At 41.6% G+C, this 51929-nt stretch overlaps 1 protein-coding gene and 1 pseudogene across 2 annotated transcripts; one reads left to right on the forward strand and one right to left on the reverse strand.

Moving 5' to 3' along the window:
- The first annotated feature begins 7643 nt into the window (after positions 1-7643).
- On the forward strand, positions 7644-50839 carry RNF24 (ring finger protein 24). Of its 2 annotated transcripts, none has more exons than XM_037051715.1 (6): positions 7644-7803; positions 38242-38391; positions 42053-42095; positions 45642-45683; positions 47942-48021; positions 48727-50839. In XM_037051715.1, the coding sequence occupies exons 2-6, from the start codon at positions 38249-38251 to the stop codon at positions 48863-48865; spliced, it is 447 nt and encodes a 148-aa protein (XP_036907610.1). In that variant the 5' UTR covers positions 7644-7803; positions 38242-38248; the 3' UTR covers positions 48866-50839. The 2 variants fall into 2 exon arrangements, with proteins under 2 accessions (XP_036907610.1, XP_036907609.1); XM_037051714.1 differs by having other exon boundaries at positions 7717-7871.
- LOC118990897 (60S ribosomal protein L17-like) lies at positions 44985-45558 on the reverse strand (annotated as a pseudogene).
- Positions 50840-51929: the final 1090 nt, after the last annotated feature.

Below are 51929 nucleotides of genomic sequence, written 5' to 3' on the forward strand. Positions count from 1 at the left end.
GTGAATACACGCATTAAGAAGCCCTCTTGCATCAAGGTGAGATCAGTTCTGTAATGCAGTGCACACTCCAGGGTTCTCTGTGGGATGACACTGAGGCTAGACTCCAGCTAAGACCGCACCCTTGCTCTTAGCTCCTTTAACTGCCACTTCTAGAGAAGCCAGACGTCAGGGAGGCGGTCTTTTCCGGAGAGACCACTTTCAATTAGTCACATGCACCAGAATTGCCACCTCAGCCTCTGTTTATAGGGAACCTAAGACATCATCTTTAGCTGTCTGCTCTTTTTTAAAAATATATTTTACTGATTATTCCCCTCTGCCCTGCACACCCCCTCCCACCCACATTCCCCACCTTCAGTTCATGTCCATGGGTCATACTTATAAGTTCTTTGGCTTCTACATTTCCTATATGATTCTTAACCTCCCCCTACTTTCTACAATATTTAGCCTACAATTTATACTACTTATTCTCTGTACCTTTCCCCACTCTCTCCCCCTCCTACTCCCTCACTGATAACCCTCCATGTGATCTCCATTTCTGTGATTCTGTTCCTGTTCTAGTTGTTTGCTTAGTTTGTTTTTGTTTTAGGTTCAGTTGTTGATAGTTGTGAGTTTGTTGTCATTTTACTGTTCATCGTTTTGATTCTCTTTTTCTTAGATAAGTCCCCTTAACATTTCATATAATGAGGGCTTGGTGATGATGAATTCCTCTTAACTTGGCCTTATCTGGGAAGCACTTTATCTGCCCTTCCATTCTATTGCTTTTCTGTCTTCTTCAATTTCGACTTATTGAATTTCTCAATTTTGGCCATATCGTGTTTATCAGACATGGTTGCTGAGGAAGCCGAGGGAGGCACACGAATGAGAAAAGAGTCCAATCTACTCAGTGACTGCTGCCGAATACCCTTCCATTCTAAATGGTAGCTTTGCTGGATAAAGTAATCTTGGATGTAGGTCCTTGCCTTTCATGACTTCAAACAGTTCTTTCCAGCCCCTTCTTGTCTGTAAGGTTTCTTTTGAGAAATCAGCTGACAGTCTGATGGGCACTCCTTTGTAGGTAACTGTCTCTTTTTCTCTTGCTGCTTTTGAGATTCTCTCCTTATCTTTCATCTTGGGTAATGTAATTATGATGTGCCTTGGTGTGCGCTTCCTTGCATCCAGCTTCTTTGGGACCCTGAGCTTCCTGAACTTCCTGGAAATCTATTTCCAGGAAGCTAGATTGGGGAAGTTCTCCTTCATCATGTTTTCAAATAAGTTTTCAATTTCTTGCTGTTGTTCTTCTCCTTCTGGCACCCCTATGATTTGGATGTTGGAACATTTAAAGATGTCGTGGAGGTTCCTAAGCCTCTCTTCATTTTTTTTTGAATTCTTGTTTCTTCATTTTGTTCTGGTTGAATGTTTATTCCTTCCTTCTGGTTTAAATCCTTGATTTGAGTCATGGTTTTCTTCCCATCACTGTTGGTTTCCTGTACATTTTTTTATTTCACTTAGTGTAACCCTCATTTTTTTCCCTCTGATTTGCAACCATATTCAACCAATTCTGTGATCATCTGGACTACCAGTGTTTCGAGCTGTGCATCTGATAAGTTGGCTATCTCTTTGTCGCTTAGTTGTGTTTTTTCTGGAGCTTCGATCTGTTCTTTCATTCCAGCCATTTTTTTTTTTTTGGTCTCGGTGAACCTGTTACATAGTAAGGGGCAGACGCTTAGGTGGTTACCAGGGTAGGGCAACCCATGTCACTGTGTTGTGATGACGTATGTTGGGGAGGGGTCCGAGAGAGAGAGCAGTATCATTTGTTCTGCTCTCTGCCAGTTTTCAGTCACTTCCCCCACTACCCACAAATTGGGCCCTTCTGGTGCTGATTCCCGGGTGGGTGGGTTTGTGTACATTCTAGGACCCTGTGGGTCTCTCCAACAATTCTCCTGTGAGGCTGGAAGTTTCTCCTGCTGCTGAAACCCTCACAGGTTTTTATAGTCAAAGGCTTTGAGGCTATTTTTCCCCCGCACTGGAACCCTGGGTTGTGTGCTCTATCTCGCTCCCCAGTTGTTCCTCCTGGTTTATCTGCACGCAAATGTGGGACTACATCTTGCACGATCCCACAAACCAGGGTTGTGGGACCACCCAGTCCAAAATCTACCATCTTGCCAGGTCCACCAGCCACCGCCTTGCCTGCCCCAGTCCTCCAGCCGCTGCCTTGCCGTGAGTCCTCTCCACCCTGGCTGCTCGCCTCTGCCCCTCCTACCAGTCTGATTGAATGTTTCTTCTTTAAAGCTTTTTGGTTGTCGGACCTCCATACAGTTAGATTTTCTGTCAGTTCTGGTTGGTTTTTGTTTTTAAATTTGTTGTTGTCCTTCTTTTGATTGGGCAAGGAGGCACAGTGTGGCTACCTACGCCTCCATCTTGGCCAGAAGTCATAGATGGCTGCTCTTGATTAAGGGGGAAGTTTATTGAAAGCCCTGAGTTTGGGAGTCAGACTTTTCAACTCAGAGATTTACTGTCGGGAGATATGGGTGTGGTCATTTATTGGAAAGGCCAGTGCCAATATTCTCAGTTCTTTCCTTTAGGGTCTGGTCAGAGTACCAGAGATGAGGGGTGGAGTGTGGCTGCCAGTGATTTGGAAAGTGAGCAGCAAAGAAAGCTGAGGATCCCGGCCTGCAGTGAGCAAATGTTCACTTAATGCCCCTTTTTTTTCACATAAAACCTTTGTCCTCAGCTGTGCCTGGTGTCCTCAGCCCAGAGACCCTCTGTTTTACCCCCTCCAGACTGTATCTCCAGCCTTCTGCCTGGTGGGACAGGGACCCAGCAGCATGAAGGGTGTGAGAGAAGGACTAGAACTTTAACTGCTTCCCCGTCACCTTTCACCCAGTTCTCCTGAGTTTGGCTTGCTCCGTTCCAGAAATATCTAAGACTGCCAATTCCTTTTTTTTTTTAATTTTTAGTATTTTACCATGAAAGTAAGTCTGTTCTTAGGTTTCTGTGCGTTTCAACCTTCTTGGGACTGCTAAATCAATTACCAGTGACCCATCTGTTTTCCAGCTCCCAAAATTCTTTTTGCTATTGTCTCTTCTGTTCTCTCTGCCTTCATAAGTTTGCGTCTTTTTAAAAATCTCTGTATAGTAGTTTTAATGGGTTTCAGGAGAGAGCAAAAAGAGATGTGTGGATTCAATTCACCATCTTAACCCAGGAAGAAAAACCTCTGCTCGTGTTAAGAAGATATTTCCTCCTAGCATTCCCCTCTGTGAGCCCCTTTGGAGTACAGACCAGTGGGAAATTCAGGTAAAGAAGCCAGAGGCCTGTGATGGAACCTGTGTCTCTGGATGGAGGATACTCTCCCCTACAGGGCTCAAGCTTCTTCCCCTAATCTTGGCCTTTGCTCACCTCTGAGGGCACAAAGGGCTGAGTCCAGATTATGACCAAGTAGGTTAGAAGGGCAAAAAGCCAAGACAAATCATGGAAGCCTGCCTAGAGGAGGTGCTGCAATATTGGGAGAAGCAAAAGATACTGGGTCTCATCTTTCTAATGAGTGCATCCTTTCTAGCTCTGCTGCTGTGACCCTGTGAGGCCAGAAGTCATTCCAGAAAGACTGCTCTTTTGCCCTTCCCCTCTTATTGTCCCTAGCTTTAGAATGAAGTGATGGTGGCAGAGAGCTCCTTGTGTAGATTGGATAGGTTGAAAAAGGGAAGAAATAAACCACTACAGTTCCTTTTTCCTGAAATGTTTGTGGGCAAAGATATCATCCTACTTCACTTCCTCCTTCAAGGTCAGACCTAATCACCCAGAAAAGAGAAAGGGTAGTGTCACAATTGGGTGGGAGAACTTAGGAGGGGCAGGAATTTTGGTGATGATAGTGGTAGAGGCTGTATAACCAATAGCAGGAGGAGCTGAATGAGGCAGCTCACCTTGCTGCACAGAGGTAACTTGAAAGTTCCCCAATGGTCATCGACAAGCAACCAGAAGTCAGTGAATAAATACCCCAGCCTCGTTCATCATCACCTGGGAGGAAAGTGTGAGAATGTTCTCACAAAGTTTCTCAGGGGGGTTCCCAAAAGGGTGGAGCCCCAGGTGCCCATTAGCACACCTTAGTATTGGCTTCTCTCCCTTCCATATCTTACTTTCCCATTTCTTGACTCCTGTTTCCTGGGATAACCTCCCAAATAAAATACCTGGACTTCAGCTCTTGTCTCAGGGTCTGCTTTGGGAGAATTCACTCTATAACAGGTGTCCTCCAATTCAAAAGTGAGTAAGAGCAGACTGCACCACCCCTGGGAAACTGCCCTTTCACTTCCTCTGTCTGCAGCTGGTCTCAGCTACAATGTGCTCGCGTGGGATCCTGAGCACATTTATATTTTCAGCAGCTCTGAGTTCTGTTTGGGTCATTGAGTCTGTGTGTGCCAAGAAAGGCAATGTGGATTGTTGGCGGCTTAGAAAACAGAATGCTTGGCCACTGCTTCAGACAGAAAACATAGCTCAGCTCAAAGCTACCATGCACACAGGAACCTATACTTCCTCCCCCACTCACATTGTTTCACAGTCATGCATTGAGAAGCAATTCCATCACTCCAAGGACAGGGACATATCTCATCAACATGGGCTGTGAGGAGAGGAGGGCCATTGGGATGATTCTAGGAGAAGGAGGCTCAGCAGGACATTTTTGGAAATCTTGGATGAAAGGGAACATAGGACCATTGCTCAGTCTCCTACAGAAATGTGAGACTCCTCTGCTGACCCAGTCCAAGGGGTCAAAGCATTGAATGGCCAACCCTTGAAGGCATTATCCAGAGCTCTAGATTAATTAAGCAGTCAAATGCTGGCCAATACAAGGGATGTTTTTCTAGGATAGTGCCCACCATCCAACAGATACATAGGTACACCAGGTGGGGAGGACAGGCAGAGGAGTTGGGCTATAGACAACGTTAGAATTCTAGCTGCTGTTTGAAACACTGATTTTTGCCTTTATCAGTCAGGCAGTCATTCAAAAAAAACTTGTATTGAGCAGTATCCAAGACTACTAAAACCAGTCTCTGGTCCTACTACAGTTACCATCAGAAAACTGCTATTACAAAATTAGTCATAGACATTCTATTTAAAATTAGATGTTATCTCTTTTCCAGGAGGTAGAGGAGTCTTACAGGACTTCTGACCATGTGGGTAAGGGCAGAGTTTTCTGAGAAATGGGCTGGGGATGATGAAAATGCTTTAAAGAAAGTATAGTACTGGGAGAATATGAGAGCAAACTGGGGGGAAGGGGAGACAGAGAGAAAGAGGAACAGCCTCTGACGTCTTAAACTATGAGGTCTTTCCTTCCATCCATCGCCCTAGGCCTTTCCCTTAGTATACCCACATCACACATCCCATACGCATTTTGCCTAGAGAAGGCTGGGGTGGTTGTGGGGGGCGGGGGGAGTAGAAGCTTCTGTATCACAGAAGCAGATAGGATCATGGACTAGCAAGTGAATCTCCAGCTAGAGACACCAGGAGACCAAAAACTCCGACTTCTACCCTGAGGGGATAAGGAACAATCCACTACTGAAGTGGGATCCTGTGGAAATTGTGAGGCCCATTTCCTCCCATCCAGCCTCAAGGGGAGACTTTCTCCTTGACCCAAAGAGTAGTTGGGCTAGCTGATGCCTCAATAAAATTTTCATAAGGTGGGTCTCCCTAAAAATAGCAATTGAATACATCTCTACTCCTTACTTGCATTCTCTTTCTGTCTCTCTTTTTCCCCTCTCTGCCCTAACTTTCACAAGGATGAAAGACATAAAGCTGGAGTCAACCCACCCTCTACCCTACAGCCTGTTTGGACTAGCAAATTTCTAACCAAGCTCTATAAACAGACAAAACATGTTTCCAAACACCAGTCGGGGGAAGGAAGCCACAAGGAGGGAGGAGAAAGAAATGGGAGCTCGGCGTTTCTCTCCTCTGTGGAGCCCACCAGGGAACATCACCTATCCCAACGATCATTGCATGACCACTGTACACTAGTCACCCCCCTGCTGGGTCTCGAGGAAACATCGCTGCTACTATTTAAAGGCTCACATTCTGGTCACAATGGAAAATATGTAAATGAGTAGGAACCCTAAGTGTGCCTGGTGCTGAGAGGAAAGTGAGTACAGGTAAGGATTCCAGAAGAAAGTCTGTCGATAGGAGGGAACAGGAAGGAAGACTTCATAAAAAAATAATAAAGTGGCTTTTAAGTGTTCCTAAATAAGTGCTGCTTTCATAATAAAGGGAACAGCAAGGACACAGACATTAAGGGTGAACACTATGGTGCTGCTCCCGGAATGGCTGGAAAATCAAAGTGACAATTAGGGCAAGAAAAGAGAAAAGGACAGAAATGTGGAAACATGTGCATATCATGTAAGTTGATTTGCATAAGCATGGACTGAAACTTCAGCAATTGCTCTGGAGAGAGGAGACCTGATTTAGACAGATTGAGAGGTATCAGCAAATTAGAGTTGAAAAGGTTCTCCTGCTCCGAATGAGAGCTTGGAGTGAAGGGAGAAAGGGGAAAAGGATCCCGGGGTTCTTGGCTTGAGTGGCAGTGGGGATAGGCACAGGCACTGACAGGGAGCTTTAGAGGAAGAAGGGTCTCCCATACCTTTCCTTTTGCCGTACTCTGCCTAGCACAAGCCTTCATCCATCTCTCACTTTGGGAACTGTGACCAATTCGGTAACTTCTTGAGATGTTCATTGATTTTTGTCTTTACTTCCCCCTTCCCTTGACGGTTTATGGTTTGCCAAAGCAGAAGGAGATTAGTAAGTAGCAGGCAACTTCCATGATGACTTTTGCTTCCCAACTTTAAGCCACTGAACTGTTTTTGGTTTGTGTGAGGGGACCTGGAAGGTAGGAGAAGAAAGGAGAACCTCAAAGCGGGGCATGGGGGCTAAGGGAAAGGGGGTAACCATGCCGGTAAGCTTTGAGCTGCAATGCCCACACACACAGCTGAGGAGCCTCAAAAGGGATGGCTGTGAGGCCTGCAGCAGATTCCGAGCATCACCAAAGATTTCTTCAGCCCAGGAATGGCAGAGCCAAGAATCTGGGAACTGGAGGTTGTCTCCACCGAAGACACTGCCCTAGTGACCTCCCTAGATCCTTGGAGTTGCATTAGACAGGCCCTAGGTCAGTCTTGCCTGACCTGTGGAATGGGAGCTGGGTGATGAGGGGACTAGGTCAATGCAAATAAGCAAAGGACACACTTCCCTCTACTGTCGGGGCAGATTCTAGGCCTCATCACCTCATCTGTGGTGCCAGCATTCAGCTGGGTGGACCTGTTGCAGAAGAGACAAATGGAGGAAGGGGGCAGGGTGCAACTATCTCCATCAAACTAATGGGCACTCCTGTGTGCCCGCGTGCTGGCACACTAGGTGCTAAGGAAAGAGACGTTGTTCCATGGTTTCACTCTTAAAAATGTTTACAGGACATGCAAAAGTGCTAAGGATTAAGCGACAGAGTCTATTCACCGCGGCTCTGCTCTCGAGACTTTCCCAGCAGGAGGGGCGGGACCAGAACCTGGGGAGCACAGCGCCTGCGCACTGAAGACCCTGAAGCGTCCTCAGCGAGGTGGGCGGGGGATGCTAGGGCATCCGGGTCCCTCACCCCGCCCCAATGCATGAATGAGAGGCGCGGCGCCTGCCCCTCCCCCCGCCGGGCCCGCCCCTCACCCCTAGCCGCGGAGCGCAGTCTGTAGCCGACACCTCAGCCGCACTTCGTCCCAGCAGACGATCGCTCCCCACAGCTAGCCACTCGGCGCTGACGGTCCGCAAGGCTGCCGCCGCCGCTGCCGCTGCCGCCGCCTGCGCTACCGAGTGAGTGAACGAGCGAGGGCCGGGACGCCGAGGCCCGTCGCCCCCCAAGCTCGGGCTTACGGGACCCGGTAGGTCCGGGTTCGGGATGCCGAGGAGACCGCGGGCCAGCGCCAGCCTCCCACACGCTCACTCCGGGCTCCCCCTGCGGGGGGCGGGGAGGAATGGGACAGCGGCCGCAGGCCAGGAGGGATGCGGAGGAGGGCTCGCCCTAGAGCCCGAGGGTGCAGGGGCTGGCGCCGAGAAGTCGCGGCAGGGAAGGTTTGCTCGCGGCAGGGGAGGTTTGCGACGCCTTGCTCGCCCCGCTTGCGGGTGCCGGGCGCCTGGCTCCGGGCGTGGGAGGTGGCTGGGATGTGTGGGAAGGCGACAGGACAGCTAAGACCGCTGCCTCGGTGTTGGTAGTGGGAACGCGCCTTGGGGGGCGCGGCGTGGCAGTGTTTTCCCGATCCCCATCTGTTCCTCCCCTTTCTTTGTGGCGTTTGTCTGGTGCCCGTTTGTCACTGTATGGTGGCTGTGGTCTAGGGTGCGATCTCTCGACTGGGCTTACTCATTAATTAGAGTCAGGTGGTGGCCTCCAGCCTGTGGGTGGGGGGCGCGTGTGCGTCCACAGGCCAGAGAATTGAGGACCTTCCTTTGTTTCCAGAGACCTAATGGGGTATGTGTGTGTGTGTGTCTCCTATGAAATGAATCAGATCATTAAAATAGGGTCTGAGGAAAAAAGACATTATCATCAGACCTTCACCCAATTCTGTCTCTGATGTCCTTTCAAACACCGTTTCAAACAAACATTTTTTGTTTCTTACTGTAAAAATCGGTGGGCTTCGTTAATTGAAAATATATGTCTATGTTCCCATGTATCTGTACACCTAGAACACTTTGTTTTGGGGGTTTAGATAATAGTAAAATACTGCTGTGTGTATACATGGGAATACTCCAGTACATATAGGACACTGTTTTCTGGGTTTAGTTCATTTACAATATACACCCATGCTCGTGGACACGTCTATAGAAATAATCCAGTTTGTATCCAGGACACTTCCCAGCTGCTCAGTACGGGGAGATTTTGTTTCTTCTTGCCCCTGTGTTAATAAGAAGGTGGTCCAGCAGGTTCTGTCCACCTCCTTCCCACCCCCCCTCAATGATTTGGCACAGGGTTTTTATTGCATATTATCTTGGCATGTGCCCTTGCTTTGATCTGAATTTTCCTGTGTTCTGTTGTCTGGTTGTGCAGCCCAGCTCGATGGCTCCTGTTACAGGACTACTGGAAAACAGAACACCTTTTATCGCAGTCCTCATCCCCAGAGAGAAGAGGGAACTCTGCAGGTTCCCAGACTTTCACTTGCTCAGTGGGACTGACTGCCTGACTTTGCTCCTAAAATGAAGATCAGGAGTTACAAGTTGGTGTAGACCAGTTAAAAAGAAACAGTTGTAGTACTATGAACTCTTCCTTGCTATTTCTTTTGGACCTTTTTTTCTTTCTAAATCAGATTTTATAAGCTTTAGAAGATAGTTTATTGCATTACTAGTTTTATAATTTTTTTATAATTCCATTTTACCCTTATAATTTCACAGAGTGATGGGAAATTGGCTGAAGTTGATTATAAGAAACACGCTTCGAAAATATTTTAATTATGATCTTTTGATTTAAAATACTGGTAAAAAAAATTAGGAGGGCTTATTGAATGAAATGAATAATTGAATTGGCTCAGTGTTAAGATTCTCTTTAAGATTCTTTTTAGTCATGTGTATTTTAATTCCTTTTAGTTTTCATTGCAAAATAATATCTAAACTAAGCAGTCTTCCACAGCATTGTTTATGTATATTACCTTTATTAAAAACATTTGCTTTTAATTTGAAGGGGAAATTTTCCATCAGTTGTCTTGGGATCCATCATTCTTGGTAAAAAAAAAAAATCTTACCTTATGGCCAAGTTTTTTTGTAGAAGTTAAAATTAGTAAAAGTTGACTTTTCAATTTGGGGAAGTTTGGGTTTTATGATGTAGAATTTAAATAAATTTTAGTATCCATGAATTTCACTAAAAATAAGTTGACTTTAAAAACAAGAGCGTCATTAACTTCCTTAACTAGTATCACTAATGTTGAAGCAACCCCAATAATTTTATAAACTGCCCACATCTGATTATTTTTTTAGGAATCTCCTTAAAATAAACCATAAGGGGAAGTCTTAGATAAACAAAGTAGTATAACCGGAATTATTGCTGAAATAGGCTTGCATAGTACCACAATACTGTGGAACTTTAATTTTGCAAGAGTGACTTAGCTATTGTTTGAATCAACAAAGGAACCTAAAAACATCCTGGCCTTGTTCAGCACCCTGTTAACCAAAATCTCTACCAACCCTTAGCATGGCATTTCCTGTACCATGATGATTAAAGAAAAAATTCTAAAGTAATTTCTAGATCATCAAAATAAATTAAATTATGTTAAATGCTGTTTTAGTAGTAAATATTTTAATTAGAAATACTAATATTGTTATGTTAGTGATGGTAATAGCAGGTATGGTAACAGTTACCCAAAACTGGGATACATTATCCCCCCAACAATAGCTGATAATAAAAAGTAGAATGTTTTTTCTGTTGAGCATTTTCTATCAATGATTGTTTTTCATTATAAACTATATGAAACTGCCATTTTTTAGATTGGGAAGTAGTAAACAAATCAACAATTTCTTTTTTTTTAAGATTTTATTTATCTTTAAAGGGGAAGGGAAGTAGAGAGGAAGAGAAATATCAATGTATGGTTGCCTCTCCTGCGCCCCCTGCTGGGAACTAGCCTGCAGCCCAGGCATGGGCCCTGTCTGGGAATTGAACTGAGACCCTTTGGTTCACAGGCCAGCGCTCAATCCACTGAGCTACCACCAGCCAGGGCTAAAATAAACAATTTCATATGGTTCAGCCACTTTCAACTTTCAGCAGTTCCTTCTGTTATTTACCTTTATTTCATTTTTAATATTTAAACTGTTATTTCTTGATTTTTTACCTTTGGATATTTGGTTATTGCCTATAGACTTCTATTTTGGAAGTCAGGACTTAGCTATCCCATACAGCCATCCTTCTGTTCTCTGCTCATACATAAACTTTACAGTTCCCAGTTAATCCGTTTTCAGTATCTATTTGACTGTGACAATGTACCTGTTATTCACAGATGAGCTATGTAAAGTATTAATATTACATTTCCTTTCTTGTACAACTTTTGTTTCTCCTGAATTAAATATTCATCTCTTTTCTTTGTTTTTCACTTGCTTAGTTTTCTTTGTACCAGTCACTAATTCATCCTCAAATTCTATGACAGAACTAATAATCTTTCAATATTTTCAAATAATTTGTTTCATTTCTTTTTTCTAGCTGTCATCTAGGATTTCCTTTGGTTATCATTTTGGGAATTCCCTTTGCCTTCTTCCTGTGTTAAATCCTTTTTTTTTTCCTGGATCCTGTGTCTCCCTCACTCATTCTTTAGTAGCTCCCTGAGAAAGGGCATATACAGACTATGAAATTCCTTCCTAAATTCACAAGTTGCGTGGCTTAACTGGATATTGAATTCTAGACTGAAAATTAGTGTCCCTCTTTTGAAAGTGTTGTTCCATTAGCTTCCAGAATTGCTCTTTAGAAGTCTATTGCTATCTTAATCTCCACATCCTTTTTCCTCCCACCCTAGAAAAAGGTTTGGATAAACCTTTTGTTTGTTTATTTCTGGTGTTCCTGACATTTCATGATGTTTCACGAAACATCTTTTTTTGTGTGCTCATAGGGCATATAATATTTTCTGTAAGTGACTGTACGGTATATATGTCCACACAGACACACACACCCCATCTCACTCAAAATGCTATTCTTTATGGTGTTGCTATGCCTCCCTGAAGAGGCAGGGTCTTTGTTTTCCCTCCTTGAACCTGTGAAGACATGATTGCTCCCCAGAATGTTGGGTCGTAAGGCAAAATCATGACTTAGGAGCACGGCTGAAGGATCAAGAGCATGCATCTTGGAGGGCATGTATTTTTTATTTTTTACTTTTAAATGGGATCTTCACTGGAAATGTCAGTTGGCATCAAAGAAAATTTCTTCAAGCAGTGAAATGCAGTAATCGCCTTAGGAATCAACCCAGAGGCTACCAGGTGCATTTTTCAAAATCCACTGAAGGGAGTGACAGAACTATCCATGACCAATAAAGAAACACTCTTTAAGCCTCATGATTAAATACTATTGTGACTAAATATGACAAATATAACATTTGCAAGATTTTCTATGATGAGAAGATGGAGACAAATGAAACTGTGTAGACCACAGCTGGAATGGACATTGTCAGTGATTTGGTGTTTTTCTTACAGATACATATCTTTTTAAAATATTTTTTACCCATGAATTTTTTCCTATTTACAGCTGCCTTATCCCTCATCTAGCTTTTTCATGAGTACACGTGAGTGACTGAATATTACTGGAGAACTTGAGAATCATGATTAAAAATCTGAAGTGAGCTCTCAGCACTGCCCAGGAAAAAAGATATGAGATTCCTAATAAGATCTTTTTGCCTATAACTATTTAGTAATTTCTCCCCACTCTTTTTGCTTAGGAGTGGCCCACCCCTTCCCATACTGATAAGCAGGCTTTATGCTTCATTGAGGGTTTAGAAGTTATCACACAGATGCCCCTCTTCCTCCCCTCACTAAATCTAGAAATTTACCTTCCTTAGTACTCGTGTTTTCTGTTATTTTCCTAAGGAAAGCCACCTTCTCTCCCACCATATTCCTCCCACATACCTACTTTAGGATTTGACTCTTGCATTTGTACCCTCTCTCGCATTAGCAATTCTCCAGGGTACCATCCCTGTCAACATACACATGTTCTTATATTGCCCATCTTTGAAAACAGAAGAAAAAATTGTGACTTTTTCCAGACTTCCCATCCATCCCCTTCTTGGGGATGGTTATATGTCTCAGAAAAGAAGTTTGTATTTCCCCCCTACCTCCTGTGTAATACATAACACTGAAAATCTCTCATTGACTGGTATTTTTGACTCTTCCCCCCACTGGAAGGTCAGCTTCCGGAAGTCAAGGACCTCATCTGTCCTGTTCACCACTGTGTCCCCTGGGACAGCAATTGGCACAATTGATGTACCTACAATGTAGTAAATTAATATCAACTGGCTACCTACTCAATTATATTGGCCAAAAAAAAGGCAAAACTGACATTTTTCTTAACCTGGTAGAATAAATAGTTCTTGCTCTTTAAAAATTTCTAACAAAAATCAATTTTTATTAATTTTTTAACTACTCACTTTTTGCTATACTTGAAAAGTTGTGACTATATTAATACTTGAATTTTTTCCTACATTACATTTCATTCTTTCATAGGTATAATTTAACATGGGCAGTCATGCACCTGGATTCTGAGTCAGACTGCTTGGTGTTGAATTGTAGCTCTTTCACTTTTGCCACATGACCTTGACAGATTTCCCAACTTCTCTGTTTCCTCATCTGCAAGGTGGAAATAAGAATAGTTCCCAGCTCATGTTTTTTATGTGGGTCAAATGAGATAACACGTAAAACACTAATCTCAGTGTTTGGCATGGGGGGGTAAATATAATGAAAAATAATTATAGTTATTTGTATAAACTCCAATTTCTAGTATTTGATCTGACTTAGTCACTATAATATTTTTGTCCAGAGTACTTATAGCTCCTAGAGTAGGTTAGCTATGAATGTGACTCAACTGTTTTTATTTTATGTGTGTTTTCTGATTCCTTGCCTCTCTATTTCCCAGATTATCCCATGTGATAGACTGGTAAAATGGTCTACCATTGACACAGAAGCACACTATAGCACTTCCTAGCAGTTTGGTCATTTGATTAATCATTTTGATGACTTGATAAAATATTATTTCAAGCCCAGTCCTGTTCTTTATTTGGCCTGCCCAGGAGTGAGCATTCTTCTTCATGTTATTCCACATTAAGTTTTCTTGTTTCTGGAAATGGAGCTTTTAAATCATCCAGTACATTATCAACAGATTATTTTTAGTAGCTATAAGACATCGTTGTTTTCCCTTACTAGCTGACTGGGAAGGTAAATGTGTACAGCAACACAAAGTCCATTCTGCGGGCCACATGAGGAATAAAGACAGGCTCTGTAGAAGTTCAGAGTAGGTAGGGGCATGTCCTGCCAGCCTTAAGGGATTCTTACAGATTTCCTGCATGTTAAATTCTGTTTTAGCCTATTCCCGTATCATTTCGTCTTGATTTTTATTTTGAAACTTTGCTTAATAATCATGGCAGTAGTTTATTTAGATTTTAAGGCTGATAATACACAAGCTAAAATTTAGAGCAGTTTTTCATTTTAGAAATTTTTCCTTGAAGTAATTAACTTAGTAGTTACTCTCCCTCTTTCTTTCCTTGTCTAGGTAGGCAGTGTGGACTCCTCCAATTATCTGGGCATTTCTGACATCAGAGTGTAGTGTTGGGTAAATTTAGGGTTCAAAAGATGCCAGATGGTTTGAAAGGAATTGTGAGCACTCCAACTAGTGCACTGCATTGAAAGCCAGCTGGCTGAGCCTTGTCTGCTCTGGAGGTAAGAATCAGACACTTTGTTCCGAGCCAGCTGGCCCCGGAGTAGCTGGCCAGTGGACTTATTTTGGTTGGCCATTCCTGGGAAAGCCAGCCTGGGCCGTCCATCTGCCATAAGGACAGTCTGATACCAGAGAGTTACTCTGTGCTTCCTTGGTGCTCTAGGGAATTGGAGCAAGCCTGAGTGGCAAGGAAAGGAAGCCATTTTTTAGATACCATTGCAAGTGAACCTCACATTAAATTGTGACCTTGCTCTGTAACAAGTGTAATGCAACTTAAGTTTTTTATGGATTCAATGCTGTTGGATGTATTGCATTAGAATTGCTTATAGCTAAAGTATCTGTAGTGAATTTTTTTAAATTTTGTTTTTATTTTAATACTCAACCAAGGGTATGACTTTTTGAGAGAGAGAGATATCAGTCCATTGCCTCCTATGCGCTCCCTAACCGGGGGTGGTACTTGCAACCTAGGTTATGTGCCCTGACTGGGGGGTAGAACCTGAAATTTTTTGGTGTATAGATGACTCTCCAACAAACTGAGTTACTCAGCCAGAGCAATATAGTAAATGTTTTCATATTGTAAATAACTTCCATTTGATCGGCTTCTAAAGTTCCTGCTTTCATTTACTGACTTTTTATTTTTTAATTATACTATTATAGTTGTCCTGACTTTCCCCCTTTGTCCTCCACCCAGCAACCCCTACTCCCTCAGGCAATCCCCCCACCATTGTTCATATCCAGGGGTCACATGTATGTATAAGTTCTTTGGCTACTCCATTTCCTATACTGTACATTATATCCTCATGGATATTATGTAACTACCTATTTGTACTTCTTGGTCCCCTCACCCCTTCACCCGTTTTCCCACCCCCCCCGCATCTTGCAACCATCAAACACTTTCTGTATCCGTGATTCTGTCTCTGTTCTTCTTCTTTGCTTAATTTGTTTTTTAGATTCAATTGTTTATAGATATATATTTTTGCCATTTTATTGCTCATAGTTTTGATCTTTTTCTTAAATAAGTCCCTTTAACATTTCATATAAAAATGTCTTAGTGACGATGAACTCGTTTAGTTTTTTGTTTTGTTTTTTTTGTCTGGGAAGCTCTTTACCTGCCCTTCACTTCTAAATGATATATTTGCTGAGTAGAGCAGTCTTGTCTGTAGGCCCCTGCTTTTTATGACTGAATATTTCTTGCCAATCTCCTCTAGCCTGCAAAGTTTCTTTTGAGAAATCAGCTGACAGTCTTATGGGAACTCCCCTATAGGTAACTAACTTCTTTTCTTTTGTAGCTTTTCAGATTCTTTCTATATCTTTAACCTTTGGCCTTTTTATTATGATGTGTCTCGGAGTGGGCTTTTTTTGCATCCATCGTGTTTGGGACTCTCTGTGCATGTCTATTTCCTTCACCAAATTAGGGAAGTTTTCTTTCTTTGTTTTTTCATATAGATTTCCAATTTTTTGCTCTTTCTCTTCTTGTGGCACCCCTATGATGCGAATGTTGTAATTCTTGAAGTTGTCCCAGAGGCTGCTTATACTGTGTTTATTTTTTGGATTCTTTATTCTTCTTGGTGTTCTGTGTGGTTGTTTTCTTTTGCTTCATTATGTTCCAAATCGTTGACTTGATTCTCAGCTTCATCCACCATACTGTTATTTCCCTGTAAACTGTTCTTTATTTCAATTTATGAATTCTTTGTTTCTAATGCTATCTTTTTTATGCTCCTGAGGTCCTCACTAAGTATTCTGAGCATCCTTATAACCAGTGTTTTGAACTTTGCATCTTCTAGATTGCTTATCTCCATTTTATAGCTCTTTTTCTGGAGTTTTGATCTGTGCTTTCATTTAGGCCATGTTTTTTTGTCTCCTCATTTTGGCAGCCTCCCTGTGTTTGTTTGTACAGATTAAGTAGCACTGCTTTGACTCCATGTCGTGGTTGTGTGGCTTAATGTAGTAGGTATCCTATAAGATCCAGTGGCACAGCCTCCCCTGTTACCCAAGCTGGGTGCTCAAGGTGCACACTTCATGTGGGCTGAGTACACCCTCGTCTTGTAGTTGAGCCTTGGTTGCTATTGGCAGATGAATGGGAGGGATTTATCCAGGCCGGTCAGCTGCAAGGATTGGCCTTGACCACTTAACCACCAACCTCCACCCTCTATGGAGGATCAGCTGTTCAGGGCAGGGTAGTAGTATTCTGACATGGTCTGTAGCTATCCACTGGGTGTGCTGGACCTGGGGTTTCCTGGGTTGTGCAGGCCAAGGTCAGCCTGTCCGGTGTTTTCTCCTAGATCACCCTGCTTGAGCAATAAAGCAATCTGAGATGGCTGCTACTTTTGCTGAGCTTGGAGATTCCCAGTTGAAGCCAAGCTGTGAATCAAGGCTGGCTGCCACTGCTGGACCTGGGGCTCACTGAGGCCTGCTGTTGCTTGTTTGAGAAGATTTAGGAAGTTGTACAGTATGAACCAAGACCAGCCATTCCTATGGAAAAGCAGCTTGGGCAGGGCAGTCTCTGGGGATCTCCAAGGTGAGTCAGTGTTAGCCAGGTTGATAGAGACTCAGATGTGTCACCAGCTTGCTGGCTCAGTGAGTCTATGGATCTGAGGGTTTAGAGAGGGGACAATGTCCTCTGCTCGTCTTGATGCCAGACACTTCCGTTTCTTCCACTATGCAACGGGTGCTTTTCAAGCTGCTACCCTGGTGCTGGAGCTCAGAGGAAATGAGTCTGAATAGGTAAGTCCATGTGGGGTTCTTTAAGAGGAACTGCTTGGGGCTGCAGAAGTTTCTTTCACCGACTCAATCCCCACTGGTTTTTACAGTCAGAAGTTGTGGGGACTTATCTTCCTGGCACTGAAACCCTGAGCTTGGCGGCCTGATATGGATCTGGGACTCCTCGCTCCCATGATATGCCTCCCAAATTTTTATCCACCACTTGTGGGTGTGGGACCAGCTCATTCTTTGCTTGCACCCCTCCTACCAGACTGGATGGATGTGGTTTCTTTAATTCTGTAGTCGTCAGACTTCTATTTAACTCGATTTCTGATGGTTCTGAGAGTGATGATCGTTGTATATTTTAGTCTTAATTTTGATGTCATTGTGCAAAAAGGCAAGCGATGTCTGCCTATGCCACCATCTTGACTAAAAGTTTTGACTTTTCTTAAAGTGAGGTTTTCCTATTTTCCTTGTCTTCTAAAGTTTTGGTCATTTATAATTATTTTCATCTGTCATAATGCTTTCTCCTATATAAACCACAGGCTTCTTCTGTAGGATGTTAATTATGTGTATCGTCTTAAAATCTATGTCTCATATCCTGGCCACGTGGTTCGGTTGGTGGCGCATTGTCCCATACACCAAAAGGTTGTGGGTTCATTTCCTGGCCAGGGCACATACCTCGCTTGTGGGCTGATCTCTGATTGGGGCAGGTAGAGGAGGCAACTAATCGCTGTTCCTCTCTCTTCCCTCTTCTCTCTCTCAAATCAATAAGCATATCCTTGGGTGAGGATAAAACAAAATCTGGGTCTCTTTTTGTCTGTTATTTCTGTTTTCCTAACTAAACAGATGCTTGTATCAGGTATAGTTCTTCCTTTAGTGAACTTAGTGTCATAATACTTTAACTGAGCCCTGACTGGTGTACTCAGTGGATTGAGTGCGGGCCTGCGAACCACACAGTCGCGGTTCAATTCCCAGTCAGGGCACATGCCTGGGTTGCAGGCCAGTTCCCAGCAGGGGACTCACAAAAGGCAACCATACACTGATGTTTCTCTCCTTCTCTCCTTTCTTTCCTCTCCAAAGATAAATAAATAAAATCTTTAAAAAAAATTTTTTTAAATAATAATAATTTAACTGAGAACAAGGGAAGTAAGTGCAAGTATGGCACCACAGATATGAGCATTCGGTTCATTTGCTGATAGTGTTTATTGAATTCGCAAATTAATAATTTCATAACAGTCTATCACTATGCTTTATAGTACCTTTAAGTTTTTTTTTCAAATTTGGAGATAGTTGCTGCATTACTNCAGTCAGGGCACATGCCTGGGTTGCAGGCCAGTTCCCAGCAGGGGACTCACGAAAGGCAACCATACATTGATGTTTCTCTCCTTCTCTCCTTTCTTTCCTCTCTAAAGATAAATAAATAAAATCTTTAAAAAAAAAATTTTTTTAAATAATAATAATTTAACTGAGAACAAGGGAAGTAAGTGCAAGTATGGCACCACAGATATGAGCATTCGGTTCATTTGATGATAGTGTTTATTGAATTCGCAAATTAATAATTTCATAACAGTCTATCACTATGCTTTATAGTACCTTTAAGTTTTTTTTTCAAATTTGGAGATAGTTGCTGCATTACTTAGGTTTATTAGTTTTATCTAGGCATACCAAAAAAGCATGAACTAACCTGTATCTCCTTAGTGTTCTTACCCAACTCTGAGCATGAAAAATTATGCTCAGTGCTATAAATTTGAAATAGAACTAGGTATCATGTCCAAATGGGCTTTTCATTGCAAACCAAAAGAAAAAGTTTGGCAGATAATGAAACACTAAAGTATGAGGTAATGTAATTTATGGGAAGTGGGTGAGAAAGGAAGTCAAAGATATAGGCTATCATTCTTTTCCTTTAGAACAAAAGAAATTGCAAAACTTTTTCAGAAGTATGTTGGGTATCTCATGCTTGGCTCTAATTAATAAAAGTTTTTGCTTAAACTTAACATCCCTGAAAACAAGCCTGAAGAAATTTTGTGGTACTGAGAAAGATTTTTTTTTAAATCTTGGACCATAATATCAATAGCTGTGGGCAATAGTAAACACAGAAAATCATCTTTTACCTTAGCTAAGCTATACCCAAAACCTGTTAGGCCAGTAGCATTACATACATTGCATATTTACTCCTTACAACAGCAACCCTCCAAGAGTTGTTTACGGATGATAAAACAGAAGATCGAAGAAGTAACCTGTTTAGCCCTGCCCAGTGTGGCTCAGTTGGGTGGGTGTCATCCTACAAAGCAGAGGGTCGCCTGTTTGATTCCCTGTCAGAGCACATGGCTGGGTTGCAGATTCAGTCCCATGGGCAGGGTGTATGCAAGGAGTAGGGGGTGGAGGCAACTGATCAATGTTTCTCTCCATCTCTTTCTCCCTCCCTTCCCCTCTCTCAAATAAATAAACAAATAAATAAATAGTAAAAAAAAGAATAAGAGAAGTAACCCATTCAAGTTCACAAGGTCAGGAGCTAGATTTAGAACCTAAGCCTTTGTCCTTTAACCAACCACAAAGCACAGTTGATGATGTCACCTTTCACAGAAATACATCTCTTTACTATTTAGATACAATCCTACACTGGCACTTTTGGAAGACGGTTGATAAAGAAAATTCAGAAACCTTTGCAGCAAATAGCTGGAGAACAATGGGTCGTTTGGGGGCATCTATATTTGATGTTCCTGAAGTAATTAATCATTGCAGAATTGCAGTAAGATGAAGTAAATAAAAATGACTTGTTAGAATGGGACGAAGGTGCTCTGTGGTTTCCTAAGGTTGCCGTAACAAATTACCACAAAAATTGGTGGCCTAAGACAATAGAAAGTTTTTCTCTCATAGTTCTGGAAGCCAGAGGTCTGAAATCAAAGTGAGCCCGGCCACTTACTACATTTCCTCCAAAGATCAGGAAAGAATCCCTCCTTCATTCTTCCAGATTTTGGTGGTTCTACATGTTCCTTGGCTTGTGGCTACATAACTCCGTCTCTGCTTCTGTCTTCACACAGCCTTCTCCTCTTTATCTCCCTAATAAAGACACTGCCATTGGATTTAGAGTCCATGTGCATAACCCAAAATGATTTCTTCTCTAGGTCTTTAACTTCATTACATTTACAAAGACCCTTTTTCCAAATAAGGTCACGTTCACAGGTTCCTGGGGTTACGACTGAACATATCTTTTGGTGGGGGGAGGGGTATCACTCTTCAACCCACTACAGATAGTAACAACTTCCTTGGTGTTAATTTTCATTTTGACTGCTGTATCACACAGAATCCCAGATTAGACGAGTATTCGGTAGACCACAGTACAAAATGGGGAACAGTATTGGAAGTGTAGAAGGCCTGAAGACTGAAGTTCAGAGGAGGGTCAGGAGAATCAAGGAATGTTTCATGGAGGCTGTATTGCTTATGAGAGATCAGGAAGGATAGATAGACTTTTATCAGATGGTCGGGGTAGCCTGCAGTATGCAGATAGTGGTCACAGCAAAGATAGGGAGCCATCTTCCTTTGACTGAAGTGTGGTGCTTAGAGAAATAGTGGAGAACAGGGTGGAGTAGTCCAAGTCAATTGGGAGGCCTTTAGTGTGTATGAGTTTGTACTTTGTTTAGAGTCGCTTACTCATTACAACACTGCAACACTACAAGAGTTTCTAATGGGCCTTCAGAGCTATGATAAAACCTTTTGAAAAATATGTAGATTTTTTAACTAGAGAAAGATTTTCAGGTTAAGAACCACTGCTCTATTAGAAATAAAATGTTGCTTACTGCCTCAAAGATGTTTGTGGACGATTATTGATTTTCTGTTTGGTTTGCTTTAGACTACTTAGAATATAATTTGAAGATGGAGCTCCAAAGAGCCTTAGTCAACACTGTCTGTGGAATACGTTATAAATTTTGCATACTAAAAGTTAAAATACTCTTTCAGGAGGGATATGAAGTAGGTCCTGGGTTCATGGAAAACTGATTATACAAAAAGAAAACAGCGACTCCCAGTCAATGACAGTGTGTGCAGACATGGCTCACCTCTTCGCACAACGACATCAAAATTAAAGCTAAAATATAGAAGAACCATCAGAAGTTGAGTTGAATGGAAGTCTGACAACTACAGAATTAAAGAAACCACATCTATCCAGACTAGTAGGAGGGGCGCAGATGCAGAACAGGCTGGTCCCACACCCTTAGTTTCTACCCATACAACTTGTGTTTCATTTCATTCTCCTTCTATCTCAGCATTTATTCTATGCTCTTTTTCCTACATACTCTTAAGAGACCCCTCATTAATTCATGATGACTGTAAATTAAATAGAAATCAATAGTTAAATGCTGATAAGCAGATTATTTATGATTAACAGTACCTGTATGATTGTCTGGGATGGGGGTCAGCAGGGAATATAAGTTATCAAGTTTGAATCCCTCACCACCTTCAACTTCTCATAGAGATCTGATGGCGTGATTTAAATTGAAAACAGAGACTTTATCATTACCTAAAAATGGAGAAAAAGTCTTTATGGAGCCAAAATAGAATAATTACTAGGAATATGGCAAAGTAAAAACAGACCAACCAAAATAACAAACATCTGAAATTTAAAAAGTGTTTTAGAATATGAACTTTAATTATGATAGCAAAGATAGCAGCACTTCAGACTTGATTTTAGAACTTTGGTAACACCAACAAAGAGAAAAGCTGTGCACAGATCCAGAGAAAACAATGGGGGTAAAGGAAACAGAAAAGAAAACCCAAACTGCAGAGAATGGAATTGTCAATATGGGGCTGAAAAGGATAAAAGATACAAATACTATTAAAAGGAACTAGTTACAGTAAAAGAAAAAAAAACCTTGAAACACTGTGATAAAAAATATAAATTTCCATCCCTTAAGGGAAAAATGGCATCAAAATAATGGGGCAGTCAGTAAAATTGAGGCTGGATGAAGATATCCAGATTAAAATACAGATGGAATAGACAAGTTACACCAAAGTCTATAGCTGTAGTTTATCTCCTTTAAATAAAGTGGGGGAGGGGGGAGGGTTGCAAGTGGAAGGTGCCTCAGGAAGCGAAAAACTGAAGATGTTATTGTAGAGAAAAATAGACCTTTGCTTACAGATTGAGAATTTGTGGAGTACTTTCCTTTCCCCCCCAGCTTTGGCACTTAAAGACGTACTTACTTATCAGTTTTGTAAAACCGGAAAGAAGGAAAAACTATTCTCTGGAGAATAAAAGAATGACCTCAGACTTTATAACTGAGATTATAGAGAGAAGATGCATTTAGGGAAGGAAATATTTACAAAATACCAGCCAATTTATCTTGCCTAGCTCTCTGCCTTCTGAAGGTAAAGGAGTTTGAACTCTCATATTTTAGAAGGATTTCAGATGGCCAAGTACCAGAGAAGATTATAAAAGGCTTGGAAAGCAGAGGAAACTTCTGAAATATAAGTGGTTGAAACTGGAGCACTTGGAAGGAAGAGAGGCAGTGGAACCATCCAGGAATGGTAACTTCAGTATTGGGGCACACAACTTCTCAATGCAGGGTTTGTACCAGAGGGCCTGCATTCCATCATCTCGGCCTCTACAAGAACAGAAATGCAGCCTTAGCCTAACTCAGTGATAACCAGGACCTAGGAAAATCTTGCAGACCAAATCTCACAGGAATTCCAATTTATGGATCTGGCATGAGAAATAGAATTTTTTCAAGTGAACTTGAACCTTGATTAAATATGAGTAACATTTTTGCACTCTTTCTCTTAGGTAAGTCATGGGGAAAACAGAATTAAAATCATTGTATAACTTTGGTGGATTTAGAGGTAGAATAAAGAAATGTCAGTGGTTTTAAGAAGAATTTCTCTGCTAACCTTGCAGTATTCTTCCCTGGAATAGGGCTTTCTGGTGGACCTGTAATGTCCAAGTGTATGACATTCACTGGCAGACTCTGAATATGGCAGGAAGTGTATGCTTAATTCTATTTATATAATCTATGCTTCTTTATAGACAGATATGTATTAACATCATCTCCTTTTAAATCCCTTAGTACCATTGTCTCTACCAGCTTTTTGTACAGATGTAGGCAAATATTGGTCAAATAATCACTTTAAGTTTCTCTTAAATTCAACAATTCAAAATATATAAAAGGATATAGATACAGATGTAGATATAGGTATCAACGACCCTCCCCAGGGTCGTTGTTCTCTCAGCAAAAGCAGCGCATATCATCAACTTCTTAGATATCCTTTTAAGGATGGTTCATCTATATTCAAGCAAATTTCTGTGTTCTTTAGTAGTGACAGCTATCAGATCCAACTAGTAATAGATGTGTTCACGGTGTTACCAGTGACATGAGGCAGAGCAGTCGGCTATGGGCTGAGCTGCAGAGGCTTCACATCCAGCGCTGATTGTTAATACTGGCATAGAACCTGCCTTCTAGTTCTCTCAGGCTTGGGGAACTACAGGTTAATACTAACCTGTTAATACTAACCTGTAGTAACAGGTTAGTAGAGGTAGGTACTGGCAGTCCAGTTAGGCCACTCATTGGCTCATCAGCTGAACTTTAGTCAGAGTTCTGAGAGAATGAGCTCTCCTGCAGTTAGTTCCTATACTCTAGCTGAACAAAACGAGGATGTATCCTGGTTTGCTTGTATTTTTAATTTGTTCCTGAGACTACTTTGATTATGTTAGAAATCAAAAAGAGGACTTCCGCCAAGATGGAGGCATAGGTGGAAACACTGTGCCTTCTCCCACAACCAAGTTTGAATACAACAAAGGTTTAGTAAACAAAGACACAGCCAAAGAACAGAAAATTGAACAATACGAAAGTCCAACAGCAATGAACCATTCTACCGGACCGGTAAGAGGGGCGGAGCCAGCAGTGGAGCAGGGTCGGGCAGGAAAGATCCCCCGACTCAGGCAGGCAGGCAGCCAGGGTAGCAGCTCGGAGCCAGTGAGGGTGCGGGGCAGACTGACCTCGGTCACACATTCACGCGCAGATAAACCAGCAGAAAGAGCAGTGAGATGGACCACACTGGCCCCAGCGGGCGAACCCAGCAGCAGAGGGCTGACCGCGGTCGCACATTCGCGCGCAGTGGGATGGAATACGTGGCCCTGGCGATGGTGGCAGACCGAACCGCCATTGCTTCTCTCTGACCCCGCCCCCATGTACAGCATCACAACCCAGTGACTGAGTTGCCCCACTCTGGTAAATACCTAGGGCTCCACTCCTCATAAGTAACAGGCACAAACAGTCCAAAATGTGGCTCAAGAAGAACTCAAAGCCCCAGAGCCCATAACTCTAAGCAAAAAAGAAATAGCGAACCTCTCAGATGCACAGTCCAAAACACTGGTGATCAGGATGCTCACAGAACTGGTTGATTATAGTCACAAATTAGAGGAACATATGAAGGCTAAACTAATTGAAATGAAGGGAAATGGACAGGAAACCAATAGTGATGGAAAGGAACTGGAATTCAAATCAATGGAGTGGACCAGAAGGAAGAAAGAAACATCCAATCAGAAAAGAATGAAGAAACAAGAATTTTAAAAAATGAGGAGAGGCTTAGGAACCTCCAGGACATCTTTAAATGTTCCAACATCCGGATTATAGGGGTACCAGAAGGGGGAGAGAAACAGCCACAAGTAGAAAACGTATTTGAACAAATAATAAAGGAGAACTTCCCCAGTCTGGCAAAGGAAATAGACTTCCAGGAAATCCAGGAAGCTCAGAGAGTGCCAAAGAAGTTGGACCCAAGAAGGAACACACCAAGGCACATCATAATTACATTAGCCAAGACTAAAATGAAGGAGAGAATCCTAGAAGCAGCAAGGGATAAGGGGACAGTCACCTACAAAGGAGTACCCATCAGACTGTCAGCGGATTTCTCAAAAGAGACCTTACAGGCAAGAAGGGGCTGGAAAGAAGTATTCCAAGTCATGAAATCCAAAGACCTACAGCCAAGATTGCTCTATCCAGCAAAGCTTTCATTTAGAATGGAAGGACAGATAAAGTGCTTCTCAGATAAGGTCAAGTTCAAGGAGTTCATCATCACCAAGCCCTTATTATATGAAATGTTAAAGGGACTTATCTAAGAAAAAGAAGATGAAAAATATGAACAATGAAAGGATAGCAAACTCACAGTTATTAACAACCACACCTAAAACAAAAGCAAACCAAGAGGACAGCTAGATCAGGAGTAGAACCATAGAAATGAACACATGAAGGGTTAGCAACAGGAGAGTGGGAGGAGGAGAAGGGGGGAGAAGGTACAGAAAATAGCATAGACAGTAGGTAGAAAATAGATGGGGGGAGGGCAAGAATAGTAGGGGAAATATAGAATCTAATGAACTTGAGACACGTGGTCATAAACTAAAGGAGGGGAATGATGGGGGAGGGGGTGTGCCAGGTGGAGGGGAATGAAGGGGGAGAATAGAACAACTGTAATGGTATAATCAATAAAATATATATTAAAATAAATTAAAAAAGAAAGCAAAAAGATTGCATCTTCTAAAGCACAGGCTTTGGGCACAGTCCCATTTGGGTGTGGTCTGGGGAGACAACCTGCCAGTTTGCTCTTTTGTTGTCAGAAAGATGAGCTAGAGATCAGCCAGTCCAAAACAAAAGTTATATTGGGTGGTAGTATTTTTAATAATTATTTTAGGTGATGATGTAAGTAAAAAACCCAGGTAGGAAGTAACTGTTCAGTTGCCTTGGTATGTGTCTTGCAGCTAGTTTTTCTTGGAGTGTTCACTGCTTAGAGCTCAGTGTTCCATGGATACTTTATTAAGATTTATTTGTATGCAGACAATTGGTTCTGTCTTCCCTAAAAAGTTTTTTCCAAGTTTGGCTCCAAAATGAATACAGACGCCCCTTGACTTGTGGTGGGGTTACATCCCATAAATCCACTGTAACTTGAAAATATCATGAGTTGAAAATGCAGTTAATATACCAAACTTACCAAACATCACAGCTACCCTACCCTACCCTACCCTACCCTACCCTACCTCAAACCTCCTCAGAACACTACCTTAGCCTACAGTTAGGCGATTATCTTGAGTTTCATCTCAAGAGTAATTGCCTTCCTCTTACCAGAAGCAGGAGACACAGATGGGCATTTTGTAGACATGATGGGATGTGAAAACAGAAAACCCACACCCCAAAACGCTGGCAACACAGCACACTGTAGAATATCGGTTGTTTATCCTGGTGATCCTGGCTGACTGGGAGCTGCAGTTCACTCCCTCCACCCAGCATCACAAATATCACTAGCCTGGGAAAAGATCAGAATTCAAAGTACAGTTTCTACTGAATGGATATCACTTTTACACCATCATAAAGTGGAGCTGTCATAAATTGAGAGCCATCTGTGCATAAAAAGCAGTAGATTTTCTCTTTTCTGGGAATAAACAGCTTAGAAAATATAAATGGGAAAAAAGATCTTATTCATAATAGGAAAAATATATACATAATAACTGGGAATAAACTAGAGAAAAGTGTAAAACCTCTGAATAAGCTATACAAAGCTTATTCAGAAAGGCATAAAATAAAACTTGAAGAAATGAAAAATCATATGCCTAGATGTAAAGACCCATTCTCCCTTAAGTAAGCTATAAATATAATACACTATTGGTTAACTTCTCAACAGGATTTTTAAAAAATTGCTTATCTCAAAAAAGAAATAGCCTTGAAAATATTAAACAGGGCCCTGCCTGGTGTGGCTCAGTGGATTGAGTGCTGGCCTGCCAACCAAAAAGTCACCAGTTTGATCCCAGTCAGGGCACCTGCCTGGGTTGGCAGACCTGGTCCCTGCTTGGGGGGCATGCGAGAGGCAACCAACTGATGTTTCTCTTGCACATCACTGTTTCTCTCCCTCTCTTTCTCCCTCCCTTCCCCTCTCTCTAAAAATAAATTTTAAAAATATTTTTTGTAAAGGTAAAATATTAAGCTCTGGCTAGTGTGGCTCAGTGTGAGTGCTGGCCTGTAAATCAAAGGGTCACCGGTTCAATTCCCAGTCAGGGCACATGCCTGGGTTACGGTCCAGGTCCCCGGTAGGGAATGTGCAAGAGGCAACCACACGCTGATGTTTTTCTCACTCTTTTTCCCTCCCTTTCCCTCTCTAAAAAATAAAATATTTTTTTAAGAAATAAAATAGCTCATATCTTTAAAATAAATAAATAAAATATTAAAAAGGAAGCGTAATGATGAACATATTACCCTATTATATATGAATTGTTGTTATGCTGAATGTACATTAAAATGAAACATTGAGTGCTGATGCAAGACATAGACAGAAAAAAAGGGAACAGACTGCAAAGTCCAGAAACAGACCCATGTGTAAAAAGTGATCTGAGAAAAGTAGAATTTTATAAATGCTACTAGAACAAATAACTAATCATTTAGAAAACAATTTTAGATCTTGCTTCCATGCCATAGAGTCAATTAAATCTAAATATTTAAATAAACATGCCTAACCATATAAGTAGTAAGAGAATACAAGTGTGTATTTCTGTAATCTGGTGTGGGGAAATCAAAGACAGAAACCACAAAGCAGAGTCACAAACTCAGTGCCAACAAGGCAATGGCCAGGCAAGAAGTTGACTTTTTCTAGTATACTGGGTAAAAAAGAAAATCACGCAGTCCATTTCTTTTAATTTTTATTTTGATTTAAAATTTTTTGTTGATTTTAGAGAGAGAGAGAGAGGAAGGGAAGGAGGGAGAGAGAGAGAAACATCGATTTGTTGTTTCACTTATTTATGCATTCATTGGTTGCTCCTTGTATTGGCTCTGCCCAGGAATCGAACCTGCAACCTTGGCATATCAGGACAATGTTCTAACCAACTGAGATACCCAGCCAGGGCTAATTTTTATTTATTTATTCTTTTGATAGAGGTAGAACTATTTATCTTCTTGAGAAAAGCAACAATAAGTGACCGCCAACATTTGGTTCAGAGTTACAGAGTGGTAGGGAATGGTGGAAATTGTGACGTATGAAAGCATGCTGACCTCATCCCAGGTGTGTCCCTCCTCTCTTCCCAATTGTGCAATAACATGGCAGCTTGGAGGCCCCAAAGCCACTCAGCTCAAAGCAATTGTTGCCATCCATGCAAGAATGAAGCCACAAGAGTTACAAATTATCTGAACTCTTCCCATATAAATCTGAAAATTGCAAATTTTATGTTAAATCTCCCAAGTTTAAACTGTCATCTCAATTTTTTAAGCTCATGAAACAAAACATTCACAAGGCCAAGTTTAGCCCATAGGTCTCAGAGTTTATGAACTGTAGCTGTATAGTTTTGCTTTTGGTTTCAGGATTATGCTTACCAGGGTTTTTTTTGTTTTTTTTAGATTTTATTTATTTATCTTTAGAGGGGAAGGGAAGGAGAGAGGGAGAGAAACATCAATGTATGGTTGCCTCTGGTGTGTCCCTTGCCGGGGACTGGCCTGCAACCCAGGTATGTGCCCTAACTGGGAATTGAACCTCGATCCTGTGGTTCGCAGGCCCGTGCTCAATCCACTGAGCTACACCAGCCAGGGCTATGCTTACCACTTTAAATGACTTGAGATGCTTTCCTTTCTCCCTCCCTTCCTCCCTCCCTCCCCCACCAAATACAATTCTCTGGATAACAGAGGAATTAACTATAGAAGTTTAGATTGGCTTCCACATCTATTGCCATGGGGTCTGGGTCTTTATGTGAAGACAGTATTATATTTTCAGGATTTTTTCTTGAGCCAGTTTTGGTTATTTATATTCCTATAAAAATCATACATTTAATCTAGGTTTAAATAAATTCTCTTACAGTTTTTATTTCAATCATAGCATATCAATAGTTTTTATCCCTTTCTCATCTCTTAATATTTTCTTGATTGGTTGACTTCAGTTCCCCTCTGGATTTTTTGTTTGTTTTCATTTATCTGTTTTTGTTTGGCTTTGTTAATTCCTTCTAGTTTGATTTGTTCTTTTTCTAGCTTTTACAGTGATTTTTTTGTTCACTGTTTTCATAATTCTCTTTATTCTTTTTAAATTGATAATACAAGTATTGAAGATTATGAGTTTTTCTCTCAGTGCAATGCTTTTTTCCCCCAGTGTCATTAATTTATAAATGGTTTGTGGCTTGCTTTGACTGTCTATTGGACCCAAGTGATTTCAAAAATTATTTTTTGAATTTCCAAGTAGTTAGTTTTTTTTTGTTTGGGGGGGCGTTGCTTCTTTATCAGGGCAGAAGAGAACAACTAAAATCTGCCTAACAACCTTATCCTTGTTTATTTGCTTTTTCCTGATCAGTAACTTTCCGTCACTGACTCTCCTCACCCTTAGCATCTTCTTTTGTCTTCACCTGTGAATGGTATTTAGGATCGTGGCTTCAGACATTTCAGCAAGTTACTCAGTTTCCTGGGTCTCTCCCATGTATACACGAGGTATACATGTTATTAAAATTTCATTTGCTTTTCTCATGTTAATCTACCTTTTATCATAGGAGGGTATCCACCAAGACTTCAGAAGGGTAGAGGGAAAATAATTTTCCCCCCTACTGAGCAATAGACTGTACCTGTATCTTATAGCTTAGGTGTATAGTTGGCTATACATACCATCTAGGTTTGTGTAAGTGTATGTGCTCTGTGATGTTTGCACAAGGACAAAGTCCTAAATGCGTGATGCACTTCTCAGCCTCTATCCCAGTTGTTAAGCAGGTCATGACTGTATTGTGATGAGATGCATATTGTAATCCTTAGAGTAACCACTGAGGAAATAACTACAATACTATACTTTTAAAAGCAGCATATCTCTCCTGGGCATTTATCCCAGCAGAATGAAAGCTTTTGTTCACACTATGCCCTGTACCAGAATGTTCATAGCAGCTTTTTTATAATAGCTCCAAACTGGAAACCAACCAGATGTCCTTCAGCAGATGAATAAACTGCGGTACATAAACATAACCATGGAATACTACTCAGCAATATAAAGGGACAAATTATTGATACATGCAACAGCCTGGATGAATCTCTAGAGAATTATGCAAGTGAAAAAAGCTAACTCCAAAGTTACATAGTTTATGATTTCACTTATATATCATCTTTGAAATAACATTTTAGGCATGGAGAGCAGATTGGTCATTGCTGGAAGAGCTTAGGTACTAAGGGTAAAGGGCGGAAGTGTGTGTGGTTACAAAAGGGTATCACTAGGGACCCTTGTGATATTGTAACTGTTCAGTATCTTGTCTGTGGTGGTAGTCACACACGTACGCACTCCTGCCCAAATGAGTGCAAATGAAACTGGATGAATCTGAGTAAAATTGGTTATATCAGTGTCTGTTTTCTGCTTGTGATATGTTATAGTGATAAATATAACCAATATATAGTTGTGGTTTTATATGGTAGAATGTTACCATTGTGGGAAATTGGAAAAGTATATAAGCGATCTCTCCATTATTTCTTTTTTAAAATACTGATAAGCATGTGTACCAGAACAAAAGTGACTACTAATGAATGCTGAATAAAAATGTGTACCACATGATTCCATTTTTAAACTTTACATATACATAAAAGCTACATTATAAATACAAAGCTATGGATTATTAGAGTGATAACAATTCTGTTCATACAAAGAAACTTAACAGTAATAAAATAATGAGTGCATAGGTGCTTATTTTTGCTCCTTCTGGAAAAAAAGAGCTAAGGTTGGGGGATTTTTTACATTCCTCCAAGCACAAAAATAGAATATAAGATGATAACTGTAACATTCTTAGTGTTTATCCTTGTAATGCTTTAAATGTCACCAGTCATATTAGCAATGAATTCCTCATGATTTATTTCTCTATCACCATCTTTATCAAATTTTCTGTCATCACTCAGTGTTTTCACCCAGTTCTCTAGCAACACATCGCAAATTCCTCAAGCTTATTTTACCTGAATGATCATCACCAAATAGTTGAAATGCCTTCAGTATTTCTTCATGTGGATCTCTTTCCAATATCCAGTCTGTCACAACTTCATTAAAATCTTTAAAGATAACTTTCCCTGTGGCTGCTCTGTCAAACTCTATAAGAATCTTCAGCACAAAAATAGTCACAGGGATGTAAAGTACAGCATAGGAAATATAGCAGTAAAATTGTGGTAACTGTATATGGTGTCAGGCAGGCACTAGAAATATCAGGAGGAGCACTTTGTAAAGTATGTGATTGTCTAGTCACTATGCTGTACACCTGAAACTGGTACAAAATAATATTGAATATCAACCGTAATTGAAAAATAAAATTTAAAAGAATACCTTCAACCCTGGCTGGTGTAGCTCAGTGGATTGAGTGTGGGCCTGCGAACCACATGATCGCGGTTCGATTCCCAGTCAGGGCACATGCCTGGGTTGCAGGTCAGTTCCCAGCAGGGGACTCACGAGAGGCAACCATACATTGATATTTCTCTCCTTCTCTCCTTCCCTTACACTCTAAAGATAAATAAATGAAATCTTTTAAAAAAATCTTTAAAAAGAAAAAAATACCCTCAGTACACCAGCTTTCTTTACATCAAAGCCCAGCACACTCTCACTGTCACTTTTGAGTCCTGACAATCTGTTACTTTATCTTTGTCAAATAGTTCAAAAGCATCTTTAATTTCTTATTCCTGTTTTTCAGAGAGCTCTCTTTTTTCCTCTTCTGTGGACTACAAGTTCACTTCTCAGAGCTAAGCTCACCTTCTCTCTGGGCAGAGATGTTCATCTTGAGAACTTGAGCCCCCTCCCCAAGGCAGCATGACTTCCACAAGCGGTTCAACAGACACCATCAACCCTGTCTATTATTTCTCACAACTGCCTATGAATCTGCAACTATCTCAATAAAATATGAGTTAAGGAAAACTTTTAAAATCAAAAAAGGAATTAAAATCATGGACTAGAAAGTATCCAGCTAATGCAAAAGAAGTCAAAAAATGAACAAGAGAAATATAGAAAAGAAACAGCAAAATGACATGTAATCCAACCATAGCAATAATGATATTGAATGGATTACTCCAATTAAAAGACAGCCATTAGCCCTGGCTGGTATAGCTCAGTGGATTGAGCGTGGGCCTGCGAACCAAAGTATCGCAGTTCGATTCCCAGTCAGGGCACATGCCTGGGTTGCAGGCCAGTTCCCGGCAGGGGACACATGAGAGGCAACCACACATTGATATTTCTCTCCCTCTCTCCTTCCCTTCCCCTCTAAAAATAAATAAATAAAATCTTAAAAAAAAAAGACAGCCATTAGCCAGCTGGATTTTAACAAAAAACAACGTCCAACTATATACTGCCTATACTTTAGACAGCTGTATACTGTATATACTTTAGATTCAAAGACACAAAATAATAGAAAAAGATGCATCTTGCAAAGAATATGCATAGGAGAGCTAGAATGGCTATGCCAATATCAGACAAAATGACTTTAAAACAAAAAATATATATTACTAGAGACAAAGAAAGATGTTTATAATAAAATAGTCAATTCATCAGGAAAATATAACACCTATAGATATATACCAACCTAAGTTGAACTCCAAAATATATGAAGCAAAAACTGACAAAATTAAAAGACAAAATTGATAATTCAACAATAATAGTTGAAGGCTTCAATATCTCTCAATAATGGGTTGAACAGCTATACCAGAAATCACCCAGGGTACACACAAGTTAAACAACACTATCAAGCAACTTGACCTAACTGGCATTTGTGGAACACTCTACCTAATGGCAGCAGAATACACATTCTTCTTCAGCGCACCTGGAACATTTCCCAAGACAGACTATATATGCTAGGCCAGGGGGTTATAAAAAATTTCTTAAAGGGCTCTATAGTAAATATTTTTGGTCTGTTGCCTATAACGGTCTCTGTCACAGCTATTCAACTCTGCGATTTTAACTCAAAAGCAGCCATAGACAACACATTAACAAGTGGGCGTGGCTGTGTTCCACTAAATTTTATTTACAGAAACAAGCGAGCGGTGTGGAGTTTGCCAATCCCTGTGCTAGGTCATAAAACGCGTCTCAATAAATTTAAAAGATTTGTAACTTGATGGAATTAAATTAGAAAGCACCAAAAGAGAGTTTGGGAAATCCATAAATATTTGGAAATTAAACTTTATACTACTTAAGGAGTCCATAGGTTAAGGAAGAAATACAAGGAAAATTAGAAAACATTTTGACTGGATGGAAATGAAAATACAGACAGCAAACAAAAATAATGGCATGACTGCCCAATGCAGTCTGCAGATTCAGTGCAACCCCGATCCCAATTCCAATGATCTTTTTGCAGAAATAGAAAAGCCAGTCCTCAAATTCTTATGGATTTGCAAGAGGCCCCAAATAGCCAAAACAGTTTGGGCCAGGGCGGGGGACAGAGTTGGAAGATTTCATTCTTCCCAGTTTCTAAACTTACTACAAAGCTAAAGTAGTCAAAGCTGTGGTACTGGCCTAAAGATAGACATATAGACCCATGGAGTAGATTTGAGAGCCCAGAAACAAACCCCAGACATCTGTGATCAATTGATTATCGATAAGAGTGCAAAGACTGTTGAATGGGGAAAGAATCATCCAGGAAATGGTGCTGGAGAACTGGAGATTCACATGCAAAAGAGTAAAGCTGCCCCTCCCTATCACATCCTGTACAAAAATTAACTGAAAATGCACCTGTTACCTAAATAGAAGAGCAGAAACTGTTAGAAGAAAACATAGAGCTGAATCCACATGACCTTAGAAATAACGCAAAAAGCATAAGCCACAAAAGGAAGAGAGAAATTAGACTTTACCAAAACTACAATTTTTTTGTGCATCAAATGACATCAAGAAAGTGAAAAGGCGCCCTGGCTGGTGTAGCTCAGTGGATTGAGCGTGGGCCTGCGAACCAGAGGATCGCGGTTCGATTCCCAGTCAGGGCACATGCCTGGGTTGCAGGCCGGTTCCCTGCAGGCCAACTACCAGCAGGGGATGCACGAAAGGCAACCATACATTGATGTTTCTCTCCCTCTCTCCTTCCCCTCTAAATATAAATAAATAAATAAAATCTTAAAAAAGAAAGTGAAAAGGCAAACTACAAAATGGGAGAAAATATTTGTAAATCATATATTTAATAAGGGTTTAGTATCCAGAATACATAAAGAACTTTTACAACTTAAAAAAAAGTTCAGCTTTAGAATAGGCATAGTATTTAAATAGCCATTTCTGCAAGGACACACAAATGAAATAAGCACATGAAAGAATGCTCCACACCATTAGTCATTGGAGAAATACAAATTAAAATCACAATGAAATGGCACTTCACACCCATGAAGATGGCTATTTAAAAAATAAAAAGCACAGAAATAAACAAGTATTAGTGAGCATATGAAGAAATTTGAGTCCTCTTACACTGCTGATAGGAATGTACTATGGTATATAGCCACTGTGGAAAACAGTTTGGTGACTCCTCAAAAAGTTAAACATAGAATTATCATATGACCCAGCAATCTACTTTAAGGAATATATCCAAAAGAAAACAATTAAAAACAGATACTCAAGCAAATCCTTGAACACAAATGTTCATAGTAGCATTATTCACAATAGCAAAACAGTGGAAAGAACCCAGATGTTCATCAAGGGATCAATGGATAAACAAATCATGGGATATACATATAATAGAATATTATTCAACCACAAAAAAAATTAAGTACTGATATATACTACTACAGCATGAATAGGAACCTCAGAAACATTCTGCTAAGTGAAAGAAGCCGGATAAAAGTCATATACCTGGTTGAATAACTCAGTTGTTTAGAACATCATCCCAATACATTAAGGCTGCAGGTTCAATCGCCAGTCAGGGCATAAATAAGGGCATAAATGCATAAATAAGTGGAAAAGTAAATCAATGTTTCTCTCTCTTCTTCCTCTTGCCCTCTAAAGCAATTAAGTCATATGGAGTATGATCCCATATATATATGAAATATCCAGAGAGAGTAAATTCATAGAAACAGAAAGGAGTCTTGGAGATTGCTGGGTCTGCAGAGAGGGAAGGGCATAGGGAGTAACTGCTTCGTGGTACAGGGTCTTATTAAATTTGGAGTGATTAAACATTTTGGATTTAGATAGAGGTGGTTGCGCAACATTGTGAATGCACTAAATGCCTCTGAATTGCTCAGTTTAAAATAGTTACTTGTATGTTATATGAATTTCACCTGGTTTTAGAGCATATTCTCATAAGAAGTTGTGATAAACCTAAATTTTATAAGTTATATTCAAAAGTACCACTTTTGTAATAATCATTTGCTACTTGACTTAAGAAACTTACTTAATAAGTTATTTTTATTGAATTGTTGCTTAGAAAGTTAGATAATTGATGCTTACAAAAAGAATAATAGGACATAGTTAAAGCAGAGGTTAGAGAGAAATTTATGGCTACAAGTGTCTGTATTAGAAAAGAGTACAGAATCTCAAATCAATAACCTATACTTCCACTATAAAGAAGCTAGAAAAAGAAGAGCATACTAAACCCAAAGAAAGTAGAAGGCAGGATATGATACAATTTATTAAATCACAGGTTCTCTTTGGAGCCAAATTCTCAGGTACCCTCTCCCTTTTGTATCTCGGTGAGAAATCCTGCTGCCGATAAAATAGTCATCTTCTGTTACTTACTGTTCTTTAAATTAAACAAACTGATTAGATGGTTTGGATTTAAGACTAGAAATTTCAGGGACTATTAATTATACAAAGGGCGAGAAGATTTTCGTGTAATTGAAGTCAGAAATGCAAAGTAAGATCCAGCAGTGGGTGCCTGTATGTTCTTTCTCCTCTTCATTCCAACAAACAGTTACTAAATGCCTTTTACATTTGTAATACTTAAAAGGCAACGAATGCTTATTACTAGGATGATAGTCTCCCTTTTAAAAGATTATCTTATTTTAAAAGGTTACTAATACTCATGCTAAAAAGATATGAAAATATCATAAAACTAATGTATCACTAGACCAGGATTAATATTTTGGAATAATACGCCATCTACTTAGGCCGTTGAGCCAACATATCATTCATAGCTAAGCAATTTAGTGAAAGAAAGACAGAACAGTCCTACACTGTATTCTGCGTCAGAGTATCCTCTGCCCGCCCCCACCTCTCTAGTAATGGGTTGGAAGGCCCTGCCGAGAAGGGACAACTCAAAGGGAATTATCAGCAGTCAGCTCCCAAGAGCACTGAAGATGTCCCTTCCCTGTGATGACAGCACTACCTCTAATACTGTGCATGTCAGTGTCTGTTCAGAATTCCCCAAGAGTTCCTTGCTGATGCCACCCAGTGCAAGGACCCCTGCAGGGGCAGCATTCTCACGCTGGTAGCTCACTCCCAGCTGGCCTGGGGTGATGGCTGCCTTAGGCAAAGATAGGTTTCCAGTTTCTGTGTCTGGGCAGCCACCTGACACAAAACCTGGCCTTGCTTGCAGAGGAGCTCCCTGGGAAAGGAGCACTGGGTTAGTAGAATCCTTTCCAGAGACTTATGTTTGTCAAGGCTTCTTCTGTGTTATTTACTACTTTTCTCTAATGTCTTCCCTCCCCACAGCCCCCACTGAAATGCACACACACACATGTGCACATTGAAGCCTTACATGAGATGAGAAAACTGAGGTGTAAACGGGCCAAGTATTGCCATCCAGCCTGTGACATTCTGGGAACAACATATAGAATTGCTGAGTGCAAACTTGTTGTTGCTTTCCCCACCGCACCACTTTCTGTCTGTTCGACCATTTCTCCATTATTAGTCCTCTCAGTATGGATGTGTAAATCTCTCGTTTCCTAAACTGAGAGTTCTTTTACCAAGTCTAATTTGTCTGGTGAGGGATATTTCTAAGAGATTGAGAGTATTTCTAAGGGATTGAAAGGGTAACTGGACCCAGTTTCAACGTAGGGTGGAGGAGTGCCCCCCACCAATAGCTAGTTCTTGGACCCTAGCAGTCCAACAATGTAACTAAATTCTGACACTCTCTGCCCAGAGATGGCATCAGAGTCCGCAGGTCAATGGCTCAGTCCTACAAGACTATATCAAGACTGCACACACATGCGTACACCTCAGACACCAGCCTCAAGCCTGTTCTCTTACCTGTGCTTCTGACCGACCAGGAGAGGTTGGAGGCTCCAATGGCTCCTCCAGCTCATAATGCCGATCGCAAGTCCAGATCGTGAACTGTGCTTCTGATGAACTGGCTGTAAGTCGGTCGCTCCCACAACCCCCTGCTTGGTTTCAATTAGTTTGCTAGAATGGCTCGTGGAACTCAAAGAAACATTTTACTTATTAGTTCATTGGTTTATTACAAAAAGATAGAACTCAGGAACAGCCAGATGGAAGAGATGCACAGGACAAGGTTTGTTTGGAGGTACTTGGAGTTTCCATGCTCTCTCCAGGTACATCACTCTCCCAGCACCTCCGTGTGTTCACTGGCCTGGAAGCTCTCCAAAAAAGGACCAGTGAACTGTCCAGGGTTTCTATGCCCCATCTTTATATCATTTTCAGAACTTGCCACATTAACATAACAAGAGACACCCTTTCCACTCCTCAGAAACTGTAAGGGGTTCTAGAGCAATCAGCCAGAAATGTGGACAAGAATCATTATATATATACACACACATACACAATTTATATCCTACTTCATTTTTCCCACATATCTTCATATTTCCCTTGACATTAATATTTATGTACAATTCCAGAAATAAACAATTCATAAGTTTTAAATCGAGTGCTGTTCTGAGCAGTGTGAGGAAACCCTCACCATCCACACCTGGACATGAACCATCCCTTTGTCCAGCATACCCACAGTGTACCTATAGAACAATACCCACAGTGTACCTATAGAACAATAAAATCTTTTGAGAGAAAGGGAAAGACCACATTCACATCACTTTTATTACAGTGTGTAGTTGGACTTGTTCTGTTTTATTTTAGTTGTTATTAATCTCTCACTGTGCCGTATTTATAAATTAAGCTTTATCGTGGGTATGTACATACAGGAAAAAGACATAGTGTATATAGGGTTTGTTACCCTATGGGAATCCACTGAGGGTCTTGGAACGTATTTCCCAGGGATAAGAAGGGACTACTGTAATGTACAAAGATGATGCTATCTTGGTTCTTAGTCTTTACAACCTAATTTTTTATTCTTTTTCCTCCCACAGTTCATCCATGAGCTCAGATTTCCCGCATTACAACTTCAGGATGCCTAACATTGGATTCCAGAATCTGCCTCTCAACATATATATTGTGGTTTTTGGCACCGCCATATTTGTCTTCATCCTCAGTTTACTCTTCTGTTGCTACTTGATCAGGTAATCAATTTTCATTCTATGTTACTTTAGAGTATGTTAATCAATAATAAATTAACTTTCTGCCTTTAGGTTAAAAATTTTTGTAAGATTGTGGAGGAGACAGAAAATATCCTTATCCCTTCTAGGTTCTTTTGGCTAGTCTAATAATCAAACTGACATGGAACAGATTAACAAAAGAAAAATAATCAAATTTAATCACACATATACCATATTTTTCGGACTATAAGACGCACCCTCCCCTCACCACTCCACCCCCCGCCAAATTTGGGAGGGGTGATGGTTGTTAATGCTGCTGTTGAGTTCTGTTTACATTTACATTGGTCAGATATTATGTTATTTATGGTAGTAAATATTTTAACCACATTTTTTGCTTCAAATTTTTTTTCCTGTTTTCCTCTAAAACCTAGGTGCATCTTATGGTCTCAAAAATACAGTATATTCAGCCATTAAAAGGAGTGAATAACTGATAACCTGCTATAGTTAGGATGAGCCTCAAAAACATTATATTAAATAAAAAGCCAGACACAAAAGGTCACATATTGTAGGATTTCTTTTATATATGTATTTTGTATATTATCCATAGTAAGCAAATCTATAGAGACAGGGTTACCCAGAGATTGGAGAAGAGGGGACTTGGGAGTGACTGCTTAGTGAGACCACATGTTTTGGGAGGGTGATGGAAGTTTTGAAACCAGAGAAAGCTGGTGGCTACACAACATTGTGACCACACTAAACACCACTGAATTGTACAGTTTAAAATGTTCGATTGTAAGTTATGAGAATAAATATAAAGGAATATTAAAATTTTTATTAAAGGATTAAAAACCTGAAAACAAGCCCTGGCTGGTGTGGCTCAGTGGATTCAGTGCCACACTGTGACCCAAAGGGTCGCACATTCAATTCCCTGTCAGGGCACATGCCTAGGTTGTGGGCCAGGTCCCCAGTAGGGAGCATTGGAGAGGCAAGCATGCACCGATGTTTCTCTCCTCTTTTCCCCATCCCTTCCTATCCCTAAAATAAATAAAATATTTTAAAAATAAAATAAAACAGCCCTGGCTGGTGTAGCTCAGTGGATTGAGCACGGGCCTGCGAATCAGAGGATCGCGGTTCGATTCCCAGTCAGGGCACATGCCTGGGTTGCAGGCCAGTTCCCGGCAGGGGACACACAATACATTGTGTGTCCTCGGCAGAGGCAACCATACATTGATATTTCTCTTCCTCTCTCCTTCCCTTCCCCTCTAAAGATAAATAAATAAAATATTTTAAAAATAAAAAAAGTTAAAAAAAATAAAACAACAGAAATTTTTTTAAAAAATAAAGTAAAAGCCTGGAATAGAAAATATTAATAAATATATAGTAAAAATGGAATGTATTATTAAAGCATTCCCACAGAGACTGTAAGCCAGGTAACCTCACCAGTGCATTCCTTCAGACATTTAAGAAAAAGTACCATCCTTAAATGACTCTTCCAGAGAACAGAATACTTCTCAACTCATATAATGAAGCCAGCATAATTTTGATTAAAATAATACAAAACCTCACAAGGACATTACAAGAAAGGAAATTATAGACTTGGGTCTCTCATAAACAAAATATTGGTCAAATTCAGGGATGTGCAAAAAAGGTAGTACATTAAAACCAAGTGGGCTTTATTCCAGGGATCAAGGTATCAATACAATATACCACATTAACAGTGAAAAGGGGAGGGGGAAGCATTCGAGACTTCTGGTCCAGATAGACTGGTAGGTAGGTATGCATCGTCTCCTCGTGCGACCATAGAATTACAAATAGATCTCAAAATAATAAACCCAAAACTGTTAGAAAATTGAGCTGTATGGAAGTTCAACAACCAAGGATTTAAAGAAGCCACAGTGAGTCAGATGGGTAGGAGGAGTGGAGTCACGGACAGGTGCGAAGACCTGGTATGGCACAGAGAGGCAGATAAACTATCTCTATTCACATACGGCGGATGAAAATTGGGAGGGATACCTTGGGAACAAGTGGTCCCAGCCCCAGGCCAGATCACACAGCCCAGGTTTCCAGCACTGGGAAGGCAAATCCCCATAACTTCTGTCTGTAAAAACCATCAGGGATTGAGGAGGCAGAAGAAACTGCTGGATTTTCAGGAGACTCGGCTGAAAGGACCTGCACAGACTTAGAATGTATGCAAACCCACCCACCCTGGGATTCACCACCATGACAATAGCTGGAAGGATGCCAGTCACATACAGAAAGTGGGTGAAGTGACTGGTAATGGGGCAAGTGCCAGGAAAACCTCCAGAGGCCAGGCAGCAGTATTGTCCCCTCCCAGATCCCCCTACCCACCCAGGCGCAAAATGGTGAAATTTTAGACAAAGGAGAAAAGATGGAGAAAGAGAGAGAGAAACATCAATGTGTGGTTGCCCCTCAGGGGCCACCTACTGGGGACTGGCCTGAAACCCAGGCATGTGCCCCGACTAGGAATGGAACCGGTGACCCTTTGGTTCGCAAGCCAGTGTTCAGTCCACTGAGCCACACCAGCCAGGGCAACATTGTTAGAGTTCTTAGCCAATGCAGAACAAAAAGAGGAATAAAAGAAGTGAAATACAGTATAGAAATAAAATATATAAAGATTATAAAGGCAGAGTTTAACACCTATTTGTAGACAGAATGATTGTATATATTAAAAAATCCAAAAGATTCTACAGATAAACTATTTAAAATTAATACGTGAACTTAACAAGTCACTAGATACAAGATGGATGTACAATGTCTTTTTTATATAGTACCAACAAAGAATTAGAAAATTTTAAAAATTATCATTTATAGTAGATTAAAAATTACCAAATTCCTAGGAATAAATCTAATGAAAGATGTGTAAAGTATTCTACCTAGAAATGTATAGACAGAAATTAAAATCTAATAGAGGAATGTACTGTGTGCATAGGTTGGAAACTCAGTCTTGCAAAGATGTCTGTTCTTCCCCAATTGATCTATAAATTCCACACAATCTCAATCAAAATCCCAACAGATTTTTCATAGAAATTGACAAGGTCATGCAATTTACATAGTTAAGAACAAAGCTTGAGTACTTATACTACCAGACCCCAAGACTTGTTACAGAGCTAAAACAGAGTGCTAGTCACCTAGCACCCAGATCGTGCTTTCTAGATGACTGTTCTCCTATAGAGTGAGTCAGGGCTCTTTGGGAGAAGTGGTTAATTCCACAACAGGGGCATGGAAAATACAAGATGAGCTTGGAACATCTGTCAGTGCCAGTAAGCAAGGGAAAGAAAGAGGGCATGTTGACTGAAAGAAGCTAACACAAAAGAGTACATACCAAATGATCCATTTATGCGAAGCTCAAAAATAAAGCATCATTAATCTACAGTGATAGAAAATCAGGACAGTGGGCGCCTCTTAGGGGTGGGTGTTGATTAGAAGGAGTCATTTAAGGGATACTGGAAATACATATCTTGATCTTGGTGATAGTTCCACTGGCATGTATATATGTGTGTGTGTGTATTTTTACATAGTTAAGTTCCTAAGACTTTTGTACATTATTAGATATACTTATTTTTAAATTAGAAAAAATATTAAATATTGAAACAAGTGGACTGTCATCAATATAAAAATTGTTATATTGGAAATCTTAATATTGCATTGTTCATTTGTCTTCTAGGCTAAGACATCAAGCACACAAAGAATTTTACGCCTACAAACAGGTAAGAAATTTACTTCAGATTGGCTCTCGTCATGTTTTTTACCCCCTAAAAATGAGAACTTATATTTCTGCTCATTTTAAACTAGGACTTGTGTTCATTTTAGCATTTCACTTGCCAGTTGGCAGTACAAAATAAATTAATCTTAAGTACTCTTCTTTCTTATTATTTAAATTTATAGAAAGTTCAGATGATATAGTAATATAATTTTTTCCTATAAAAGAAAGTTTATTTAGAAAGTCACAGAGGGTCTGTAACTTTGCTGATGTGATGTTAGAGAACTTGGGGGGCTCCACTCACAGAGCGCCCCCACCCACCACGGATGAGAACAAGTCTACCCAGTCATGATCTGCTTGGGGAGGAAAGGTGGCCAATGTCTCAGAGAGGAAGGGTCTTGAGCCTGTTTCTCAGTAGCTTTTATTAGGTTTAATTTGGGTAGGAATGCGGGGCATATACATAAAGCTCATCATTGTCAGGCAGTAATGATCAAAGGCTAGAAAATATTCAAAGAACTCTGGGGGCCTATTCTGAGTCACAGTCAGATAGATAGAGGGAATCAAACTCTTTTTATGCTTGGACCCTTATCAGTTAAATTGAAGGAATTCTTAGCAAAGCAGGTTTCACAGAATTTTATGTATTCTTTCTTAGGCCTGATCACCCCAGGAAACTGCCCATTCCAGCACAGGGCCACACCTGCCTTCCACATTGTTTCAGGCTTAAGTCAGGAGGGGGAAGTAAGGCAGCCAAGAGATTAGGAGACATTTTACAGATAGAATGAGGATTCAGGCCCTTGAAAAGCCAAGGGGTGAGGGTCCATCACCCCTTTTCTATGGTCTCCTAATTCCCTCCCTGATGGCCCCTTCACGACCATGCCTATCTTCGGCTGTCCCTCCCTTGAGGAATCTCACCCATCATTGGCTAACCGGTCATCTATCGAGGGCCAAGCAGGGTAAAGTAAAGGGGACAGAGGCAGTGCCCCTGCCGGGAGGATAAACTTTGTCTCTTTGGTGGCTTATGGTCCCGAGGTCTTTTTACTTGTTGAGGGGTTATAGCTTCTGAAACCAGGCAGGGCAGTCCCCAATCCAGAACCATTTCACCATTTTAGGATTACATATCTTTTTTGTCCATTTTTTGTCCATCTTTTGTCCATGTCTCTTTGACATCTGAGCTCTTGGCCAGTTCCTTAGATGTTCATACTGTTGTCCTAGGTAACCTCATACCCTTCCCCATAGGTCTCATGTGAGATTCATACACAGAGTGAAATGTTTCAGTTTTCTAAATGAATGAATCTTTTTGTGTCAATTCTGTCATGATTTTGACAACCCAAAGGTATTTGAAAAAACTAACTAGAAAATAAAATCGGCCTTGGTGGTCATTTAAAAGGCAAAATTGACTGATGAAATTAACAGAGTCACAAGACATATGGTAAAAAAATGTCTTTAAAAAATAATTTGAAATTTAATATACCCCCACATGGCAAGATAGTAGCTTTTGGTTGTGATTTTTGAAAACGTGATTTACTCTCAAAATTATTTTAGGTTTAGGAGTATAAGATACTCAAACTAGAGATTTCTCAAAATTTCACTTGCCTGTTTTTTCACTGGAAATGATATATGTGTTTATTCTTAGAAATTTTCTGTTTGAATATCAGTTTACTCTCTCATCACCTGGTATTCTTTCTAACTGATAGTCCCTACAAAGTCCAGTCAGAGACAGCACCAGGAGGAATGTTAAATCTATCTACGTAACTCCAGAGAGAGCCGCAGCTTTCTGAGGATAGGAACATACAATAATGAGCAAAACTTCTAAATTTAAGACTGGTATTACTTTTTAATCTTTTGTAAATGATCAGTAGTCCCTGGCTTGGTGGCTCCATGGGTTGGCACATCATCCTGTACACACACACACACACACACACACACACACACACACACACACAGCTCATGGGTCAGATCCCAGGCAGGGCACATACCTAGGCTGGTTCAGTCCTGGTTGGGGAGTACACAGGAAACAATTGATTTGGTGTTTCTCTCACATCAGTGTTTTCCTCTCTCCCTTCCTCTCTCTCTAAAATCAGCAAACATATCTTCAAGGGAGGATTTTTGAAAAAGAATAACCCTGGCTGGTGTAGCTCAGTGGGTTGAGCGCAGGCCTATGAACCAGAGGATCGAGGTTCGATTCCCAGTCAGGGCACATGCCTGGGTTGCAGGCCAGTTCCCAGGAGGAGATACAGGAGAGGCAACCATACATTGATATTTCTCTCCCTCTCTCCTTCTCTTCCCCTCTAAAGATAAGTACATAAGAAAATCTTTTAAATAAATAAATAAATAAATAAATAATTACCAGTCAGTCAGTCACAACAGCCAGCACCAGGTTTTGCTGAACCGTAAGGAGTCCGCCTCATTTATCTCCTCCCACGTCAGCACTTTGTCCAGATGCTCATGTGTTAATGTCTTTTCCCAGAGTTTAGTCTGTTGTCAAAGAGATTTTTAAATTGCTTTCCAGAATTTTGTATCATTGCTCAGGTTCAAAGAATGTTGATAAAATGTTTTGTCTCAAACTGTACATGAGAGCCCTCTCCAATAATGAATATAAAGGGAAATGAGCTGTATGCAAAAAGAAAAGTATTTGTAAATATAATGAGAAATTTTTTAATTACAGATTTTTTTTTCTGCTTTTAGTTTTTTTTTTTAATTTATTTTATTTTTTAGAGAGGAAGGGAAGGACAGAAGGAGAGAAACATCAATGTATGGTTGCCTCTCATGAGTCCCCTGGTGGGAACTGGCCTGCAACCCAGGCATGTGTCCTAACTGGGAATCGAACCGCGATTGTGTGGTTCGCAGGTGGGCGCTCAATCCACTGAGCTACACCACCAGGGCCTGCTTTTAGTTTTATTAGCATATATTTTATGCTGAATTTACTCCCAGGCCGTAAGCTTTTGTTTCTTCAATTTCTTCTGGGACCTTTTTCTTCTGTGCAACCTCCTCTTCCAGTTTAGGAACAGTCTGCTCTTTCTCAGTGAGGACCATCTCCATGTGGCAAGGAGAGCTCATGGGCAGGCAGATCTGCCCATGGGTTCTCTAAGTTCTGCGCTGCATCTTGGGAGCTTCGTTCACCTGGATGTGTTCAATGACCAGAGAATCCACATTAAACCCTTAAGTTCAGCTTTACTCTCTGCGTTTTTAAGTGCATGCAGCAAAAACTCAGCATTCTTTTCGGGCCACTGACCCTGTGTCCCACCCCACTGTTTGCCTGGGCACACCCACCAACTCCACCATTGTATCGAGGGAATGGGACACGCTGCTTCTTTAAAGTGACATCTTTCAGATACTTGGTGGCTTTTCGAATATGCATACCTCGATGGCCTGGGCAGTTTCCCGAGTGTTCTTAAAGTGAACACAAAGATTTGAGCCTCTTGATTTGCATGATTTTGTGGGGTTCTCTGGTCAAGTGAGTAGTGAACCATCTTCAGAGGTCACTTCTGGTCACTTTCGGAAGAGTTAAATTACAGATTTAAATGGGCATAAGAACATACTTTTTGTCTTACAGGTCATATTAAAAGAGAAAGTAAAAGAATTGAATTTACATGAGGTAAGTTGCCTTTATGAGTGTTTTAGTCCTGAGCTATTTTCTAGTAGAGTGGTATGCTTAAACATCTTTATTTTCAGAAGTTGAAAAGTTAGATTTTGATCAGCTTAATAGAATATTTGAGGATGGGGTCACATAAAAATCAATTGTGTGAAGACTTTAAGAGAGTAACATAACTCATATTTTTCATAGGGACAATGCCCACCTAAGCTTGCGCAGTGGCAGGGACGCTGCCCGCTGTCAGTGCCGAGTGAGGAGGAGATAGGTGGATGTGAGTTTTTCTACTCAAGGCGAATTTGCAGTCATCGCACTCTTGAAAGTGTTCCCAGTAGTCCCTTCTTACCATTGTCACCAAAAAGACACGATTATTTCTTGGGAGTAGGAGTTTGGGGAGGTGGGACAGAGGGACGCAATAGGGAAGACCATACGAGGAGAGGCGTATCCTCAGGATTACCTAGTGTCAGGGGTGCGTGGTTGTAGGTTCGAGGGTGTTCCCTATGTTATACTTTGTAACTTAAGTACAAACTCGTGTGTGTATCCTGATACACCTTAAGACACACAGTCTGTAAGAATTCTTCTTCCTTTTACTTCTTCTGTTGCCTCTAACTACAGACATTCAGAATTTTTAATTTTAGGGCCCTTTCTCTTCCTATCCTTCTGAGCTTTTGAGCTGGTGTTTAAAGCAAGGACTTAGAAAGCTGCATATGTAATATCTATGTTTTATGTGGATTAACTGTGGTGAGCTACATTGCCAGTCTCTTTAAGATAATTTGTGAAATTATGTGAACAATAATAACAATGATTTATATTATTGTTGAATATTTGACATCATCTGCTGCTCCTCTGCTCTTTCTGCACATTTTTTCATCAGAGTTGGTAGGTCACAGCATTTTATACCTAACCTTGCATTAAACTCAAGCATCAATTACTGTTTTATTTTTAAATTTTCCCCAAAGTTAACTTTAGCACGTGGCCAAAATTAACATGAAATAATCGAGGGTGATCCCTTTTCTGTTTGGGGTGTCTTCGATGACCATTAATTAAAACATTAAATCCTGACATACTCCTACATTTGCAATATTGAATAACCAGATTTGCCGGGAACAGGCGTCGTCCTTACTGGTCTGGCCCATCGGTTTCCCATCTTTATCCTGAGGAAGTGCACGGGTTGCGGCACTGTGTGGCAGAGCTAGTGTCCAGCTGTACCCACCAACTTCACCGAGTCTGCCCGGGCTGCTGATCCACCCTCCCTGTTATTTGAAACGGTAGCAAGGAAAACCTAACCTTGCTACACCTTGTGTTTAGAGGCCATGATGTATTTTTCACAAGTCACTTGTTTCTTTCCAGCTGCATTTCTTAGTAATGAAACTATTTTTTGTCAAATTTTTATGTGTGTGTAGACTAATTACACAGTGATACATAGCTTGATCTTATGTAACGACATGAAATTTCAATGTGGATACTATTATTAATTAATATAATAGTGAAAAATGAGCGACAAGCTGAATGTCCATCAGTACTGTAACAAAGAAAGAAAATATGATATGCTGGCAGATTACCCACCCAGAGAGGGGGAGAGGAAAGGAGGAGCAACCTGAGACAGTGATTCACACAGTGAGGTGCCGTACAGCAGCAAACTAAGGGCCACAGTCCTCGGAACACATCCGGGTGTTCCAAGCCATGGGGCCTAGCCGCCTGTCGGAGCAGTCCCGGCCCTGTCTGCACATTTTCTCAAGTTTAAATTCAGTGACTCTTGAATAACTTTTTATGTGACAAAGACAGACACTGACAGGAGGACAGTGCCAAAGTGAGGGGACCCAGGAATTATAAAAGCCTGTTAACAGAGAAAGGAGAGCCCCAGGGCCCCCTGGGGTATGAACGGCCCCCTTTAGGGGCCATGCTGCCGAGCAGGCAGGGGCCCCTGTGGAAAGTCTGCCCCTGAGCACAGTACGTTACGTCCAGCCTATCTAGCAAGAGTTAACCTAAGTTCGACTGTTCTGAGGCACTGAAGCAAGTAAAGGAAACTTCCTCTTCCTTTCTGTCTTCTCCTATGTGCCCTCCATCTTTGAAGACGTAACAGGAAGAGCAGGAGATTCTCCTTCAGAAGACCTTGTCCAGAGGAGCCTGTTTCTTTCACTGAAGGAACTGTGGAAGACTGCAAATTCCTTCAGCTGGCTGGGCCTGGGGGGCCTGCACTTGACTCTGCGGTTTGAGAGGGTACTTAGCAGATACTCGGCCTAAAATGTGAATTTATCTTTCAGCTCTGTGCTGTTTGTCTAGAAGACTTCAAGCCTCGAGATGAGCTGGGGATTTGTCCATGTAAGCATGCCTTCCACAGAAAGTGAGTATTGGTTTGGAATCATTTAGGGGGACCTGAGTTTGGGGCACATCAACCAGCTTACTGCTACCTTGAGACCGTGCCAGACGGCTGACGGCTTCAGGATGGTGTGTAGTGCAGAAAGCACCCAAGGGTGGGGCAGGTGTGTTTACATGACCTTAGGAGGGGCTGCGGTGGAACGTGACCTCCGTGGCAGGACTCCGGCAGACAGCCAGACAAGCCCATACATACCTCCTGAGAGCCCAGGCTATAAACAGCTGTTTAACTGGAACTTTCCAGTGAGAGCTTCCACTCCAAAAACTTATTTTAATCAAAACCATAGTTATTTTAAATCAAGATAAACAAGTCTGAGTGTAAGTGGCACTGCAGGGCTGTCTCCTGCCCCCTCCAGCAGACATACTCATATTCCCCTTTCTCTTGTATTTTATGCACTTGCATTTCTATTAGAGAACTTTATTTCTCCTGCTTCGTACCACCCTCAGTGGTGCATGTCAACCATGGCATGCTGACTGGCTTCTTACTATGGCCTTTTGGAAGATTGGAGGCTCTGGGTCCTCCAGAGCGTGAAGTGCATTCTCCATGGAGAGGTGCAGCTTCTCTGGACCTCACTGTTCTGGGCCATAGATGTGTCCCCATGCCAGGTGTGTGGGCGGGGGTACCATGAGCACAGGACTGATGTCTTCCCTCTTGTGGTGTCTCATCCTACAGGTGCCTTATTAAGTGGCTGGAGGTTCGGAAAGTGTGTCCACTGTGCAACATGCCAGTTCTGCAGCTGGCCCAGTTGCACAGTAAGCAGGACCACGGACCCCCACAGGGACCCCTTCCCGGGGCAGAGAACATTGTGTAGTTCACCACAAGGATCAAACGGTTGCGGGATCCCATGTCTGCATTGAAGCAGGAGGAGCACAAGTGTCCTCTGTGTTGGTTGCTCTACCTGGGGCACCAGCTGCCACTTCCTTTGTCTCATGAAGAACTCTCGGGCCAACTAAGCTGAGGACCCAGACTTCTGGGTCTTGGGACAACCAAAGCACGCTGACACTACCCCACATCAAGAGAAGCTGAATGAGCCTGCAGGTTTATTTCAAGAAACTTCATGAGTCTCTGGCTGACTCAATTACATGCTGTCTCCCAGACACTTATCTCCACGTAAGGTGAAATCTTTCTCAAGCAAGAGGGAAGATAAACACAAATGTTAGAGAAGGGAACTGAGAGCAGGTCTTTAAAGCCACCAACCCCCACCCTGTGGACAGATGAGCTTCTATGCAGACTGTGCATGCCTTAGCCGCAGCAAACCGTCCTGGCAGCCCCTGAGCCAAGTAAAACCAGTGGTTACCTCAGCCGAAGCATGACCGGTTGCCTGGTTGGTCAGGCAGTGCCAACAAGGCTTCTCCTCTTACGTTCCTTTGATAAGGCCATCCTGGACCCTGCCACTTCTCATTTTCCCACCCCCACCTCATCAGGAAGGTCTCTGTGTGACCCAGGGTTCTCAGAGTGCTGCCCACAGCCCCCCAAAAGAGGGGTGGCTCCAGCACAGCTGCTGGTCTTCACCCACTGCCTTGGTAAGAGCCACGGGGAGCCCCTCAGACAGCTAAGGATGGCCAGTCCTCCTGGCCCTGTTGAGATAGGATGATTCGGACCCCTTGCCTCTCCCCTTCTTCCTTCCCTTTGTTCTCTTCTCTCTCTTGCCCTATCTCTGTTTCTGCTTCAGAGAAAATGCCTGCTACCAACTTACCAATTTAAAGCATCCCAAATAAGATCCCTGTTATTCTCTACCCAGGGATCCACTTAAAAGTGTAAATAGTATCAGGAAGCTCCTGCAGAGCTGCTCACTCATTGGTGTGTGCCTCCGTGTTCAAACTTGCGAAAGCTGAAAGTGTCTTTATGAGAGCAATGCATGCTATTCTTGGGCTCTTTCTGTCCAACTATTCTAGAAAAGACTCAGAGTCCATTAGGATTCATGAATGTTGTGTAAATTAGCTAAGAACTTTCCAGTTCCTTTCCTCAGTCCCGTTCTCCATCTCCTCCCTTTAGAGGGATGGGCTCCTCCTCAGCAGCTTTGCCTCTGCTCCCTCCGTGGTGTGAGTGAGGCAGTTGCTCACTGGAAATACCATCTGATGGAGGAAGCTTTGCAATTCTGTTCATAGCATGTCTCCAGGAATTTTTTCTGGAGTCCAGCCTGTACTGCCCTAGAATGGGCAAGGGAACCTGGTGGCTGGGGTTACAGGATGAGGAAAATTCCCATTAGCCTAGAAAAGTGCTGGGCAGAATCCAGTTTGGAAAATTACAAATCCAGTTGGTCAGAATTGGCTGTTCCCTGTGTGTGACCTGCCGTGTGGCATTCCTATGGCATGCCAGCTGGACTGTTCCTTAAACAGGGCAAGGAAAGTATGAAATATTTTTATATGAAAGCCTTAGCCTGTTTGGCATCTAATGAAAAGAACTATTTGTACACCCAGACTCTCATCCTGTTTCTGCATTCTGCTTGTAGCACAATAGAGTCGAATGCTGCAGAGCGTCCAGTTTACAGTGAAATGTTTTCAGTGACCAGTGGCCGAAGGCTTGCTTCTGGACTAGCCTCATTACTGACCAACACCCACCATTTTCCATGAAACGGCCGTGGGACAAATGTCATCTTGTCCTTACGAGGTTTGAATAGGAAAGAGAACTTTTCCCCTCAAAGGAGGAATGCTGTGCTCCATTCTGCAAAGTGCTTCGGCTCCATTTTTGTAGGATTATGGCCTTTCGGTTGCAGCTTTTTCCATCCCAGTGTCAGTACCAAGGAGACGGAGCCTCACCAAGTCCCTGTATTCGTAGGGAGGCAGATTCATTTCCCTGTGTCACAGCTCAAAGCAAACTGATGTGGTCGGTCCACACTGGACCCCAGGAGCAAAGCCAGAGTGGAGAGAAGCCCGAGAGTACTGTGCACTCTCCCTTCGGCACCATTTGCCCCATGAGGTGCCACTAACATGACCTCAGCACTTGTGAATACGGAGGGCTTTTCAAAATGCAGCTCTTCCGTCGGGATGGGGCTGGACACTGGAGTGCCCATTGCCCACTCTGCTCATAGTTCTCCCCTTTCTTGGCTTGGTGCCTGACCACAGCATGGCCGTTGTCACTTGACAGTAGCTCCTGCAACTCGTAGAACAATCTGAATGCGTCTGCCACCCACACTTGGGTCTTCCTCCAGCACCTCCCTGTGCTGCAGTTACAGCTGCATGTGGCTGGGGGGTTCTTTACATCTTCCCTACATTCTGATGAAAACCAGTTTCGTGTGACAGACAAGGTCAGATCTCTATGTGGGCTTCTTAAGGAGTCAAGGATTTCTTAGTACCCTTGGCTCACGCTCACACCTCAGTGAAGCCACTCTGTCCCAATCTGTCCAAGTTGTGGGTGGGCCTTTGTTAATCTTTAGACACGCGGAGGCTCTGATCTGCTTTTGGGCCACTGGCTAATGATGTGACTTTTTTACTTTGTCTAAATGCATCTTAAGCAGCTCCAAAACTGGATGTTATTTGTGTGCCATGGGTTAGTGGAACAGCTCAGCCCCAACTGGTTTCCGCTGGTGGCCCAATCGTTCTCTCATGGTTGCCAGGGGCACAACTGAATTCAGTGGGCTTTAGAAACAGAACAAAACCAGCCCAACTGGGTTCTTGCTTCTTGTCTGCCGTTTTACTTTGCCACCGGGGTGATCTGATGAGACAGAAATGGCCGAATGGAAACCAGTGGCCCATGGGGAAGCCTGGGCTGAGGGACACAGGGAACCTCCCACCGTGGCCAGATGTGCCTGTTCTTCGCAAGTCTCGACAAGTGAAAAGCTTTCTCCCCAGTGCCAAGCCCCTTGGAGCCTTGATCTCAGGCACTTTCCACAGCCCCACTCCAATGTCATCTCCATGGCCTGGTCCCACTCTGCT

Source organism: Sturnira hondurensis, unplaced genomic scaffold (assembly GCF_014824575.4).
Source record: "Sturnira hondurensis isolate 20B ecotype Veracruz unplaced genomic scaffold, ASM1482457v3 Scaffold0007401, whole genome shotgun sequence".
NCBI lineage: Eukaryota > Metazoa > Chordata > Mammalia > Chiroptera > Phyllostomidae > Sturnira > Sturnira hondurensis.

Coding starts and splice junctions, on each gene's coding strand:
- RNF24 (XM_037051715.1), top strand. CDS start 38,249: ATGAGCTCAGATTTCCCGCATTACAACTTCAGGATGCCTAACATTGGA. Junction 42,096..45,641: donor AATTTTACGCCTACAAACAG/GTAAGAAATTTA, acceptor TTTGTCTTACAG/GTCATATTAAAAGAGAAAGT. Junction 48,022..48,726: donor AAGCATGCCTTCCACAGAAA/GTGAGTATTGGT, acceptor CTCATCCTACAG/GTGCCTTATTAAGTGGCTGG.